The sequence below is a fragment of the Tyto alba genome, unplaced genomic scaffold (assembly GCF_018691265.1).
Source record: "Tyto alba isolate M040663 unplaced genomic scaffold, T.alba_DEE_v4.0 Super-Scaffold_39, whole genome shotgun sequence".
Lineage (NCBI taxonomy): Eukaryota > Metazoa > Chordata > Aves > Strigiformes > Tytonidae > Tyto > Tyto alba.
In genome coordinates, this window is record NW_024881314.1 from 14,573,971 (window position 1) to 14,645,117 (window position 71,147).

The following is a 71,147-nucleotide window of genomic DNA, read 5'->3' on the forward strand; positions in this document are numbered from 1 at the left end:
TGTTTGGCATAATGGTATGTGCAACCATAACTGCAATGGTATCTGCATCTGCAGTGGCATTGCCCACTGCCATGTCATCTTAATCTGTAATGCTATCTGCATCTGAAATGGTATCTACATTTGTAATGGTAGTTAGCATCTGCAGTGGCATCTGCATCTGTATCTGTCTACAAGTTCCAAGTCTTGGAACATAAGCATACGATTCTTGGCTTCTTTTTGTTTTTCCTTTTTATTCCGCCCCATCAGAAGAAATCATTGTCAGGGTCTCAGTGCACTGAGAGAGGAGGTGTCACTCTAACTAGAACTTAATATTCCACAAGCTTTTTTTCTTTTGACTTTTACTTTTTCCCATCAGCTACACTCTTATGCTCTGGCCACTCCATTTCCTAGAGCCAGGGACAGCGGGGGGTGTGCTGACTTTACTGGTTTAGATATTGCCTGGCTCAGGGCATTAGCTGGGGGATGATGCCCCGCCGTGCTGTGTGTGCAGCTGTACCGGTGTCGGTACCTCCGTCGGTGTGTGCAATGCTGTCGAGAGCTGCGGTGGGATCAGTGTCTGCCACGGCCTCTGCATCTGCAACGTCCTTTGAATCTGCCGTGGCATCTGCAAAGCTCTCTGCACCTGCAGTGCTGTGTGTGCCGGGGGGTGATGACGTCACTTGTGGGGGAGGAAGCTGATTGGTCAGGAGCAGCAGGTGGCACTGAGGTGCTGGGTGCCCACCGGTGCCAGCACAGAGAGAGGAGGGGGGGGGGCAGAGGAGAGGCGGGTTGGGGGGCCAGCGAGGGGCCGGCAGCGAGGTGATGGCTGGGGCGGGGGCTGGTGAGGTCACTTCTGCCGGAGGTGCTGATAGGGTAGGAGCAGGCAGGTGTCCTAATGGACCTCCAGATGACCTGGGCTGATGTCACAGGGGGAGGCACTGCGTCACAGGGAGGGCTCCCCGGTACCACGGCAGTGCCAGCACGTCCTGGGGAGGCCTGGGCACTGCTGGGCACTGCGCAGGGGCTCCCCACCGCTGCCCTTTTTTGCTGCTCCACAGCCAGGAGCAGGATCGGGAGGCAGCAGGGAGGTGCTGGGGGACCCTGGCTGACAGGCGGGAGAAGAGGAGCACATCAGAGAGGAGTTTGGGGCAAGGAGCTGGGAAGGGCGTCCCATTTCCTGAGCCGAGTGTAAGCAGCAAGTGCGATGGAGGACTGCTGCGCCATGGCCGTCAGCTCAGAGCTCAGCTGCTTGTTCCCCACACTCCTGCAGCTCTCCCCCAAGGGGGAGGGTTTCGGGAGCTCCGAGCTGAGGAGTCACACGTGGGCTGTCAGCTGCCAAAAGCAGGGGGACAATGTGGCTGCCAGCACTGCCAGGTCACGGTGCCTGCACTGCCCTGAAGACCAAGTCTCTCGTGGGCATAGGGTGGTGCCCCCAAAAGGGGGAATGATTCAGGGTCAGCTTCCTCTGGGAGCTGGCAGTCTGCACTGGGGGCACAGCCCAGCTCCACAGCCATGGCAGTGTTTTTCTGGGCTGTTTGTGTACCCCAGCATCTGTCAATCCCCAGGCAAGGAGCTTGCTGAGTGTGTGAGCTGGACAGCCCAGAGCCTGACACTCCCTTCCCTTGTTTTCCAGCGGTTGTGGCTATCTGGAGAGCTGTGTCCAATTACGCCCTGAGGCAGCTGAAGTTGGGCAAGGTGGGCTGGCGCCCTGGTGCCCCTCACCCTGAGAGCCTGGGCCCCAGGGAGAAATCCCTCCCTGAGCATTGCAGCAACACGGCAAGACCACCCTGTGTGCCCAGAGCAGCTCCTTGGCCAAGCAGGAGAGCAACCAAGTCCAGAGCCAGCCTGAGAAAGCATTCAGCACACCCCAGGGCTTCACGCTTCCCTGTAAAGGGACTAAGCAGAGACAGGGGGTGATGCTGGGCCTGTGCCAAGGATGTCTTTTTGTCTTTTCCCTGGGCAGCGTGTCCAGGTTGCAGGACTCAGAACCTTTGCTATGGTCCAAGAGCTATTCCGTGGCAAATGGGAGGTGCTTGTGGTTCAAAGAAAGACCTGTCTTCCAGCTGGACAGTGATGAGTTATGGCTCCAGGAGCGTGCGTTCGCCACAGTGACTATCCCTGGTGAGAAGGCAGTGGCCGCACTCCCCTTTCCTCCTCCATGTCTAGGGGCTCACGTGCTCTCTGCTCCTTGGAAAGGGCTGGGAGAAGTAGGTAAATGCCTCTGAAGGTTGGGGGACAGCTTGAGCTCTCCCAAAACAAACCACTCCCTAAAGGCTGTTTTTATAAACAACCTTTTCTCTAGATTTATGTAATGAAACTTAAATGGAAATGTGGCCTGCTGTGGCAGAGGCAGTTCCTCCTCCTTGCAGGTGATGTCAGGATCAAGCCCCTGAAGTACAAGCAGCTATCATGAGACAACTTCTGCCTGTGACACGTGGTGGAGAACTGTGTGCGAGTGTGTCCCCTGGCACTAAGTGGACAGACAGGTTCCTTTAGGGATACTTGGTAGAATGCTAATGACACTAAATTGCAGTTATGAGTTTTATTTTCTCAACAAGATACTATGATTAGTTATAGCACAGAATTTACGCTTAGAACAGCATGGGATTTCTACAAGCAGAATCAATGTAGTACAACTGATAAGTAGCGTGATACAGAATTTATAATACAACTATCAAGAGGATCCTAACTGAACTTATGATTCCTAATCAACTGGACCCTCGGCAGATCAGGTCAAATCTTAATACATGGTTTGCCGTATCAATATAACAATCACAATCTAGACTCAGAAAGCATATAAAAGGAGGAGACTCGCTCAGTCCTGGGAGGAAGCAGATGGCGGTGGAGGTGTCCGTCCACCGAGGGGTCATGAGTCTCAGTCTTCTACATCTGTTTGGGTCCATGTTCTCTTCTTAGAACTTGTAAAAGTTGTTTTATTAGCAGTGCTCTTTCTACTATTATATTTCTCTGTTCAGATGAGGAGGAGGACGAGGAGGAGGAGGACGACGAGGAGGAGGACGAGGACAAGGACAAGGATAAAGACGAGAATGAGGAGGAGGACGAGGAGGACGAGGAGGAGGACGAGGAGGAGGAGGATGAGGATGAGGAGGAGGATGAGGATGATGATGAGGAGGACGAAAAGGAGAAGGAGGACGAGGACAAGGATGAGGAGGAGGACGAGGACAAGGAGGACGAGGAGGACGACAAGGAGGAGGAGGAGTATGACAAAGAGGACGAGAAGGATGAGGAGGAGGAGGACAACGAGGAACAGGAGGATGAGGAGGAGGAGGAGGAGGAGGAGGAGGATGACAAGGAAGATGAAGGAGGAGGAGGGAGACGAGGTTGAGGAGGAGGACGAGGACAAGGAGGACGAGGAGGAGTATGAGGACGAGGAGGAGGGGGATGAGGTGGAGGACGAGGAGGAGGACGAGGAGGAGGACGAGAAGGACGAGGAGGATGAGGACGAGGAGGCGGACGAGGAAGAGGAGGAGGAGGAAAACAAGGAGAAGGAGGAGGAGGATGATGATGATGATGAGGAGGAGGAGGATGAGGAGGACGAGCACGAGGATGAGGGGGAGGACGAGGAGAAGGAGGACGAGTAGGAGGAAGAGGAGGAGGAGGAGGAGGATGATAAGGAGGAGGAGGACGACAAGGAGGAGGAGGATGAGGAGAACGAGGAGGAGGAGGATGACGAGGAATAGGAGGAGGAGGAGGGTGACGAGGACGAGAAGCAGGATGAGGATGAGGAGGATGGGGATGAGGAGGAGAAGGAGGAGGAGGAGGTGGAGGAGGATGAGGAAAAGGAGGAGGACAAGGAGGAGGACGAGGAGAACGAAGAGGACAAGGAGGACTAGGAGGAGGAGGAGGAGGACGAGGAGGAGGATGGCAACGAGGAAGAGGAGGAGGAGGAGGAAAACGAGGAGGAGGAGAAAACGAGGAGGAGGAGGAAAACGAGGAGGAGGAGGAGGAGTAGGAGATGATGATGAGGAGGATGACGAGCACGAGGATGAGGAGGAGGATGAGGACAAGGAGGATGAGGAGGAGGACGACAAGGAGGGAGGACGACGAGGAGAAGGAGGACAACGAAGAGGAGGAGGATGAGGAAGAGGAGGAGGAGGAGGAGGAAGACGAGGAGGAGGAGGAGGAAGACGGAGGAGGACAAGGACGAGGAGAAGAGAGGAGGAGGAGGTGGAGGAGGATGAGGAAAAGGAGGAGGACAAGGAGGAGGATGAGAAGGAGGATGAGAGAGAGGAGGAGATGAGAGAAGGAGGAAGAGGAGGAGGAAGATGGGGACGAGGAGGAAAAGGAAGGAGGAGGTGGAGGAGGATGAGGAAAGGAGGAGGTCAAGGAAGAGGACGAGGAGGACGAGGAGGAGGAGGACGACGAGGAGGAGGATGAGGGGGAGGGATGAGGAGGAAATGAGGAGGAGGAAAAAGGATGAGGAGTACGAGGACGATGATGAGGATGAGGACGAGGAGGAAGACCAGGATGAGGAGGAGGAGGTGGAGGAGGAGGAAAATGAGGAGGAGGAGGAGACAAGGACGAGGACGAGAATGAGGAGGATGACAAGGATGAGAAAGGAGGAGGAGGGGGGAGGAGGAGGAGGAAATCGATGAGGAGGATAACGAGGATGAGGAGGAGGACGAGGAGGAGGAGGAAAAACGATGAGGAGGATAACGAGGATGAGGAGGACGACGAGGAGGAGGTTGAGGAGGAAAAGGAGGAGGAGGAGGAGGAGAAAATGATTAGGAGGAGGAGGAGGGGACGATGACGAGGAGGATGGGGAGGAGGAGGAGGAGGAAAATGAGGGAGGAGGAGGACGAGGAGGAGGAGGAGGAGGAGGACAAATAGGAGGACGAGGATGAGGAGGAAAATGAGGAGGAGGGAGGACGAGGAAAATGAGGAGGAGGAGGAGCGAGGAGGAGGAGGACAAATAGGAGGACGAGGATGAGGAGGAAAATGAGGAGGAGGAGGGACGAGGACGAGGAGGGAGGAGGAGGAGGAGGAGGACAAATAGGAGGAGGATGAGGAGAAGAAGGAATGAGGAGGAGGAGGAGGAGGAGGATGAGGACGAGGATGAGGAGGATGACGAGGATGAGGAGGAGGATGAGGGGGAGGAGGATGAGGAGGAAAACGAGGAGGAGGAAAACGAGGATGAGGAGGACGAGGACGATGATGATGAGGACGAGGAGGATGAGGACAAGGAGGAAGACCAGGATGAGGAGGAGGAGGAAGAGGTGGAGGAGGAGGAAAATGAGGAGGGGAGGAGGAGGTGCAGAAGGAAGACGAGGATGGGGACAAGGAGGACGAGGACGAGGAGGAGGACGATGATGAGGAGGAGGGATGAGGATGAGGAGGACGAGGATGAGGACAAGGAGGACGAGGAGGAGGATGAGGAGGAGGACGAAGAGGATGACAAGGAGGAGGAGGACGAGGAGGAGGAGGAGGAGGAGGAGGACAAGGATGAGGACGATGACGAGGAGGAGGATGAGGAGGAGGAAGAAGAGGATGACAAGGGGGAGGAGGACGAGGAGGAGGATGAGGAGGACGACAAGGAGGAGGAGGAGGACAACAGGGAAGATGAGGAGTACGAGGAGGAGGAGAACAACGAGGAGGAGGAGGATGAGGATACAAGGAGGAAGAGGTTGAGGATGATGAGGAAGAGGATGAGGGGGACGAGGACGAGGAGGAGGACGAGGACGAGAAATATGAGGAGGAGGAGGACGACGAGGACGAGGAGGAGGAAGAGGACGAGGAGGAGGATGAGGAGGAGGAGTAGGAGGAGGACTACAAGGAGGAGGAGGACGAGGAGGAGGAGGAGGAAAATGAGGAGGAGGATGATGAGGAGGACGAGGAGGAGGCGGATGATGGGGAAGAGGAGGAGGAGGAGGGGGACGCGGACGAGGAGGATGAGGAGGACGAGGATGAGGAGGATGGGGACGAGGAGGAGAAGGAGGAGGAGGAGGTCGAGGAGGATGAGGAAAAGGAGGAGGAAAAGGACGAGTTTGAGGAGGAGGACGAGGAGGAGGAGGAGGACAAGGAGGACGAGGAGGACTAGGAGGAGGATGAGGATGAGGAGGAGGAGGAGCAGGATGAGGAGGATGACGAGGATGAGGAGGAGTACGAGGAGGAGGAAATCAATGAGGAGGATAACGAGGACAAAGAAGAGGACGAGGAGGAGGAGGAGGAGGAGGAGGAGGAAAACGATGAGGAGGAAAACGAGGACGAGGATGAGGACGAGGAGGTGGAGGACGAGGAGGAGGGAGGAGGAGAACGAGGAGGAGGAGGATGACGAGGAGGAGGATGATGACGAGGAAGAGGAGGAGGAGGGGGACGAGGATGAGGATGAGGAGGAGGAGGTGGATGAGAATGAGGATGAGGAGGAGGGCGACGAGGATGAGTAGCATGGGGACGAGGAGGAGAAGGAGGAGGATGAGGTGAAGGAGGATGAGGAAAAGGAGGAGGACAAGGAGGAGGACGAGGACGAGGACGAGGAGGAGGACGAGGAGGAGGAGGAGGACGAAGAGAACGAGGAGGACGCGGAGGACTAGGAGGAGGATGAGGATGAGGAGGCGGAGGACGAGGAGGAGGAGGACGTAAAGGAGAACGAGGAGGAGGAGGAGGACGTCAAGGAGAACGAGGAGGAGGAGGAAGCGGAGGACAAGGAGGAGGAGGCGGAGGACTAGGAGGAGGACGAGGAGGATGAAGAGGAAGAGGATGATGATGAGGAGGACGAGGACAAGGAGGACAAGGAGGAGGACGAGGAGGAGGATGAGGAGGACAACAAGTAGGACGAGGAGCATGAGGAGGACGACAACGATGAAGAGGAGGATGAGGAGGAGGAGAAGGAGTAGGAGGAGGATGACGATGACGAGGAAGATGAAGGAGGAGGAGGGGGACGAGGATGAGGAGGAGGACGAGAACAAGGAGGAGCGAGGACGAGGACGAGGACGAGAAGGAGGAGGAGGACGAGTTGGAAGACGAGGAGGAGGAGCAGGAAGGCAAGGAGGACGAGGAGGACAAGGAGGATGAGGACAAGGAGGGGGACAAGGACGTGGACGAGGAGGAAGACGAGGACGAGGAGGAGGAGGAGGACGAGGAGGAGGAGTACGAGGAGGAGGAAGAAGAGGAGTTCAAGGACAAGGAGGACGAGGAGCAGGACGAGGAGGAGGACGAGGACTAGGAGGAGAATAAGGAGGAGGAGGAAGAGGACGAGGACGAGGATGAGGAGGATGACCAGGATGAGGAGGAGGACAAGGAGTTGGAGGAGGAGGAGGAAAACGATGAGGAGGGTAACGAGGACAAGGAGAAGGACGAGGAGGAGGATGATGATGAGGAAAACGAGGAGGAGGAAAACGAGGAGGAGGAGGACAACAATTAGGAGGAGGAGGAAGATGACGATGACAAGGAGGGGGGGATGAGGATGACGAGGAAGAGGATGAGGAGGAGGACGAGGAGGAGGACAAATAGGAGGATGAGGAGGAGGACGAGGAGGACGAGGATGATGAGGAGGATGACGATGAGGACGATGACGAGGAAGATGATGAGGAGGAGGAGGACGAGGATGAGGATTAGGAGGACGACAAGGAGGAGGAGAATGAGAAGGACGAGGAGGATGAGCAGGAGGAGGACGAGCACGAGGATGTGTAGGACGAGGAGGAGGATGACGACAACAAAGAGGAGGAGGATGACGAGGACGACGAGGAGGAGGATCATGACGAGGAAGAGGAGAATGAGGAAAAGGAGGAGGACGAGGAGGAGGAGAACGAGGAGGACTAGGAGGAGAATGAGGAGGAGGAGGAGGAGGACAAGGATGAGTATGAGGAGGATGACAAGGATGAGGAGGAGTATGAGGCGAGGAGGAGGAAAACGATGAGGAGGATAACGAGGACGAGGAGGAGGAGGAGGAAAACGAGGAGGAGGAGGACAACGATTAGGAGGAGGAGGACGAGGACGATAACGAGTAGGATGGGTAGGAGGAGGAGGAGGAAAATGAGCAGGAGGATGAGGAGGAGGACGAGGAGGAGGATGATGAGGAGGACTAGGAGGAGAATGAGGATGAGGAGGAGGAGGAGGAGGACAAGGAGGAGTATGAGGAGGACGACAAGGATGAGGAGGAGGATGAGGCGAGGAGGAGGAAAACGATGAGGAGGATAACGAGGACGAGGACAAGGAGGAGGAGGAGGAAAACGAGGAGGAGGAGGACAACGATTAGGAGGAGGTGGACGAGGACAATGACGAGGAGGAGGTGGAGGAGCAGGATGAGGATGAGGACGAGGATGAGGAGGAGGAGGATGAGGACGATGATGAGGAGGATGATGATGAGGAGGAGGACGAGGATGAGGAGGACGACAAGGAGGTGGAGGACGAGAAGAGGACGAGGAGGATGAGGAGGACGAGGACGACGAGGACGAGGATGATGAGGAGGACGAGGATAAGGAACGACGAGGATGAGGACGGGGAGGAGGACGAGGAGGACGACAGGGAGGAGGAATAGGACGACATGGAGGATGAGGAGGATGAGGAGGAGGATGAGGATGACGAGGAAGAGGAGGAGGAGGACGGGGATGAGGAGGATGAGGTTGACGAGGAAGAGGAGGAGGAGGAGGGGGATGAGGACGAGGAGGAGGACGAGGACAAGGAGGACGAGGAGGAGGACGAAGATGAGGAGGAAGAGGAGGAGGACGAGGAATATGAGGAGGAGGAGGATGAGGACGCGGAGGAGGAAGATGACGAGGACGAGGAGGAGGATGAGGACTAGGAGGAGCAGGACAAGGATGAGGAGGAGGTCGAGGAGAAGGACGAGGACGAGGAGGACGAGGAGGAGGAGGGAAACGAATAGGAGGAGGAGGACGAGGAGGAGGAGGACAACGAGGAAGAGGAGGAGGACGAGGAGGAGGAGGACAACGAGGAAGAGGAGGACAACGAGGAAGAGGAGGAGGACGAGGAGGAGGAGGAGGAGAATGAGGAGGAGGAGGATGAGGAGGAGGAGGACGAGCACGAGGATGAGTAGGACGATGAGGACAAGGAGGACGAGGAGGAGGATGAGGATAAGGAGGACGAGGAGGACGAGGATGAGGATGATGAGGAGGACGAGGATGAGGACGATGACGAGGAGGATGAGGAGGAGGACGAGGATGAGGATGAGGAGGATGACGAGGACGAGGATGAGGATGAGGAGGACGACAAGGAGGAGGAGGATGAGGAGGAGGACGAGGAGGATGAGGAGGAGGTGGACGAGCACGAGGATGTGTAGAACGAGGAGGAGGAGGACGACAAAGAGGAGGAGGACAACGAGGAGGAGGAGGACAACGAGGAGGAGGATGAGGAGGAGGACGAGGAGGAGGATCATGACGAGGAAGAGGAGGAGGAGGAGGGGGACGAGTACGAGGATGACGAGGAGGATGAGGAAAAGGAGGAGGAAAAGGAGGAGGACGAGGATGAGGATGAGTAGGAGGACGAGGAGGAGGAGGAGGACGAGGAGAATGAGGAGGATGAGTAGGAGGACGAGGAGGAGGAGGAGGACTGAGGAGAATGAGGAGGATGAGGAGAAGGACGGAGGATGAGGAGGATGACGAGGATGAGTAGGAAGACGAGGAGGAGGAGGAGGAGGAGGAAATAGATGAGGAGGATAATAAGGACAAGGAGGAGGACGAGGAGTTGGAGGAAGACGAGGAAATCGAGGAGGAGGAGGACAACAATTAGGAGGAGGAGGACGAGGACGATGACTAGGACGATGGGGAGGAGAAGGAGGAAGAAAATGAGGAGGAGGAGGAGGAAATCGATGAGGAGGATAACGAGGACGAGGAGTAGGATGAGGAGGAGGAGGAGGAAAACGATGAGGGGGATAACAAGGACGAGGAGGATGGGGACGATGATGATGAGGAGGATGAGGAGGAGGATGAGGACGAGGAGGAAGACCAGGATAAGGAGGAGGAGAAGGAGGTGGAGGAGGTCGAGGAGGAAGACGAGGATGAGGATGAGGACAAGGAGGATGAGGAGGAGGATGAGGAGGATGAGGATTAGGACGATGACGAGGAGGTGGTTGAGGATGAGGAGGACGAGGATGAGGACAAGGAGGACGAGGAGGAGGACGAGGAGGAGGACGAAGAGTATGACAAGGAGGAGGAGGACGAGGAGGAGTACGAGAAGGATGATGAGGAGGAGGATGAAGAGGATGACAAGGAGGAGGAGGACAAGGAGGAGGATGAGGAGGATGAGGAGGAGGAGGACGAGGATGAGGAGGAGGATGAGGAAAAGGAGGACGAGGAGGAACGAGGACAATGAGGATGAGGAGGAGGACGAGGGGGAGGAGGTGGAGGAGGACGACGAGGACGAGGAAGAGGAGGGGGACGAGGACGAGGAGGATGAGCAGGAGGAGGACGAGCACAAGGATGTGTAGGAAGAGGAGGAAGACAACAAGGAGGAGGAGGACAACGAGGAGCAGGATGATGAGGAGGACGAGGAGGAGGAGGAGGGGGACGAGGACGAGGAGGAGGAGCAGGACGAGGAGATTAAGGAAAAGGAGGATGAGAAGGAGGAGGACGAGGACGATGAGTATGAGGAGGATGACAAGGATGAGGAGGAGGATGAGAAGGAGGAGTAGGAAATCAATGAGGATGATAACGAGGACAAGGAGGAGGACAACGATTTGGAGGAGGAGGAGGAAAACGATGAGGAGGATAACGAGGATGAGGAGGAGGACGTGGGGGAGGAGGATGAGGAAAACGAGGAGGAGGAAAACGAGGAGGAGGAGTATAAAGATTAGGAGGAGGTGGACGAGGACGAATACGAAGAGGAGGTGGAGGAGTAGGAGGAGGACGAGGAGGAGGACAAATAGAAGGACGAGGAGGATGAGGACGAGGATGAGGAGGATGAGGATGAGGACGATGATGAGGAGGATGAGGAGGAGGAGGAGGACGAGGATGAGGATGAGGAGGACGACAAGGAAGAGGAGGACAAGGAAGAGGACAAGGAGGATGAGGAGGACGAGGACGACGAGGACGAGGATGAGGAGGAGGACGAGGATAAGGGGGACGAGGAGGAGCACGAGGAGGAGGACGAGGAGGACGACAAGTAGGAGGAATAGGACGACAGGGAGGACGAGGAGGAAGAGGAGGAGGATGAGTATGACGAGGAAGAGGAAGAGGAGGAGGGGTATGAGGAGGAGGATGAGGTTGACGAGGAAGAGGAGGAGGAGGAGGGGGATGAGGACAAGGAGGAGGACAAGGACAAGGAGGACGAGGAGGAGGACGAAGATGAGGAGGAAGAGGAGGAGGACGAGGAATATGAGGAGGAGGAGGATGAGGACGAGGAGGAGGAAGATGACGAGGATGAGGAGGAGGATGAGGACTAGGAGGAGGAGGACAAGGATGAGGAGGAGGTCGAGGAGAAGGATGAGGACGAGGACGAGGAGGAGGAGGAGGGAAACGAGTAGTAGGAGGAGGACGAGGAGGATGATGATGAGGAGGAGGACGAGCACGAGGATGAGTAGGACGACGAGGACAAGGAGGACGAGGAGGAGGGCGAGGATCAGGAGGACGAGGAGGACGATGACGAGGAGGATGAGGAGGAGGAGGACGACGAGGATGAGGGTGAGGAGGATGAGGAGGACGAGGATGAGGATGAGGAGGACGACAAGGATGGGGAGGATGAGGTGGAGGATGAGGAGGATGAGGAGGACAAGCACAAGGATGTGTAGAACGAGGAGGAGGAGGAGGAGGACGACAAAGAGGAGGAGGACGACGAGGAGGAGAAGGACAACGAGGAGGAGGATGATGAGGAGGACGAGGAGGAGGATCATGACGAGGAAGAGGAGGAGGAGGAGGGGGACGAGGACGAGGAGGACGAGGAGGATGAGGAAAAGGAGGAGGACAAGGAGGAGGACGAGATGGAGGATGAGGAGGAGGATGAGGATGAGGAGGAGGAGAATAAGGAGGACGAGGAGAAGGAGGAGGAAAATGAGGATGTGGTGGAGGAGGAGGCGGACGAGGACGAGGATGAGGAGGATGACCAGGATGAGGAGGAAGACGACGAGGAGGAGGAGGAAATCGATGAGGAGGATAATGAGGACAAGGAGGAGGACGAGGAGTTGGAGGAGGACGAGGAAAACGATGAGGAGGATAACGAGGACGAGGAGGAGGACGAGGAGGAGGAGGAGGAAAACGAGGAGGAGGAGGACAACGATTAGGAGGAGGAGGAGGATGACGAGGAGGATGGGGAGTAGGAGGAGGAGGAGGAGGAGGAGGAGGAGGAAAACGATGAGGAGGATAACAAGGACGAGGAGGAGGACGAGGAGGAGGAGGAGGAGGAGGAAAACTAGGAGGAGGAAAACGAGGATGAGGAGGATGAGGACGATGATGATGAGGAGGATGAGGAGGAGGAGACGACGAGGAGGAGGAGGACAACGAGGAGGATGATGATGAGGAGGACGAGGAGGAGGCGGATGATGAGGAAGAGGAGGAGGAGGAGGGGGACGCGGACAAGGAGGATGAGGAGGACGAGGATGAGGAGGATGGGGACGCGGAGGAGAAGGAGGAGGAGGAGGTTCGAGGAGGATGATGAAAAGGCGGAGGACAAGGACGAGGTTGAGGAGGAGGACGAGGAGGAGAACGAGGAGGACGAGGAGGACTAGGAGGAGGATGAGGAGGAGGAGGAGGAGGAGGAGCAGGATGATGATGATGACGAGGAGTTGGAGTACGAGGAGGAGGAAATCAATGAGGAGGATAACAAGGACGAGGAAGAGGACGAGGAGGAGGAGGGGAAGAGGAGGAAAACGATGAGGAGGATAACGAGGATGAGGAGGAGGACGAGGAGGACGATGAGGAGGAGTAGGACAACGAATAGGAGGAGGACAACGATGAGGAGGAGAACGACGAGGAAGAGGAGGAGGAGGAGGGGGACGAGGATGAGGAGGAGGAGGTCAAGGAGGATGAGGAAAAGGAGGTGGACAAGGAGGAGGATGAGGATGAGTAGAATGAGGAGTACGAGGAGAACGAGCAGGACGAGGAGGACTAGGAGGAGGATGAGGAGGAGGAGGAGGAGGATGAGGAGGATGACGAGGACGAGGACGAGGAGGAGGACGAGGAGGAGGACGAGGAGGATGAGGAGGATAAGGAGGAGGACGAGGTCAAGGAGAACGAGGATGAGGAGGAAGAGGAGGACAAGGAGGAGGAGGAGGACTAGGAGGAGGACGAGGAGGATGAGGAGGAAGTGGAGGACGAGGATGAGGATGAGGAGGAAGACGAGGACAAAGAGGACGAGGAGGAGGACGAGGAGGACGACAGGGAGGATGAGGAGGATGAGGAGGATGACGAGGAGGAGGAGGATGAGGAGGAGGAGAAGGAAGGGGAGGTGGAGGAGGAGGATGACGATGACGAGGAAGATGAAGGAGGAGGAGGGGGACGAGGACGAGGAGGAGGATGAGAAAAAGGAGGACAAGGAGGAGGAGGACGAGGACGAGGACGAGAAGGAGGAGGAGGACGAGGAGGATGAGGAGGAGGAGGAGGAAGACGAAGAGTAGGAGGAGGACGAGGAGGAGGAGGAGGAGGAGGAGGAGGATGAGGAGGATGACGAGGACGAGGACGAGGAGGAGGAGGAGGAGGACGAGGAGGAGGACGAGGAGGAGGAGGAGGAGGAGGATAAGGAGGAGGACGAGGTCAAGGAGAACGAGGATGAGGAGGAAGAGGAGGACAAGGAGGAGGAGGAGGACTAGGAGGAGGACGAGGAGGATGAGGAGGAAGTGGAGGACGAGGATGAGGATGAGGAGGAAGACGAGGACAAAGAGGACGAGGAGGAGGACGAGGAGGACGACAGGGAGGATGAGGAGGATGAGGAGGATGACAATGAGGAGGAGGAGGATGAGGAGGAGGAGAAGGAAGGGGAGGTGGAGGAGGAGGATGACGATGACGAGGAAGATGAAGGAGGAGGAGGGGGACGAGGACGAGGAGGAGGATGAGAAAAAGGAGGACAAGGAGGAGGAGGACGAGGACGAGGACGAGAAGGAGGAGGAGGACGAGGAGGATGAGGAGGAGGAGGAGGAAGACGAAGAGTAGGAGGAGGACGAGGAGGAGGAGGAGGAGGACGAGTTGGAATATGAGGAGTTGAGGAGGAAGGCAAGGAGGACGAGGAGGACAAGGAGGATGAGGACAAGGAGGGGGACAAGGAGGAGGATGAGGAGGAGGACAAGTAGGAGGACGAGGACGAGGAGGACGAGGAGCAGGACGAGGAGGAGGACTAGGAGGATGAGGACAAGGAGGGGGACAAGGAGGAGGACGAGGAGGAGGACAAGTAGGAGGACGAGGACGAGGATGAGGAGGACAAGGACGAGGACGAGGAGGAGGACGAGGAGGAGTATGAGGAGGTGGAGGAGGAGGAAGAGGATGAGGAGGATGACCAGGATGAGGAGGAGGACAAGGAGGAGGATGATGAGGAGGAAAACGATGAGGAGGAAAACGAGGAGGAGGAGGAAAACGATTAGGAGGAGGAGGACGAGGACGATGACGAGGAGGAGGGGGAGGATGAGGAGGAGGACAGATAGGAGGACGAAGAGGAGGACGAGGAGGACGAGGATGATGAGGAGGATGAGGATGAGGACGGTGACGAGGAGGATGAGGAGGATGAGGATGAGGATTTGTCATGGTTTAGGCCTGATTGACAGCCAACCACAATGCAGCACCTCTCTCTCCCTTCCCCTCCGGCAATGAGTAGGAACAGAGAGCCAGGCTTGGGGTTCAAGATAGGACTGGGATCGGTGAAAATCCCCCTTTTATGATCACGAGCAAAAGGCAGACTCCTTAGGGGAAGGAAAAATCCATACATTTATTACAGACACAAACAACACATAACAGAGTAGGACAGTGAGAAGCAGTGCCACATCTTGAGAACACCTTCCCCCACCCCTCCCTTCTTCCCGGGCTCAGCTCTGCTCCCGATATCTCTACCTCCTCCCCCAGTGGTGCAGGGGCAGGGAATGGGGGGTGCAGTCAGTGCTGCCACTTCCTTCATGTTCGGTGAGGGGAGTGTCCAAAACTTGTTACCCCCTGCTCCATCGTGGTCCCCCTCTCACAGCAGACAGTCCTCCACAAACTTTCTCCGACATGAATTCCTCCCATGGGCCGCAGCGTTCCCCACACTGCTCCGTCATGGGTCACTAACTTCCTCCGACTGGATTCTTTCACACGGCTGCAGCCCTTCCCGAGCTGCTCCGGCGTGGGACTCCCCCGCATGCTGCAATCCTCCCAGCACTGAATTACAGCAGCGGGGCTACCTTTTTCCATGAGACCCCGGCCTTCTTCGGGCACAGAACCTTGATCATCCGAGCAGGAACGACAGGCCACAAATCAATGCCTGCTCCACCGTAGATCTTCATGGGTGGCAGGGGGGGGCCGCCCTGCCGTCTCACCACAGGATACAGGAGGGTTCTCTGCTCCGGCACACCTCCCCCCTCCTTTCTTCCTCCGTTCCTCCACTGACCTTGGTGTTCATGTAGCTGCAGCGACTCCTCCTCACAAGTCCCACAGCACGTCACCACGTCCCTTCTTAAATACGTTATTGCAGAGGCGCAGCTGATTGGCTCAATTTCCCAAACAGAAGTGGAGCTGACATGGAGCTGGGGGAGCTTTGAGAAGCTTCTCACAGGGGGCTGCCCCGATAGCCCCCTCCCCTGCCACCAAAAAACTCCACCACTCACTCAACCCAGGACAGGATGAGGAGGACGACAAGGAGGAGGAGGACGAGGAGGAGGAGGATGAGGATGACAAGGAAGATGAAGGAGGAGGAGGGGGATGAGGACGAGGAGGAGGACGAGGACAAGGAGGATGAGGAGGTGGACAAGGAGGACGAGAACGAGAAGGAAGACAAGGAGGAGGACGAGGAAGATGAGGAAGAATAGGATGAGGAGGAGGAGGAGGACGAGGTGGAGGACGAGGAGGAGTACAAGGAGGAGGAGGAGGAGGAGGAAGAGGAGGAGGAGGATGAGGTGGATGAGGACGAGGAGGGGGACGAGGAGGGGGAGGATAAGTAGGAGGACGAGGACGAGGAGGTGGATGAGGAGGAGGATGAGGAAATTATATATTTTTATAAAGATTGGCTTCATTCATTTATAACAGCAGTATCAGACACCGGCCGTTTTGCTTCCGAATAGAATAACTCTGTGCCTGGCAGAGCAGCACAACGGGGGCCTGCACAACCACCCCGCTGCACGAGGACCCTGCACACGTGCGCCTATTGACGAGCGGAATCATGACTTTACAACCAGTAAGGTTATAAAGTAGGTATGTTTATTCAGCACTGGGCACAGGGGGGAATCATTCCTCCAGAAACGTGCGTGCCCTGGAGCCAAAAGAGGCTCCTTTTTATTGTGTAAAACGTTACATATTCATTAACTCCAATACACATGCATCACAATTCTGGGAATAGGGAGGGAATATTACAATCAGTTCCGAGAAATCATTAACATATCCCCCACCCCAAGTCCCTCCATGTCACACCTGCGCAGTGCTCCCTGGAGGTCGTGGGCAGGGGTCTGCAGATGAAGGCCCGTAGTCTCCTTCACTGTGTTCGCTAGCTGACCCTTACTTCTGCGCCAACTCAGTCCTGTGGTCACGTACACCTTGTCCTTCAGGTCTGGGCTAATTTGCAGCTCCTTTGTATTTCTGGCTCAGTGGTTTCAGTTCCCCTCTTATCTCAGGGACAAGAGGTACCAGCGATGGCCCGTCCTGTCTTCCTTCCATTCACTCACACGGGAGTTGCCGGCCTTTGATGGAGGCCACCTGGTGAGCAGCCCCTGAGGGGGGGCTATTGGGTTAATGTTTCCTCAGATTACTATTGCACGAGGGCCCTGAACGCGCATCCCTGTCGCACGCGGCTCTTTGCATGCCCGCTGCCCTCGCAGCAGGCGCTGTGCGCACGCGTGCACACTGGGGCCGGGACTACAACTCCCGACGTGCCTCGCGCGGGCGGTCAGTGGAGCCACGCGATGATTGGCTGCAAAGGGGGCGGGGCCACGGCGCGCGGCGGGGCCCGCCCACTGGCAGTGTCAGCAAAGCAGCGGGACGGGTAGGAGGGTCTCTGTGGAGCCCCTAAGTGGGGCTGAGGGGGGCTCCGTGCCTTGGGGGTGGCTGCGGCCCCCCGGGGGGCCTGGGAGCGGGGGGTGGGCCCCGGGGGTGCCGGGGAGTGGGGCTGTGGAAAGGCTCAGAGCCCCTCGGGGGACCGAGGAGCGGGGCGGGGGGGGGCTGCGGGCGGCCCCGGGGTTGGGGAGTGGGGCGGGGGGGGCTGGGGGGACTGGCGGGGGGGGCTGGAGAACGGAGCGGGGGCTGGGAGCCGCCAGCAAGGGCTGGGGGAGCCCCGAGCCCGGGGGGGCTGCGAGCCGGGGGGGTCCCGGCCCCTTTCCCTGCCCGCCCCAGGCCCCAGCCCGGGGTCCCGGCCGAAGCCCCTCAGGGAGCTGATTTGGCCGCCCCGAGGGACGGCTGGGGGGGCAGCCCCGAGCTGCTCGGCTGGGGCCTCGTTCTTGGGGCAAGAGGCAGCGGGGGCCTGCGCAGCGCTGGGAGTTGGCGCTGAAAATCCCAGCTCGGGGGGGTCGGGGCTGCTTCCCCGCGCCCGGGGCGGCTCCTGCTCCGCCAATTCCAGTCAGCAGCCCCGCAGCTTCATCCGGGCTGCTTGGGGTTGTGCTCTTCTTCAAACTCCAGTTGCAGAAATCAGGCTGGTGTTTGAACAGTTTTTGGTCGCTGTGATGACTGCAACAGGCTTCAAAGATGGACCTCAGCAATTCAGTAGTCCCAGACCTTCCCCTTTGTGCATTTAATTAAGGAATAATTTGAAAACTGATGAAAACTAATGGGTGTTTGGGCCGTGCAGAGTCTTTCTTTGCATGGGAGAATAGATTTTGGTTTTCTTGGCTTAGTTACTGTCCATGGAGGCAAGGAAGGAGAAACCAAGCAGCAGTGATGTCTTTTCTTTAGATTTAAGACATGCATAAAAACACCTAACTAAAAGAAGCCAATGTTAAATTGTCTTGTTTAATGTTAGCAGGAAGCTGATGGGAATATCCTTAAATCAAAACTGATACAAAACAGAAATGTGTCCTAAGCGTCTGCTGTGTGTAGCGTCACCCTTAGTGGATTTCAAACCCTTTAATTTCCTGGTGATAGGTTATAAATGTTTAGAGCAATGCAATAAATTATATTAAGATGGTAGCAACTTGATTATTTTCTTATATCCACAAATGTTTTTTAAAAAAGTCATTGGATTTCTAATTTAGGTCAAGTTATCTAAAAATCATAAGCAGGACTTTTTTTTTTTTCTCATTTATATTAATTCTGGGTAAAAGAGCAGAAGTTGATTTGGAAACCTGTAAGCTGAAGGGTGTTTTCCAGTGAGGTTTTGGTTTGTTTATTTTTCTTTTTGCTTTTGTGAAGTCCTCAATATTATATTTTCTCCCTCATTATTTCCAGGCTGCAGAACCAGCCTGAAAGGCACGGTGGAATTACTTTTCCCATTAGCTGGGCTCCTCCTAAGGATATAGATTGCATCCATACTCAGAAGCCAGTTGCAGCAACGAAGCCGTTTCAGGTATTTGAAGAGGAAGAAGAACTGAATCACCAGTAAAACAAGAATGTAAAATTTGTTAACCTCTTGAGTTTTTCAGGACAAACTTAACATGAGTTTCCTTTACAAGCTGGTGGTTCTTGGTAAACTGAATAACTTGGTCAAAGAATGGATTTCAGAATTTGGTGAGAGCAAGGTAAGGGTTTTTTATATGCTCTTGTCAAAACAGCTGATGCCTTTTTATTTCTTTTAAAGGCCATACTACTAGGATTTATGCTGAAGTGGAACTTTCAACTTTCTTCTAAAGTATTGAGGAGAGCTGTAGTAACTGCCGTTGAAATAAGGTAGAAAAGGTACTACAGTTCACAATCTTGAAGTCCCTGGGGCACTGAATAAATGTGTGAAGTGGCTCTGTGGGTTGACTTGTAGCAGCTAACAAAGCTGAAACAAGGGATTGTGGGGTGAGCTAGATGGGAAATGGGCACTAATCTCGCCCCAAACAGCCTGCAGCACCCAGTGTGGTTTGAAACTATTGCACTAGACTTGCCCTTTGCAGAGATTGTGTTTATTTATGTTCATCTGCTGTGGGGAAGACTAATAATAGGTCTTAATTTCTGTAAATTAATGAAAGGACTGATACATTACTCATCTCTTTTTTTGAGTTGCAAGCACTCATTTCAGAAAAACAGTAGCAGTCTATTAGACTAACAACTCAGTCTGGGAGTGAGAAAACACTGTTTATGGAGGCTGTTGTAGTCTTTCTAAAGAGCCCGTATGCTACCTAAACTTGCACATAGGTCAATGTGTATCTTATATTATAAAGTAAACACTTTCTCTTCTACACACAGAATCTTCCTCCTTCAGCAGCAGCAGCAAATGTTGGTGGCAAAATATTTACATTTGGTTCTTACAAGCTTCGAGTACACACTAAAGGTAGAACTTCTTTGTCCAGTCATAGTTCTGATGTTTGAAAGTGACTTCCAACAATAACAGAAGAAATGGAATCTCTCTGCAGGTGCTGACATAGATGCTGTTTGTGTTGCTGCTAGACACGTAGAAAGATCGGATTTTTTTCAGTTGTTCTTTGAAAAACTGAAACATCAGGAGGAAATAAAAAACCTAACAGTGAGTAAGCGCTCTCCGTGATAATCGTGCAACTTCTACAGTAAGAATGTTCATGTTAAAGACTCATATTGGTAGAGGATGTCTTACAAGACAAAACTTTAAAATACATTGTTTCTGAGTCGCCTTCTAAAATGCTATCTTATGCAGCATGAAAATGCTGAAGTCAAGCTTTTGGTTCCTTTCCCCAGTGGCTGTACATCACGTAAGAATCTTTGTGGTCCGCTTCTCCCCTGCCCTTGGTTTGAGAATGAGTCGGCTGTATCAAAAAGCAAGGCTGTCCCTGGGAGCCCTGCTTTCATCTCAGGTGCAGTAAGGGGCCTGGACATGCACGCCGGGGGAGGAGGGGGCAGCCTGAAAACTCAGGAAGTTGACGGTGATGTGGAAAGGCTCCTGTCAGTCCCTTGGCCGTGCTGTTCCTCTGGATAGACTTTAGGAGCTCTCGTTCATCCTCCTCTGGCCACGTTCCTCTCTGGCTCCTCAGCCTGAGCCTTTGTGGCCGGGATGCACACTGTCAGCTTTCCAGAACGTTCACAGGGGCTGTGCTGGGAACATACAGAACTGCTGTGTAAAATGCCCCTCGGGTGCATGCATTGCGTACCTCGCAGGTAAAACTGAGCTCCTGGGAAGTGCTTCTCAGCCTGGGCTTCCTCACGCAGACGGTTTGAAAGACTTCATGTGCATAGCTACGGAGCCTTTGTTTAGGTGACTGTCACCTGAAAACAGACTCTCAGTGGGCTGTGGCACAGTTCTGACAAGTGCTCTGCAAAACTGAAGACTGTGCCAGAAGGTAGCTGACAGCATCTCAGGCACGGTAGAAAATAAAAATAGAGAAGACTAGTGTGCGCTGTCAAATGTGGACAGAGTTGGTTAGATTTCTCTGGATGTTAACCAGCAGTAAGATAGCTAGAGAAATCTCTTTTCTTCCTCACTGCCAGGGTAAGTACCTTACAGCCACTGATCCTGGTGGCTCATTGGCACTGTTTGTTCATTTCAATCCATGATCAGCCTCAGAATCTCTTGGCTAAATAGCTTTTTAAAGCCAGTATTAGTACAGTATTAGTGCTCTACTGCTTGCAGCTTACTACCAATTTTTTTGGTTTGGAAGCAAGTCAGTCTTTATACCAAATAGTTTAGCAGTGTAAATTCTGTATTTTATCACAGTTTAGGGAAAAGATTAAAGTAGCAAGAAATACTTTCTTACACAGTGATCCTCTCCTTTACAGGCAGTTGAAGATACGTGTGTATCAGTTGTCAAGTTTGAGTTTGATGGCATCGAGGTAAGAATTTTGCTTTTTTTCTTTAAGTAAGGATTTTTTTTTTCTTGCTTTGGAATAGAACAACTTTTCGGGGACTTGTGACCTTGCTATTTTACAAGGTTTTTGGTACCTTACAGTGTATTTAGGAAACTCTGATTAAACAGCCTGACCACAGCCTATCCCAGGAGAAGGCACTGCAGTAAAATGGGAGCTGATAGGAAAAGAAGCCCCTAGGAAGCCTGGCGGGCACGGGAACATCAGGGACACCTCTTGCTAAGCCTGTGCTGCAGGCCAGGGTAGCCCACTGGAACAGCAGTTATGTCACAGGGATTGTGCAGCATGGGAGTAGAGACAGTGTCCTTGCCAACCCTCCTGAGCTCTGACAAACCAGCTTTCTGCAGGGGGACGGGGATAGTGTAGCTCACCGTATGGATCATGTGAGCAGACTAAATGTTTTGTTGCAAATCAAAAATGAAGTGGTTGTGAGACAAATGGTATGGAAGATGAAAAGTGAAAGCCCCCATTTGACTCTTGCCCAGGTTTTTCAGCTGCAGGAATCCTTGTATCTTGAATGCATCTCACACCGTGAGCGCAGACCTGCATGCTGTAGTACCTCAGCACGTTACTGCTTGGTGTCACTATCGCCAAGACCTTCAGTGACCTTCTTGTGGCCTCTCTCTGGTACAGACGTTCACAGAATAATTTTCTTGCCTCAGACTCTACTATAGACCAGATGCTTTGGGATCAAAAGGGCTTACCGCAGAAAGGAAATGCTCTCTCCTTTGCTGAAGTGTAGTTGAGGTGGCTGAACTTGCATCTTAATTTTATGATTTATGTTCTCTTTTAATGGAAGATGGAAATTGAGAGTAATCTTTTCAACTTAAAACCCCCTTCCTTTCCCTAGCTTAAAAAGGCGGGATACAGTGACGGTTTTGTAAATAAAATATGGAACTTCTAGCAATTCTCTTGAGTTTTCTGGCAAGTAAATCTCTCGGGACATGTATCTGTAGTCACATAGGTCTAAATACAAATGTTAACCACTCTGTAGTCTTGACTAGCTTTTCCCCCACTAATGTGCTGTTTGAAAATGATGCAGCATTCGAACTCACACTTGGCACTTTTTCCCCTCTTAAGATGGATCTCATGTTTGCCAGACCATCTGTGCAAACTTTTTCTGATAATCTTGATCTCAGAGGTGACTCGTGTCTCTGAAGCCTGGATACGAGATGTATGCGGAGCTTAAATGGTAAGCATATTTACACTTCTTTAAAAAGAAAGTGTTACAGAGCTTGGTATAGAATGCACATGGCACAACCCATCGGTTTCTGTACAAGTTGCAGAAACTGATCTCCTGTCTACTTGAGATCTGAGGAGGTGGCGAGTGGGCTTAAACTGAGATGCTTCAAGGAGTTGTGTGTTTAGATAGACCTGTATCTCATGTTTCTTTGATCAGGGGGTGTGCACTGTTCCAGTTCACCATAGAAACTGCTTCAGATGAATAGGTAGAGCATTTGATAGAGAAGAATTTGTGGAGATTCATTAAAAATATATATATATATATATTTAAAATACCTGAAGCCTAACTTACTCACCGTTTAACACTGACTGGTTTGATTGTTCCCTGCTGTCGAAAGAAACAGCTTTTGGAATCCTCCAGAAAGGCCTTATTAAAAATTGTATTCTATAAACTGTGAAAAAGCTGCTGAGGGCATCAGTTACCTGGAGTGATACTGAATGTTGCGTGTAATCTGTAATTTTTAAGGAAATACAAAGCAAGTAATCCAAACTTGTTTTCATAGGCTTGAACAATGAACTGTGAGCTATTGAGCCAGGATAGCATAAAACTGACTTGTACCCGTTACTAGGAACTGCTGCACTTCAACTTTTTTCTTAGAGGCTGCAGAGCTACTGATGAAATACTGCATCCAGAGCCAAATGAAGAGAACTTCCAGCTCACTCTCTGTGCAATTAAACTGTGGGCAAAATGTGAGTAAGGGGATTGTTCGTGATCTTTAAACTTTTCACAGGCACCTCGTGCTGAAAAAATAAGACCATTAGTAGTACTTCACCTTTGGATAGCTGTTTAAATGATGGCTTTTAAACTAGAACCTGTTCTTCAGTTTAGATTCACGGTCTGTCCGTGGGGTTGATTCGGTGTGGTTTTTAATGGGGGTAGAGTGGGGAGAAGAGGGGAGTGCCTACAAGACAAGGTGCTGCATTGCTTATCAGGAACCTGACTAGAGGTGATAAAAAGGCAAGTTAAGTATATAAACTTGATACGTAAGGAATAAGAAAATACTGATTGCGTATGTGTCTAGAGCAAGTGCTACAAGAACGGCAGAATTTTTTGTAAGGGAAGTTGGAGTGAAGCAATAGCTGTAGCAGTGTAGGCAAATTCCAGAGTAGCAGTATTTTGGGAAGTGGTGTGGTCATGATTCTTCTGCTCATCACTGTTAAGGACCAACAATTTTGGCCTCATTGCATTGCAAAAGTAACTGACTTGGAGGCTAAAGTGTACTGAGTATTCTACAGATTGTGAAGTTGGTGCTGTAAATTTGAAGGAAGGTCCTTGGGTATTGAAGGACTGCAGGCTAATGACACGTACCCATTCTAGGACATGGCATTTACTCCAGTGTGCTGGGATTTCTTGGTGGGGTTTCCTGGGCAGTGCTAGTAGCAAGAACAGGTCAACTCTATCCAAATGCCAAGAAAGGCAAAGCCAAGAGGAGAACAATAACTGCACTCCCAAAAGGGGAGGAGCAAACTGAGGGAGGGCAACTCATCAGCCCCTTTCAGAGTTTCAACACTTGAGATAAACAGAAGAAATAAAATTGTAGGAAGTTAACAGTGGCCGAGAAGCAGATTATAAATCCACCTGATCCAAATCTCAGAAAGACTTTCAATATTGATTTGTGTGAATACTAGACCGAGGCAGAAAATTAAGTGTTTGCTTCTGCTTTCCACGTCACGAGAAGATAACTTAAATGGGCTAAACAGTAGCGAGAAGATGCTCAAGGCAATAGCAGAGCTTACTGGTTTCCTCCACTGGACCAACTGTGCAGTGAACCAACTTAACACGGCCAGTCTAAGGATGTCACTGAAGTTGCTTAAAAAAAAAAAAAAAAAAAAAAAAACAACAAACACGTAAGTCCTTATCCTGGAATGTGAAGGCAGCACCTTGGCTCCCACACAGGGTGGCAGAGATGGCCCAGCAGGGTCATGTCCCGACGTTCCAGGTCAGATAAAGAAAGTGCTGGCTGTGTTTGTGGGGTCAGTTTGACGTATCTTTTCTGTTTTCTAGAAGCCTGGGGAAGGACGCACTATGCGGTAGGACCGGTGCCACTTTAGCCCTGAGGTTCAAAAACTGCACATCAGTGCAACTCCCTGCATTGCCTTCATCACCAAATAAACCAGACTTGCTTTCTCCAGGGTGGTGGGAACAGGAGCTCACAAGTGGATTCCAGCTACACCTCAGGGTAGCAGTTAGCACATGCTTAACTTTAACTTTAAAGCCCACCCACTGGCTATTAAAGGTCACATGAACCCCAGAGATCTAATGAAAGGAAAACCAAACAAACCAAAAAAACCCCACGACAATATCGCCAGAAAACACTACACCCCGTTTCCCACTCCTGAAGGAAGCCGGGTTCACATGACACGTTGGGGTCCCCCCCTCACCCCGGGAACTTGCCAGCCTCCAGCTGGGGAGCCGGAGCATTTGTCCCCCCGCTGCCCGGGGGCAGCTGCCAAAGCAGCGGTGCAGCCAGGAGAGCAGCTCCCACTCGGGCTGGCCATGCCCATGGAACCAGAACACTACACAGAACAACCCACAAGACATCAGGTGTCCAAGCAAAAAGGCCCCGGTGTGCCAAAAGAAATAAAAGATTGAACGCTGAAGCAGCTGGGCAGGAATGCTCCGCAGTGAGCAGCTCCATGATGTCTGGCACTCCTCTGCAGGTACAATTCTACACGGCACTTCCACCAGACACAGGGACACTCAAGGGACTATTGAAGCCTTATTTAAGATACTCAAAATGCAGTGACTTTCACTTTCCATTAATGAGAAGAGCGTCACCGAATCGTGGTTGCATACTTCAACAGCAGTAGCTTAGCAGAACTGAAATGTGTGGCAGGACTTTGGAGTGAGCTTTTCAAGGATCTTCCAAGGCAGCCATGGAACCCTGCAGAAGCCCCATGGAAACCTCTGTCTGGGATAGTAGAGGTGTCAAAAAAAAAAAAATCCTTTAAGATAACAGGGGGAATGTATAGTAAAGAAGGGGATCCTTACCTACAACCCAATAGATCAAATGCTACCCCAAGAGTCCTATTCGTTTAAACACACCATGTTGGAATACCATGGCAGTGACGGCATGTGGCAGTTTCAGCCCTGGCACTGAAGGACGTTGAGCATCTTTCAGATCGGGGAAGCAAGCGGGGATAGAGAAAGGCCGCTGACAGCTGCAGCTTAGTGCCCTTTGGATCCCAGCATCTTTACTGGTGCTGTGTAAAAGGGAGCATTCTATTGGCTTTGCAAAAAAATATTTGGGGGTGCTTTTATTAAAATCATGATTCTTGAGGGGTTTCTAAATTCATGCTTTTATTAGCATGAGACTGAAACCTGATATTAATATTTTCAGGCCAAAGTTGTTAAATGCTTTCTGCATAGCATTCAGGATTTTTCAGTGGGTTTGGTTTTTTTTTTGGTCTCCCTGTTATTCTGCAGCATAAAGATTACCCACAGAGTTATATTTCTCTTCTCACATTGAAGATGTAAGTATTTGCATGCCCTGAGCTGCATGAAGAATATAAAAAGTATACAATTGCATAGCAATTAATACACATCAGCAAGACAGAATTTCTTTGGCACTTATTTCTTGCACAATAGGCCAGGTGACCATTTAAGCCCCAATGTCTTCACCACTTGCTCTGTCCTACTGTAACAACATCACTTTTTAAATATTTAAAGATTTGCTTTAATAAAGAACTGTGAATAATTATTTTGCCCTATCCTTGATTTCTCCCTGCTTTTCAGAGACGTTTTTTTCTCCTGCATTTCAAAATACTACATTGTTTATTGCCTGCTGCCACACTGTCCTGGTTTCAGCTGGGTTAGAGCTAATTTTTTTCTTCTTCGTAGCTAGAATAGTGCTGGATTTGGGATTCAGTGTGGGATTTGGTATGAGAAGAATGTTGATAATATACTGATGGTTTTAGTTGTTGCTAAGGAATCCAGGACTCTCCACCTCCCCGTTTCTGGTTACACACAGGAAAACACATTTTATCACTCCCCTGCCCCTAGCACAAGACTTTGAAAGTTGTCGTTGCTCGCAGAAAGAGCCGACATCAGTACAGTTACCTTCTGGGCTGGATATTTGCTTGTTTTCACCAAGTATCAATCAGCAAAAGAGAAAACTTGAGATGCCATTCCAGTTCAAGACTCAAGAGGGAAAGGAAGATAGCCCGACGCACAGAAATCCGGGTGTGGGTTTGCTGGACTTCCAGCATGTTGCATGGACTGGCAGCAACGACAGAGAGCTGGAGCAGGACTCTACAACCTGGGGAACACGTGCTTCCTCAACTCCGTCCTGCAGTGCCTGACGTACACACCCCCTCTGGCCAGCTACCTGCTCTCTCGGGAGCACAGCCAGTCAGGTGAGTGCTTTTATGAAATATCTCCTTGGAAATCGGTTGGGCGCTTCCCAGGGTTTCCCAGAATCTGCAAGTTGATTTAGGAGAAAAGCAGCCCTTCTTTGTCAGTCCTATAGTGGGTGTTCTTGGAACACTGAAGCCGAGAAGCTGCTTGTCTTATGTAGGTGTGTTCATCTTCAGAAAGGCACCTCTTCCTAGCCCCGGGTCTTGGTCCCTATTCCTGCAAGTCAAACTCTCTTTGTTTATTGCACAGAAACTTATGTCAGTTTAGTGGCCCTATGAAGAATGTCTTCTATGCACTAAAATGTCCTGGCCTTGTTGGGACACTGGCACCTTGGGAGGAGTGGAGACTGTTCTTATAACTTCAAGATCTCCATCAGGTTTCCCATGGCTATGGGTATTTTGCTAACTTGAGAAGCTTCCTTCCCTCCCTCCCTCCCTCCCTCTGCAGGTCACCAGCAAGGCTTCTGCATGATGTGCACGATGGAAGCACACGTTAACAAGGTCAGGTATTCCTCAGGCAGTGCCATCCAGCCTTGGGCTGTCGTCAGTGTGCTCTCACGTAAGTCATTTCAGGTGCTCTTACAGGATTTTTTCCATTCTTTTAGGAGAGAACTACTAACTTCTTTCTTAGGAATAGGAGAACATTCTGAGCCTGGCATGCAGGAAGACACCCATGAGTTCTTATGCTGACTTCCCCTACCACCAACCATTTTGATTTGCCTTCCAGTCACGTGCTTGAGCTGCAACGCGGTCTCTGATTCCTACGAGCCCTTCCTGGATATTCCACTGGATATAAAAGTAAGAGGTTTGGCAACTGTGCTTCAAGACGTCCCAAGGCCCCTGTAGCTTTCCAGAATGAACATGGTTGACTTAAAAATGCATACTGTGAACACAGGAGCGCTTGGTGGTGGGTGGGGTGTGGAATGGACGGTGTCCTCCTGGGGAGGCCATGGCACTGCTCTCCCTGTAGGTGCTGGCTTTAAGCTGGACAAGCACCCATTATCCTCACTGCACCCTTGATAGACTCTCATCCCTCTTTCTTTTGCCCTCCCTCAACACCCATCTGGCTCCTAGGCTGATGGGTTGTGTTGTTTTCCTTACCGACGATCCTTCACACCATCGGGAGCTGAACTGAGCGGTGGCACAGGGATGGAGCTCTTGATAGCCCCAGGAATCCCCAGGAAATGAGGGAAATGTCGACCATAATACCCTCTTTCTGCCTCCTCCTGGACACTGCCTGGGGGTTCGCAGTGGCTCTCCTCAGCGTCATCTAGCTGGGTTTTTGTGTAAACTCCTAGTGAGTGCTTGGGCGAGGGTATTTCCCGCAGGTCACTGCTCTCCTTTCTCACTCCTCCAGGCAGCCTCATCTGTCACCACAGCTCTGGAGGAATTTGTGACACCCAAGCAGCTGGATGGCGGGAGTAACTGACTCTCTTAAGACGGGATCATAGTTACTAACTGGGCTCAGCTGCAGAGGTCATGCCTCCCCGTGGTCCCGCCGGATACCCTCCTGGGTAACTGAAGTGGCCTCTGCCCCAGTGTGATGAGATATGGTTACTTCCTCCCTATCAAGTGACTTCACCAACCACTTGATAGTATTTAATTGGTGGTACAAAATTTCGGAGTCTAAATTGACTACCCAGAGCCTGGCCCACGGGCCTATGTTGGGCGCAGTCTGACAGCTTGTAAGGGAGTGCTGTCCAGCTTAAATTTTACCCTTACCTGGAACTGGCAAAATGTGTCTATCAGCACGGATAGCTTTTGTGTCTGTGGGCACGCGAACAAGTCTTTTGGACTTGCGTGGCGATGTGGTCCCTCGTACCATCAGAGACCACACTAAATTGGTGGAACATAGTAGGTGGGGACTTGTTCTTTTTATGACGCGTCTTTAAAACCGAAATTGACACTAATAATTGGACTTGACTAAATTTTCACCAATTTGGACCCAGGTGGATGGGCCACCATTACTTAACTCAGAAAAGAAACATATATAATTTATATGTGCTTGATAAATAGCCAGTAAGATGATTACTAACGACATATTAGTACTAGATCCTGCGGGAAGGTGCTGCATGTCATCCATCATAAGTCACCTTTTCACACAGGTTTAATGGACAATAATGAGACACAGCACTTTTTCGTATGGCCTTATGGTACTAAATAGCCGTAAAATAGCGTAAGGCTGTGTGAGACAGGAGAGCTTGCCTGGCCACCCGGGGCAAGGCAGGGTGCATTTCAGCACTGGGCTCTGTGCTTGGCTTCAAGGTGTCACAAGATGGTTGCTGCCACCAAGAGGTTTACCGTCCACCACGCGCCCAGGGTTCTCACATTTTGTTTGAAAAGGTTTGAAGATTTCACCGATGGGAAGATCAGCAACATGCGTACACAACTGGAGTGCAAGTTTCTCTTCCTGAAGCGGATTTCCCGAAGCAGTGCCCTCATGTTGCATTTTTCATGCTTCCTTCTGGGGAGAGGAGAGTTCCTGTGGGAAGACAAGCGTGTACTCTGCTCCAACTGAGCTGCTTTGGCCGACAACACTTTCCTGCCAGCCTAAGACATCACTTGAGGGAAAACCAAGTGTTCATGAGCCCCAGAGATGTTTTTATACACCTCTGGCCCCTGCTCTTTGAGGGCTATTTCGTGTAGTATTTCAGGATCATTTCGGAGCCCTCTTGGTCTCTCCGTAGGTCGTGGAGTATCCCGAGTATCTGGATCTCCACCCATACATGTCGCAGACAACTGGAGAACCGCTCCTCTACTCCTTATATGCTGTCCTGGTACACAGTGGTGACAGCTGTCAGGAAGGACACTACTACTGCTACACAAAGGTTAAGAGCAACTTCCTTCCAAAGAAGGGAAAAATGTGTGCTGGGGAAGACAAATTTGCATGGCAAGGTTACTGGCAGCCAAGGTTTTGGGAAAGAAGGTCTCCTTAGGGGCTGGAGTGGATTTGATTTGGTGTGTGTACTCTTGGTTCTGTAGTTTTCTGCCTGTGTTCTTCTGGAGAAACCACGCAGTTCATCTCCACATATCGATGCCTTTTTTCACAGGCCAGCAATGGACGGTGACACAAGATGGACGATACATCTGTGAACTGCTGAGACATCGACACAGCTCTCAGGCAGCAAGCCTACTTACTGTTTTATGTCAGGTAAAAACAAGTCACAAAATGTGTTTGGAATGGGTTTCCTTTTCCTGGCTTTGCTTTTTGTTCTTCTCAGCCTCTTTCTGTTTCTCTTTCTGTGTTTCTCTTTCTGTCATAGGAAACAATTACTACCTTCATCCTTCAGAGCTGTCAAATCTGACCTAACCCTTGCCAGTCCTTGTCTTTCCTTGTCGGGCTTTAGGCTGCTGCCCTGCTGTAAACTGCTACCTGTCTGCTATCTGAAGCTGTCCAATGTCGAGGTCCTGGTAGTTAGAATAGTGCTGTGCTTTGGATTCAGTGTGGGATTTGGTATGAGAAGAATGTTGATAACACACTGATGTTTTCAGCTGTTGCTGAGGCATCAAGGACTCTCCAACTCCCCGTGTCCTGCCCGTGTGCACGTGCACAGGAAGCTGGGAGGGAGCACGGCCAGAGCACCGGACCCAAACTGGCTAAGGGAATATTCCCTGTCATGTAACATCATGCTCAGTGTAGAAAGGAGGGGCAGCCAGGAAGAGGGGGGCTCTCCCTCGCTTCCAGGATTGCCATTGTGGGATCTTGGGATTTTGGGATTGCTGGCCAGGAATGGGCTGGGTAGCAGTCAGTGGGTGGTGAGCAATCACATTGTGCATTGCCCATTTGTACTTTCTATTATTGTTATTGTTTCATTTTATTACAGTTACTAAACTGTTTTTATCTCAACCTATGAGACTCCCTTTACCCCTTCACTGGAAGAGGTTGCCCAGTAAAGTTGTGGCTGCCCCCTCCCTGGAAGTGTTCAAAGCCAGGTTGGATGGGGCCTTGAGCAACCTGGTCTAATGGAAGATGCCCCTGCCCATGGGAGGGGGTTGGAACTAGACAGTCTTGAATTTCCCTTCCGACCATTTTATGATTCTATGTTTCTCTGAAATGGAGGATGTCAGGGGCATAAAGACAAGATCTTGTTTCGACACCAGTCAAGTTTCCCATTGTCATCTTGGTTATGTCTTCTGTCTGTTGTAGAAACGGCTCCAAGAAAATGACTGAACCCCAGAGGAGGTGCTCAGATCTGCAACCTGGAGAAAGAGCTTATTCCCCACCGGCACTGTCCTACGCCCATTTCTTCCTCAGTCAGTGGGCGGCCGGCAGCGAGCAGGTGGGCTCTGTGGGACCACAGGGTCTGCCTTGCCTGACCAAGGCAGCTCTGGGGAGGTGGCCAGGGCACCAGATGAACAGTGGACTTATTTCTGGGATCTCTTTTCCCTCCCACAAGCTGCAGCTTTCTTCACAGTTGCAGCACTGCTCCCTCTCCAAGCACCCCACCTAGATCCATCCCATTTCTCCACCTTTGGCCCTTCTGCCTTTGCAGCCCTCCAGGAGAGCCTTTAGGATGCCCTTGGCTGTTCCCTCCCACAGCTCCTGGGGCTTCCTCCCAGTGCTGCCTCTGCCCAGGAGGAGCTCAGAGAGACTTTCCAGAGACTCGGGCAGCTCTGCTGTCTGGCCCCCCTGCCCAAAGGTCCCTCGAGAAAGAGTTTTAACCCGTGTTCCGCTTTTGGGATTGCCTTGCAAAACCAGCACTCATTGGGAACGAGCAGTCAATGCTAAAGGGGACCCTGCTGATGTCACTGTGGCCATTGTGACCCGCGGGGGACAAGCCTACATAAATCATCGCTGGGCTCAGGCTGTGCCTCAGTGCAACCTGGTGAGGTGAGGGGAGGGCAGGGGGGGACGGGGCTCGTGCAGGGCTGCCGAGGGAGGAGGGCGGCCCCATGCCTGGGGGCGCTGGGCCTCTGCTGCCAGCTGACCCGCGCCCTGCTTCTCCCCCAGAGTCAGCCGAGGAGCACTTGGGAGAGACACCCCAGCGCTGCAGGGACAGCGACTCTCCCAGCGCTCACCGTTGATGTGCACCATGTCTGCGAGGAAGCAGAAGGTCGACGACTCGATGGAGCCAGGTGAGAGCAAAGCATCCCTCCCGCAGCATAGCAGAGGAGCTGTCGGGGCGCTCAGCGTGGGGCCGAGAGCGGTGGCAGGGGCAGGCAGGAGCTCCCCAAGTGCCCCGGGGCAGGGCCCCTCCGTGCCACAGCCAGCGGGGCCCAGGCTGGGCCGTGGGCACCTGCTGCTGGGACACCCGTGCCTGCAAGGCCAGCCCTCAGGGACGCTTGCCCCGGCCCTGCAGAGATGAGCTGCTCATTCCCGCTGTCATTTGCTCTCTCCCCTCCAGCATGCATGCTGTGTGGCCGAGCAGAGGCTGACCCGGACATCTGTGGGTACAAACTGCAGGATCTGCAAGGGATCTGTGCCCATGTCTTTTGCCTGGTGAGTGCCCCCGGGGCTCCCTCCAGCTTGCCGACAGGCAGTCCCGGCCACGCTCTCCTCCTCATCACCTCCTCATATCGTCTCTCCTGCACAGTATTTTGCCAACGGCCTCTTCCAGCAACGGGTCAAAAACGTGGGCCTGATGGGATTCCTCATAGAGGATATTTGCCATACAGTCGAGCGGGCAGCACAGAAGGTGAGGACTGGACAAGCTCAGGGAGATCTGTGGTGCCACGGGAGCGGTGTGGGAGCTTAGCCCAGACCCCAAGAAAGAAATCCCAGCCCTTCCAAGCAGCTCTGGGACAAAAGTCTCGTGCCTAGCAGCTCCACAGAGCCTCCACCCAGCACAGGAGCCTCGTGTGCCGGGCGCATCCGCGGGCTCTGACCCAGCAGTGGGGCCACATCCTGCGCCCAGCCTGGAGGCGTGGGGCTGGCTGTGGAGGCCCTGTGGCTGCCGCTGATGGGGGCTGCTCTGCTCTTTCCAGCGCTGCTTCGTCTGTGGCAAGAGTGGGGCCACCATCACCTGCTGCCAGGAGGGCTGCGACCGCAGCTTCCACCTCCCCTGCGCCGTGGAGGGGGAATGCGTCACACAGTTCCTTCCTCAGTACAGGTACCTCCTCTCCCCTTCTCGCCACCACCGGGGAAGGACCCAGCCATTCCCACCTCCTCACCCTTCCCTTTCCTCTTGCCTCCCCAGGTCCTTCTGCTGGCAGCACCGCCCAGAGCAGGCAGTGGAGGCGGCTCCGGGGGAGAACACCGCCTGCCTCATCTGCCTGGACACTGTTGAGGACAGGAAGTCCTACGGCACCATGGTGTGCCCAGCGTGCAAACACGCCTGGTTCCACAGGGCCTGCATCCAGGTAGGAGCCCTTCTCTCGCCCATGGGGGGGCACGGTGGGCGCCCAGCAGCACCAAGGCCTCACGCCTGCTCCTCATGTTTCCCCTGCAGGGACAGGCTGCGCGCGCTGGCATTTGCTTCCAGTGCCCTCTCTGTAGAGACAGGTGTGCATTTCTCCTGGAGATGCTCACCATGGGCATCCGAGTCCCTTTCAGGTTGGTGTCCTGCCCGCCGCACCAGACAGGAGGGTGCCAGCGCTCTGCCATGCCAGGGACTGCCCCTGCGCTCCCGGCCCTCCGGCCTCTCCCCTCAGCCTGGGCTTCAGCTTCCCGCAGGAGTCGGAAAGCGGGCAGGGGGGGAAGAGCAGGGGCGCCCTGCATCTGCCTTGTGCCGGGGCAGCAGGGGCTCAGCAATTTTCCCTTGTGTTTCAGATTGCCGGCATGGGAGAACGAGCCTGCAGATGCAGCACCAAATGAGAGGCACAGCCGCTGCGATGCCCGTGAGTGCCTTTGCACAGGAGGCAGGCAGCACGCAGAGCAACAGGGGTAAGTTGCCCGAGCTGCACCCTGGGCTCTGCCCAGGATCTCTGTCTCACCAAGGGCTCAAAGCGGAGGGACGGAGAACAAGAGCTCTGCCGGACAATCCTGTGCTGCGGTCACTTTGTCCTCACAGCCACGCACCCGTTTGCTTCCCCAGGCCCTGGCAACTGCTCCTGTGCTGCTCCTGCGCTGCCGAGGGCACCCACAGACGCTGTTCCCACTTGGGGACCGACACGGCCATATGGGAGTGTGACAGCTGTGCTGGCCTGGGCACCGGTAAGAGGCAAAGCACTCGGGTGCCCCCGGGTGAGGCCTGGCAGCGGGTGCCCATTCTGGGCTTGGCAGAGCCCCTCTGCTCCAGGGGGGCTGGGGGCACCACTCTGGCCTCTCCTGCCGCGGGCCTGGGGGGCCGTGCCCGTGACCTTCCTGCTTCCCCTTACAGCCTCCAGTGGCAGCTCGGAGGTCGCGGGTCCCATCGCTGAGAGCCAGTCAGGATCGGGGCCGTCCCACAGCTCTCCAGCACCAGAGACCAGCAGCCCCAGCACCGGCAGCACAGCGGCACTGGGGTCCTCCTCTCACTCTGCAGCAGGGGAGAACAGCAGCCCCAGCAGCACTGGTGGCCAAGCGGCATCGGGGCCATCCCAAAGCTCCCCAGCGCCTGAGAGCAGCAGCTGCTCCAGCCCACCTGGGCCCGACCGCTTGCGAGACCACTCTCGCTCGCGGCGTCGGGCCCAAAAGCCCTACAGCCGGCGCACAAGAGGCCGTGGCAGGAGCTGTGCGCCAGCACCCAGGGCTGAGAGCAGCAGCCCCGCACAGCCGGTGCCGGGATGCTCCCGTGGCTCCCCGGTACCCGAGACCGGCAGCCCCAGCACCGCCAGCCAGCTGCCAGCGGGGTCCTCCCCCAGCTCTGCACGGCTCCAGAGCAGCTGCCGCCCCAGCCACCCCGGGCCCGTGCGGGGGCGAGACCGTTCCCGCTTGCGACGTCGGGCCCAGAACCCTTACAGCCGGCCCGGACGCTGACGCGCGACCAGCCCTGCGCCGGCCCTGCCTGCTGGCCCTGATCCCCCTCCAGTGTTACAATAAAGTTGGCCGTTCATCTCTGCCCGGGGAGATTCCACGCTCCTTTGTCGGCTTTCGCCTCCCCTCCCTTTCCCGAGGGGCAGCGTTAGGGGCTGGGCCCACAGGGTTGTCTTCTCCCCGGGGCTCGGCAGCACCTTCCCCAGACCTCCCTCCTCGCGGGCTGGCCTTGGCCGGCTGCCCAGCGCCATGGCCGTGGGCTTCGGGCCTCGCTGGCCCCGCAGCCTGCTCCGCTTCCCCGGGGAAAGTTCGATCACACAAGCGGCAAAGCGCCTCTGCTTTAAAAGTTCCCCTCAGAGTCACCTCTGGAGGTGTGACATGAAGGTTGCTGCAGATGGTGCTGCTGCAGTAGTAGCCAAAGGGCATTGCCCTTCCCCAGTTCCAGCTCCTGTTGCCCACCATGGTTGCTGCTGTACCAGCTGAAGTCTTCGTTCTTGCAGTAGAAGACAATAAATCCTTTTTGCATAGAGGTTGTAAACACTTGGTAAGGGACATGTTGCGCAGAGCTCAGGTGAGCCAGAGCAGCACCTGTTCCTGAGGCCTTGAGTCGCATCATACACCTCTGAGAGCAACAAATTCACATGGAGCTCTGTTGGAGTGTAACAAGGCACCTGGGCAATGTCCATTATCAGAAAGAATTTCCCACCTGTTGGAGACCAGCAAGCCCCTCTCTTGTGCAGGGAGGAGACAGAATTTGGTTGCAGAGTAACTGCTGAAGAGCTCTGTAGAAGTTGGCAGCAAGCTAGAAGCCTGAATCAAGAAATAAGGCGATCAAAGCGTGAAGGAAATCCTGTGGGGTGGCTGGGCAGACTGAACAACCCTCTGCTCTTTGGGCGAGCTACAGGTGGCCTTACGCTGTGTGCATTAAGTGTCTTCCTGAGAGGCCTTCCTGCCGCATGGAAGTTGATGCCTTAGAGGAGGGAGCTGCTGTCCTCTCTCAGGCAAGCAGGGGATTTTCTGTCAACAGAGGCAATGAGGAAAGGAAGGAGCTCTATAATTTCATGAACACTATACACAAGACAGCCTTCAACCACCACATCGCCCAGAAGTTCCAAACTGTGGTTTCACAGTGTTTTAAATGCACTTTCAATAACGATGTAGGCAGCAGTTACGCTCTACTTCTTACTACACTTCTAATAATCATACTGTGTCTGGATATACAAATGTCACTAGCATACAATATATTTTTAGGCCTAATGTAAAATGTTGCTTATGTCATTATAGATATCAGATGCCAGGTAAGAGGTCTCTCAAGTTTGATGAGTGACCTTGAGAGAGATCCCTGTTCAACAGGGAGATCACTGCCTTGCAGTCTGCTGCCATACAGGAGGTGTCGCTGGGCTCAATGGGGGTGTTGTCCCTAAAAATCTGGGTACTTTCACCTGGTGAGCAATAAGCCAAAAATACACAGAGTTGAGACATTTGTTTAATCCATATCTTCACAGAGATGGGTGCTATGTGCTAATTCCACAAAGCTAGCACACCTGTGTTAATACACAGTAAGCATTTATACATCCCGAGTGACAGTTATCAGTACTTTTTACTGTTAAATTTGGCCACCTTCGCTCACATTGGTCCTTGCAACATCTTGTCTCCATTTAAAGTCACAATATCCTCTTTTTTAACTGTGCATGTTCAGTGACAAAGGGACTTTTGTTGGTAGGGGGCTTTTTCCAACTCAAGGGTGGGTTTTTACTATGTTAATGAGGAAATCTCATTCATAGTTCAAGTTGTTCTCCTTTGTTCAACTAACAGCTTTTGTTCCTGTGTGCTTATCTTGATATTTCCCTGCTTGATGGTTTTATGGTGTCATCCCTTGTGCTTATCTCAGTATATCTTTGTTTTAATTACAGTGTTGCTTCTTCAGGTTCACTCTGTCGGCTTCATCAGTTCCTTTATCAATTCCTGGCATTCTTTCACAGCTCTCCTTTGGTCATTTTACCAATTAAGATGTAATGGGGGGGGGGCTACAGATATTTATAGCTTAAAGTGATTGCCTTGTAGTCAAACCTTGCTTTGCTGTATGTGCAACAGTGCAGCTGTAGCAGCTGATGGAGGGGAAGACAAGCCCAAGGAAGAACAGAGCAGCAGCAACAACTCCACACAACACAGCAATGCAGAGCACAGCAGAGCAAAGTTAAGGTCTCCTACATCCCAACACAGTCACACCCATAAGACTATATTGATTCTTCACGGTTCATGCTCATCGCATTGCCAGAATAAGATGTTACTTGTGTTTAATTGTGATGGTGTGTAAAGCCATCATAATTCAACACCCCAAAACCATTCCAAACCAAGCTCTGTCATTTTGCACAATATGTAATTTTAATTTCCTGTAATACTTGGAGGCACCTACTTTGCAGACCCGTATGCTTAACACCTTTGGAGGTCTGTATGTCTTTGAATTTGTCACAGCTTACAGGCAAGCCAACAGCATGACAAGGCTGAATGGCCTGTCAGTACACCACAAATCAGATTGAGGAGTCAGCTTAATGAATGCTTGTCTCAGCTGGAAGCGTTGCCCTATTAAACTAGTAAGCTTGCTTGTATGCAGTTTGGTTTGGGTCATTTCAAGTCACAACTCGCATCCCAGTTTTAAGCATCTGTTGTGGTTTGACCCCAGAGGGCAACTGAGCACCATGCAGCTGCTTGCTCACTCCTTCCCCCCTCAGTGATGGAGAGGAGGAAATAAAGCAAAAGGCTTAGGGATCCAAATAAGGACAGGGAGGGATGACTCATTATAGTTACGGGCAAAAGACAGACTCAGGGGAAAAAAAAGAACACCGCTAACACTTAAGATAACAATCAAACAGAGTAGGACAGTGAGATATATAAGCACATCTTAAAAACACCTTCCCTCATCCCTCCCTTCTTCTCAGGCTCAACTTTGCTCCCAATTTCTCTTCTTCCTCCCCACCAGTGGTGCAGGGGGACAGGGGATGGAGGTTGCATTCAGGTCATCACCCGCTGTTTCTGCCTCTCCTTCCTCTGCAGGGGGAGGCCTCCTCACACTCTTCCCCTGCTCCACCGTGGGTCCCTCCCATGGGCTGCAATCCTCGCAGCAATGGACTGCTCCAGCGTGGGCCACTCACAGAGTCCTGGCCTTCTTTGGTCACAGCTCCCTGCTCCGGCGTGGGGCCCTCCAAGGGCTGCCGGTCGGCATCTGCTCCACCAGTGACGTCCATGGCTGCAGGGCACAGCCTGCCCTCTCACCACGGGCTGCAGGGAGGTCTCTGCTCCGGCCATCCTCCCCCCCCTTTTCCTTTCTTCCACTGACCTTGGTGCTTGCAGAGATATTTTCCTTGCAACTCCTCCTCCACTGCAGTTTCCCCTTCTTAAGTACGTTATCACAGAGGCACAGCCACTGTTGCTAATTGGCTTGGCCTTGGACAGAGGTGGGTCCGCCTTGGAGCTGGGGAGGCTTTGAGAAGCTTCTTCCAGGGGCCACCACTATATCCCCCTCCCCCGCTACCAGAACCCTGCCACACACAAACCCAAGACAGGATCCTAACAAAATAAAACAAATTAAAATCAATCCATTGCTATGGAATATTTACTGTTTAGCAATCTTTCTTTTCCAGACAAAGCATGGTTTGTCGGAAAACTTTTCAGATACCTCTTGAGAGCTGAACCTCACTTTCCAGGGAGCTGGAATGACTGACACAAGCTGTCAGCTTGCCGAGCTAACTTGAGTGAATTCAGCATTTGTTGAAATTAGGAGCAAACATCACCAGCTCCGTCTGCATTTAGTTCAGGGCTGCACTGAGACATTCCCTAGAGAAGCCGCAGTGTCACTAGCAGATATTCCTGCCCGGGGGCTACTTGTTGCAACCCCGCAGCTCAGCTGGTGGAAAAGTTCATGCGACTGTTCACCATCTGCCCCACGGCAAGTTAAAGAGCCCTTGTTGTCAACTGGAGGCAAACGGCCTGTGGCCACCTCCTCTGCAGGGCTGTGCCACAACTCTTTAGATCAGTCCTGTGACTTGCCTGCAGTTCTGTTTCTGTCCTTCCCTTGAGGCACGGCCAAATGTGTTGCACTGCTTTCCCGGTGAAGCAAACAAGGATAAAAATTCAGCTCTCATGGACAAATCCAGCCCAAAGCAGAATGCAGTTCTGGGCTACCTGACTGGAGGCAGCATTCTAGCATACCGTTCCCAAACAACATGGGGCCTGCGACATTTTTAGACGTACAAACACTTGAACAGGTAAATACTGTAGCAAGAAAACAAAGGAGCCGCTATTACACCTTCAGCTGCCAGATCATGGTAGATGAGATCTTGTTCCCAGCAGATGTTGCTTAACTAACTACCGTATTCCCATATTGTAAAGCAATTCATTCATGCTTATTGAAGAAGTTCTATCAAATATATACCATAAAACAACGAAAGGCATTTCAAGTCAGAACTCACTTGCTATTAGCACAAGTCTAATTTTGCAACAGTGAATGTTCCACATCTCATTATGTAAATAAAAAAAAAAATACCAAGATTGGCATGCACTAGAAAAGAACAGCTCCTCCATCCTGCGTACTATAATGTGATTATTCCTGAAGCATTCACAAGACATCGATCTAATCCAGGGTCACCTGACAAAAGCAGCCATCTTGGATCTGAAAACCTGTCAGTCAGTGGATCTACCATAGTAGCAGGAAAAGAAACCAGCTTCACATTGTGAACTGTGCATAATGAGAATTCTTTTGAGCATCTTTTTATCTTGTAGAATTACAGATACGTCATTCCTTCATTTTGTGATGCTTCTGTACTGTAGGTATGCATCAGTATTTCTGCCAGAGTTGAAAAGTAGTTTCCCCTACTGTGCTGGGTTTCTGTGGCATGGTGTTTGGTAGCTGGGGAGGGGGCTACAGTGGTACCCCTTGTGAGAAGCTTCTCGAAAACTCCCCCGCTCCAAGTGGGACCCGCCTCTGGCCAGGGCCAAGCCCACCAGCTGCGCCTCTGTGGTAACGTATTTAAGAAGGGGAACCTCAGAGGGGGCTGGGACTTGTGAGGAGCAGTTGCAATAAGGATGGACACCACGGTCAGCAGAAGGAAGGAGAAAGACGTGAGGGAGGTGCACCAGAGAAGAGACCGCTGTATCCCATGAGGAGATGGCAGGGCCCCCCACCCTGCCACACACAGGGGTCAGCGATGGCGTAGAGGCCAACCTAAACCCCTTGCAGGAGCCCACTCCAGGACAGGCGTCTGCACTTAAAGGAGGTCAGGACCCTGAGGGGGGAAGTGATCCCTGATCCCCGTTGTTGTGGTTGCAGAGACTGTGTTCATTTATTTGCATCTGCTGTGGGGAAGACTAATAACAGGTCTTAATCTGTGTAAATTAATGAAAAGACTGCTACATTACTCATAATTTTTTTTTTTTTTTTTTTTTTTTTTTTTTTTAAGTTGCAAGCACTCACTTCAGAAAAACAGTAGCAGGCTATTAGACTAACAACTCAGTATGGGAGTGAGAAGACACTGTGCTGTGGTTTGAGCCTGGTCGGCAGCCAAACAGCACACAGCTGCTCACACACCCTCCCCTCAACCTGGGAATGGGGGAGGGAATTGGAGGGGTAAAGGGAAACTCGCAGCATGAGGTAGAAACAGTTTAATAATGGTAATAAAATAAAAACAATGACAGTAGTAGAAATTATAAACGGGCAATGCACAATGCAATTGCTCACCACCTGCTAACTACCCAGCCCGTTCCTGGCTAGAGATCCCAAAATACCAAGATTCCACAACCGCAATCCTGGAAGCAAGAGAGAGCCCCACCTTCCCGACTAACCCTCCTCTATATAGTAAGTATGACATTACATGATCTGGAATATTTCATTGGCCAATTAGAGTCTGGTGCTGTGGCCGTGCTCCCTCCCTGCTCCCTGTGACCTTGCGCACGGGCAGGACATGGGGAGCTGGAGAGTCCCTGAAATCTCAGCAGCAGCTGAAAACATCAGTGTGCTATCAACATTCTTCTCATACCAAACCCAATGCTGAATCCAAAACACAGCACTCATCTAGTTACCCAAAAGAAACATTAACTCTATTCCAGCCCAAACCAGGACACACTGTTTATGGAGGCTGTTGTAGTCTTTCTAAAGAGCCCATATGCCACCTAAACTTGCACACAGGTCAATGTGTATCTTATATTATAAAGTAAACACTTTCTCTTCTACCCACAGAATCTTCCCCCTTCAGCAGCAGCAAATGTTGGTGTCAGAATATTTACATGTGGTTCTTACAAGCTTCGAGTACACACTAAAGGTACAACTTTTATTGTCTGGTCATAGTTCTGATGTTTGAAAGTGACTTCCAACAATAACAGAAGAAATGGAATCTCTCTGCAGGTGCTGACATAGGTGCTGTTTGTGTTGCTCCTAGACACGTAGAAAGTTCGGATTTTTTTCAGTTGTTCTTCGAAAAACTAAAGCAGCAGGAGGAAATTAAAAAATCTAAGAGCAAGTAAACTCTTTCCCTATTAATTGTGCAACTTCTACAGTAAGAGTGTTCATGTTAAAGACTCATAATGGTAGTGGATGCCTTACAAGCCAAAATTTTAAAATACATTGTTATTGAGCGCCTTCTAAAATGCTATCTTATGCAGCATGGAAATGCTGAAGACAAGCTTTTGGTTCCTTTCCCCAGTGGCTGTACATCACGTAAGAATCTTTGTGGTCCGCTCCTCCCCTGCCCTTGGTTTGAGAATGAGTCGGCTGTATCAAAAAGCAAGGCTGTCCCTGGGAGCCCTGCTTTCATCTCAGGTGCAGTAAGGGGCCTGGACATGCACGCCGGGGGAGGAGGGGGCAGCCTGAAAACTCAGGAAGTTGACGGTGATGTGGAAAGGCTCCTGTCAGTCCCTTGGCCGTGCTGTTCCTCTGGATAGACTTTAGGAGCTCTCGTTCATCCTCCTCTGGCCACGTTCCTCTCTGGCTCCTCAGCCCGAGCCTTTGTGGCCGGGATGCACACTGTCAGCTTTCCAGAAAGTTCACAGGGGCTGTGCTGGGAACATACAGAACTGCTGTGTAAAATGCCCCTCGGGTGCATGCATTGCATACCTCGCATGTAAAACTGAGCTCCTGGGAATTGTTTCTTTTAGCAGCACAGGGGGATGGGGAATGGGCATTGTGGTCAGTTCATCATATGTTGTCTTTGCTGCTCCTTCCTCCTCACACTCTTCCTCTGCTTCAGTGTGCAATCCCACCCATGGCAGACAGTCCTGAATGAAATTCTCCAGCGGGACTCCTTCCCATGGTCTGTAGACCTTCTGGAACAGGCTGCTCCAGCATGGGTCCCCCATGGGGTCACAAGTCCTGTCAGCAAATCTGTTCCAGCATGGGCTCCTCTCTCTCCATGGGTCCACAGGTCCTGCCAGGAGCCTGCTCTGGTGCGGGCTCTTCACGTTGCCACGGTCTCGTTTGGGGGACACTCATCTTGTCTGGCATAAGGTCTTCCAAGGACTGCAGGTGGGTATCTGCTCCACCGTGGACCTCTAGGGGCTGTGGGGGAACAACCTGCCTCGCCGTGGTCTTCACTATGGGCTGCAGGGGAATCTCTGCTCCGGCACCTGGAGCAGCTCCTTCGCCTCCTTCTTCACTGACCTTGGTGCTGCAGAGTTGTTCCTCTCACATATTCTCACTCTTCTCCCCCAGTTGCTATTGCACAACATTTCCCACCCCCCCTTGCTTAATGATGTTATCGCAGAGGTGCTACCACTGTCATTGATGGGCTCAGCTTTGGCCAGCTGTGGGTCCACCTTGGAGCCGGCTGGAACTGGCTCTGATGGATATGGGGGCAGCTTCTGACATCTTTTCACAGAAGCCACCTTTGTTCCTGTCCCCCCCTGCCCTCTCCCCCCTGTCCTCCACACCCCCACCCCCCCAAAAAAAAAAATATTTGTCTTTTTAGCCCAATATAAGCTGGTTCATTCTCTCAGTATCTGCAGTTCAGGAACTTGGCACCAGAGAGCTCATTATCATGCAAAATGCCCTAACAATCCAAGGCTCCCTGCATAATTCTCCCTAATTCTTCAGGTCTCGTGTGGCTGATTTGGGAGACTCCAGGAGTGTAGCCAAACAGAAGATTTCTGTAAGAAGTAACAATAGAACAAGATACCTGCTTTTACCAGTTTTCCGTCTGTTTCTGCTTCCAGAACAAGAGTTATCAGCCTCCCCCAATTGCTCTTGATCCAGAGTGACTCCTGATGAAGTCTGAATATGTGGGAAAAGTAGGATCCTTTCTGTACGATACTGTGTGTGTAAGCTCTGTTGTCCATCGTGTCCCACCCCATCCCCAGTTCCCACGCACCGTGCCATTCCTATCACCAGCCACTTCCCACAGTCAGTAACCTTAGTGGAAAATCCCAAGTGATATACATGGGAAAGGACAGGTAGGAACATAATCAAGGATTTGGCTAGGAGGAGTATCTGGCAGGCTGCAGAAAGTTGAGAAGGGGTCAGTTTAAGCAGGACATGTGGATCGATGTGAAAGATTAGTGAGGGTCAATGCAGAGGAAGATCAGGATTTCTTCTCCTGAACATACTATATGGGCTGGAAATTTCCATGTTGGCATCTTGGCATCATGTCAGCCACATTACTTGTGGTGATTGACATCTGTGGGCTTTTATTTCTCACAGGCCCCATCCATGGGTCAGTGACTTGAGACACCACAGCTGTGAGCTGCAACCGCCTTGGGCAGGACTTGTCCCGGCACCAAATCTCTCACTCCCTGCTTGGGAATGGCACTGACCAGCCATCCCTCAGACAAATGTGGGCACCAGACGAGCTCCACCACCCGAGCCTTGCACAAGGACCTGGATTCAAGGGGGACAGATATGCCCAGCAGGGCTTTCCATCCCCCCTTTCCAGAAATGGACATGTCTCTCCAGGCTGGACAGTCACAGGTCTCGCAACCCCTTCTCATAGGAGACATGCTCCAGTCCCTTCATCATCTTCACGACCCTTTGTTGGACTCTCTCCAGTATGTCCATGCTTGTTTTGTACCCTGATTTGGCATTTCTGGAATGGTCACCACTGTAATACCTATCTTGGCATGCAATTTACTTTAACTAGAATCTCCTCCTTATTATCTGTCATATCCTTACTTAAATTCCCGATGCTGTGACGCTGCTAGTGATACCACAAATCAGGTGAGTCACATGCACGCACAGAACAAGAGCTGACACAGTGGAGTATCAGTCCAGGCAGACCTTGAGAAACTCAGGGATTTGGCCAACAGAAACCTCGAGAAGTTTTCCAAGGAGAAGGGATCTTCTCCTTCTGATCTTCTGATCATCTACATTAGGGGGTAAAACAACCCTGTAGATCAATGCAGGCTTGGACCTGAACGGGAGGAGGAGCAACCTTAAGGAGAAGGGCCTGGGCGTTACGAAGGACGCCATACAGGGCAGTGGTGCTAACCGTGAATATGGCCATGTGCATACTGGGCTGCATTGGGAGGAGCGTGGGCACCCAGACAGTGGGAGTTATCACCCCACCCCCCCGACTCAGCACTGCTGGGGCCACATCTGGAATAGTGTGTCCTCATGTGGGATTCCCTGCTCTGGAGGAGTGGGGAGGGGGTGGAGCGGGCCCATATGAGGTCTGCCAAGATGGGGTTAGGGGCCATGTGTGGAAAGGCTGAGGGGGGGGGGGGGGGCTTCATTGGCCTGGTGAAGTGGAGGCTCAGGGAAGTGTAGCAGTACCGTGAGAAAGCTTGATGGGTACTTTCAGAGATGATTGCATGTTTTTTTGGTAGTGGGAAGGAGCACAAGAAAATAAAACTACAGGAAAACGCAGTTTTGGATGTCCAGATGGATATGAGGAGGAAGAGAAGTCACCTGAAGGGTAGTGCTTTGGCACGACAGGTCACTCTGGGTTAGCCCATGATTTTCTGTTTGAAGGAACAGCCAGTGGGGATGGGGAGTTGTCAGTGAGGGTAAGGACATGCCAGGGGGGTGAGAACACGGTGAGGAAGTGTGTTGGGTGTCTACAGCCCGCAGGGAAAGAGGCGCAGACCTGGGACAGTGGAGGACCAACCCTCATAGAGGTGGCCAAGGGTACTGGCAAGGCTGAAAGGCCCTGACAGAACAGAGGTCTTTGTGCCCCTGGCTGTGGCTGATGTCTCTGCCACCACAGCCTATGAGGAGATACCTTGTCCTCATGGCACCAAGGCCACGTTGTCTCCTCCCACAGGAGGTGCCGTACTGTTGTCCCTCACTTGGCCTCACCCCCTGAAACACATCCCAGGAAGAGGCCTGAGACTCATGCGATGGACAGGATCTCTCTTCTGAGGGGCTGGGGTCAGGGCTTGGCATTTGGCTTGATAAAACACACCAAGGCTTTACACTGCATCAGAGCCACCAGCACGTTGCCTTTGACTGGCATCACTGCCTGCAATTTCCTGCTCTAACGAGTCCATGGGGAGCCTCTGTTGGTAATGGCCATCAGGGGGGATCAGTAATACTCCAAGAAACTTCAATGTTTGCTGCTGACTCTGACTCTTTGAGCAGTTTAAACAAGCTCCTCTCAGCCTTGCACATCCACACACTCGGCACTAAAACCACCACGGGGCTCATTAAAAGGCAGAGAGCCCTCAGGTGCCTTATCTCTGTCCACAATTTTCTTCAAGTCTTCAAGACTTCTGCACCTAATTGGAGAGGTTTCAGGACAGTAGTTAAAGAGGAAGAGTTCAGATGAGCCTTTCAGATAAAAGATAATATTGTATTTTTTTGTAATATTGTAAATTTTTGTATGTTTGTTTACAGAAGAAGTGATAGCAGCGTTCTCCAAGTGATAGTGATGCAGACGGTCGCTAGGCTGATATGGGCAGGTAGGAAAAGCAGTCCCTTGAGGCCAGGCTCTCTATGGACAACCTTGCTCCTCACCTCCCCAGCCCCCTCATTTCTCTGATCAGCCCCCTGAGCCTTGCATCACTTTTCCTTACATCAGACTTCTCCACTGAAGTCTACAGCTGACTGTTACAGCTCCTTGGCCCCAATTCCCACCTGCTTTCCTCAGAAAACTGGCTGCACACAGGCACAGGAAGAATTCCCCTCATTGCCGTAAACAGAAGTTACACCTGATGTGATTCAATAAGCTTTAAAACACTCTGCCTAACTGTATGCCAAGTCCAAGTTGTATCTAATGAGGTTCACCATTCACAAGACATGTTTGTACATGAAACTGCTTTAGACAGATGGTTAGGAATGCAGAGATATAAACATAATGAAGGAGCTGACTCTAGAGTTGATTAGAATTCTCAGAGATAAGGCAAATGTCTAATTCCCTGAAGCTCAAAGCAGCAACTAAATAGTTGAGAGGTGTCTGAATCACCAAAGAGTGAGGGGGAAATCTGGAGAGCCAAGGGAAGGGCTTGTGTGCTGACAGGATGCCCTTAGCCATGGTCACTTAATCAAGAGAGGTGGGAACACCTGAAAGGGGACAGAGATTAAACACATAGTGTACTAGAGGAGGGGTAATGCAAGGGCAGAAGGAGATCAGTATTTCTTCTCTTATGATTAATGTACTTCCTGGAAGTTTCCACATTCTGCCATTGAAACAAAAAGGGGCCCAAACAATAGGCCTCAAACCAAAGTTGACTTCTGAGTGAATTCCCCGACCAGCAATCAGCATCTTATCAGCAGACTGAAGCAACCAGTATCTTATCAGCATGAAAATGTAACCCTGGGAACAATCCTTGGGAACTATAAGTAAACAATAGGAAGTAACTATAAATCCCAAATGTAAAGAAAAACAGAAACTCCTCAGACATGCCCAGATCCTGGCCAGATCCGGACATGCCTGAGTGAGGCATATCAATCTACCAGATATCTCCTGTGCATTTTGTTTAGACTTGTTTGTTAAACTGTATAAAAGCTGGACCCTCTCACAGCAAAGACGGAGACCTCACCTACGAGTGGACGCACTGCGTAGGACTTCCCAATTGCCGGGAAAGGCTCTCCGACCCTTCGCTGTGACGGGGCTCCCCAGCTGATGCACGGGTCTGGATGATGGTAAAGTATGAGGGCAATTGGTGATGTATCTTTCTTAATCACTATAGTTACCTTTTAATAGTAATGTCTAGGTGCATTACCTTGCTTATTCTTTCTGCTATTTCTACTATAGTAAAATTTCTATTTCTACTAAAGTAAAATAAGCCTATTTCTTTAGCTTGGTGTCTGTGTCCTTTGTGTTAACCCCGTCAATTGGCAAAACAAATTTGGCGTCACGGACAGGATCAGAACAAAATGTCATTTTTTAAATCTAAACGTAATGAATCAGCTCCATCTGAAATTCCTGGATGGGAAGACCTTCCTTATAGTTCACTGGCTCTTGAGTGGGCTAAGGTCGGAGGACCATGTGAACAGTGGGAAAGTCGGCTAAAAGAAGCTGAACCACTGGATGTATTAAAATGTATCCAAAAATTATCTATCGAAAAAGGAAAAGAAATTGTGTGTTTGGGAAGACGGGGATGGGTTTTGTTAACAGCATATCGGAAACAGCACCAACAGAAAGAAAAACTGTTGTTAGAGCGCTCCCACATGGAGCGACAGATGTGTGATTTGCAGAATCAAATTGTAATGTTACAGTGTCAAAACAAGTTGCTTGCCGATAAGTTGGATACTTATCAGACTGTAGCTGAAAAAGCTGCAGTAAGAGTTGCACAGTATAAGTATAAGAAAAGAAGGGGACGAGTAAACCATAGGAAAGTGCATGCTGTGATTGCAGAAGCAGGGGTACAGTGGGATCCTGACAGATGGGATGGAGATATTTGGGATTCTACAGGTTCTGATGAGGCTGGTTCCTCAGATGAACCTGTGGATGTAAAACCAGTGTGGAGACGGAAAATAGAATTGGATACTAACGGGCAACAAGTAAGGAAGGATGTGATTGAAGATTATACTCAGCATGAAATAAATGATATAATTGAAAGATTTAAGCAGAGACCGGGGGAACCCCTGCTCTCTTGGATGGTGCGTTTGCACGATCAGGGAGCAGCAGGGGTAACCCTAGATCCAGAGGACTCTAGGAAGTTTTTAGTTTTGAGTTCTGACTCCTTTGTGCAAGATGCATTCCGAAATAATCCTCAGGATACAAATTTGTTAACCTTGGCTGCCCGGGGATGTAATAATAAATACCCCACGGAGAATGATTGGCCAGGTGGGGAACGTCCCTGGTATACTTTGCGAGACTGTATACAGCGGATGAAGGAAGAAGGGATGAAATTGGCAATCTTTATAGGAGACCCTGACAGAATGATGCAAGCTGCCTTGTCTGTCACTCATAGAAACCGATTGATTAAAACTGCCCCACCAGCATATAAAAATGTAATAATGACTCTCTTAATTAATGAGACCGGAAATCCCATTGATGAAATAATTGAAAAGATACAGCAACTAGGTGATCTTGGAGAATGGGGCCCCCGAGGAAGCGCAGGAAACCGAGATACTCGGGACAGCCCTAAAGGAAATGAGAACAGAGTCTCTCGCAAAGAAATGTTTACAGCTTTACTGAAGGATGGCCTATCTCGTGAAAAGATTGATGGTGTTCCAACTAACGAGATGTGGCGAATATACAAACAAAGAGGGCTGAATAAGCCTAGCAGGAGAGTGCAAAGTTCTGAAACTAAGAAGCCAGGGGTAACTCAGCCTACAGCACCTCCTCCTGAGCCTCAACGGGACTTCCCATCTGCACACGGTGGGCCCTCCGTGGGCAGATCAGTTGTTCCGGGGGAAAGGGGGGATTGGGAGCTGTATTCTGATTTATACCCATGGAAGGAAACTAGGGAAATTGTCCAGAGCAGTAAACAGGAATGAAATTATGGCCAAGCTCCAGTGCAATGGGCACGGAAGGACCGATGGCCCCATGTGGAGCTCCAAATATTTTGGAAAAACCGGTCCTCACAAACAGTAAAAGCCTTAATTGACACAGGAGCGGAGGCCTCCTTGATATATGGGAATCCAAAGAAATTTAAAGGACAACCTGTAATCATTACAGGTCTGGGAGGGAAACAAATTGAAGCTGTACAAACTCAAATTGAAATGAAAATAGGAAACCTCCCAAAACGACTGTATTCAGTCATGATTGTCCCCATTCCTGAATACATAATCGGAATAGACATTTTGAAGGGACTAACTTTGAATCTCCCAGACGGTCAGTACCAGTTTGGGGTAAAAAATCATATCAGTATTAAAACAATTTTAGTAGGAAAAGTGAAAATGCCTCCTGTACAGATTCCTGCTGCTACTAAATTAGTGACTATGAAACAATATAGAATTCCAGGAGGGCATGAGGAGATATCACAGACAATTAAAGATTTATTAGATGCAGGAGTGTTGAAACCAGTTACCACAGCTTGGAACAATCCGGTATGGCCTGTCAAGAAAAGTGATGGGTCATGGAGAATGACAGTGGATTTTAGGGAATTAAATAAACACACCCCACCACTTACAGCAGCTGTACCAGATACTATTACTTTAATAGAAAAGGTTCAAAAGCATTCAGGGACTTGGTATGCTGTAATAGATTTAGCTAACGCCTTTTTCACTATCCCAATTGCAGAGGAGCATTGGGACCAATTTGCCTTCACCTGGCAAGGAAGACAGTATACCTTTACCAGATTGCCTCAGGGATGGCTGCATAGTCCAACCATTTGCCATCGGACAGTGGCTGAGCATCTGGATAAGATAAAATTACCTCCTCATATGCAAATAGTGCATTACATTGATGATATCCTAATTCAGGGAAATGATGAGAAGGAAGTACAACAAATACTTGAACAGGTTGTAGATCATATGAGACAGAAAGGTTGGGAAATTAATCCTAACAAGATTCAAGAACCATCCCAAACGGTAAAATTCTTAGGAATTCAATGGCATTGTGGGCATCGGGAAATATTACCCAAAGCTCGACAGAAAATTTTGGATTTTGCAGTGCCACAAAATAAAAATGAGGCACAGAGATTTATTGGATTGTTTGGCTTCTGGCGGCAGCATATTCCCCATTTAGGACAGATTCTGACTCCTTTGCATAAAGTAACAAGGAAAAAATATGAGTTTGAATGGGGAAATGAACAGCAAGCTGCTTTTGAGTCAGCAAAGGAAGCTATTCAAAAGGCCCTAGATTTGTGGCCATTGCAGGAGGGAGAAGTGGAGTTAAATGTGTCGGTAAATGGATTACATGCCAATTGGAGCCTATGGCAAAAACAGGGAAAGAAAAAAGTTCCCTTAGGTTTTTGGGGACGAAAGCTGCCAGAGGCAGGAAATAATTACACACCTTTTGAGAGACAACTATTGGCATGTTATTGGGCGTTGGTAGAAACAGAGCAGCTTACAATAGGACATGAAGTGTCCCTTCGTCCTGAAATTCCTATCATGCAATGGGTTAGAAGCTCTCCTAAAACCCATAGAATTGGGCATGCTCAAGAATCGAGTATCATAAAGTGGAAATGGTATATTCAGGATAGGGCCAAGGTAGGGGTTGGTGGAGTAGCTACTCTCCACGAGAGAGTAGCTACTGCCCCCACTGGTGATCAAGTAATGAACCCTGATTTCACAGTTGAACGGGAATCCCCAGTACGATGGGGAAAAGCTTTTGACCAATTGACACCCTCTGAAAAGGAACATGCTTGGTTCACTGATGGATCAGCTAAGTATATAGGAGGGAAGAGGTTTTGGAAAGCAGTAGCTTACTATCCCCATCTAGAAAAATTTTTAGAAACTACAGGAGAAGGGAAAAGCAGCCAGTATGCTGAATTATATGCAGCTTATATGGCCTTGAAACAAGAAGACCTAGGAGAATGTCATTTATATACTGACTCCTGGTCAGTAGCTAATGGGTTAGCTACTTGGCTGCCAACATGGGTAGCCAAAGATTGGAAAATATACTCCAAAGAAGTCTGGGGAAAGGAATTGTGGAAGGATATTTGGGAAATAGTACAGAGGACTAAGGTGTTTGTGTTTCATGTTGATGCTCATAGTAATGTGAACACTTTAGAACGACTTTATAACTCTGTCGTAGACAACCGGGCAAAGATTTCCCAAGCTGGATTAGAATTCCCTCAAAAGGATGATCATGAAGGCTTGGCAAAATGGGCACACCAAAAGTGTGGGCACCTTGGAGAGAAAGCCACTTACAGGTGGGCCCAAGAGCGTGGCATAACAATGTCACTTGATATGATCAAAACTATAATCGCCCAGTGCCCCGTGTGCCAACATACTCACAAACGTCCAGTGCCTAATATTGTGAAAGGACAACTGGGAAGAGGAAAATTGCCTGGACAAATTTGGCAAATGGACTATATTGGACCTTTACCCCAGAACCTAGGGTGTAAATATGTCTGCACTGCTGTAGATACATATTCTGGATATTTGATTGCCCATCCTTGTAAGAAAGCTACTCATCATAGTACTATCTGTACTATAGGCATAATCATTTTGTACTATGGAATACCATTGCAGATTCAAACTGACAATGGGTCTCATTTTCAAAACAAATTTGTTCAACAGTATGCTGAACAGCAAAATATTCAGTGGGTTTTTCATATACCGTACTATCCACAAGCTGCAGGATTGATTGAACGAATGAATGGGTTGTTGAAAGAGCAGCTGAAGAAGTTAGGAGATGGGAACCTATCCCGATGGAAAACTCATCTCACAGATGCGCTACATATTCTTAACAATAGGCCCATTGGGGAAATGGAAACCCCTTTGATGCGCATGACTACACCCAATTTACAAATAAAACCTCTGACAGTAAGTGAGACTTTGACTTACTGGGAGATTGTTCCGGGTGCGATGGCCCCTTACCGGGCCACTCCAGAGGCTGCAGGGCTAGATCTCTATGCATTGGAATTGATCAGGATAAACCAAAACCAGATGAAAGTTATCAATACTGGGATAGGAATTAAAATTCCTCCAGGACACTTTGGTTTGATAACTGCCCGTTCGAGCCTAGCCTTGAAAAGTATTCACGTCATGGGAGGAGTGATTGATGCGGATTATCAAGGAGAAATTAAAGTAATTCTGTTAAACAATGGTGAACAAGATTTGATTATTCATCCCCACGACAGAATAGCACAACTATTGATATTGCCAGTTTTGAAAGCAATTGTGAAAAAAGGGGATCCACCTCAAGTTACCACTGTTCGTGGAGATAAAGGGTTTGGATCAACTAATTTCAATAATGGAGCTAAAGTATGGGTCCAGAGTTCAAGCGGACCTCCTGAACCAGCTGAAGTAATAGCCACAGGAAAAGACAATACTGTTTTAATCATGAAACCTGGACAGGAAAAATGGGAATATGTTCCTGCGACTAAATGTTATCTGCGAGAATAACTAGATGTCTTAAGATTCTATCTTTTAGATCCTGCTAAGATGGATTTGCCTGTGTATCATCATGGTCCATTTGGGAAAGGCTTTCACACCAGGATGGCCATTGGAAGGTCCACGAGAGACACCGCTTAGGTGGCAATGGAAAAATGCAACCAAGACAAGACAACAGGATGATTTCCGATGCAAAGCCAATTCTGCCTGTATCATAGCCAATCTTACTTTCAGTACTCAGTATAACGAAACATGTACATACTGGTGGCCTTCAGGACCAGCATCACGATGGAGAGATCGTGGACGTCTTTTTGTAACCTGTCCTACAGATAATTCAAATGTCACTATATCTAGTACTTAATAGCTAATAATGAGCTGTTATGGAGAAACGTATTTAAGAAATGGATTCCTCAAACCCATTGGGTCAAATTATCTCCACAGACAGTGCAGTGCACAGATTTATTCTGTGCTGGTCAAATAGTCCACTACGATGTTAGCCAACCTGAAGTTATGTGTAAATTTCTAGTATTGCCTGTAATTTTTGGGGAAAAACCACCCTTTGAACCAGAATATTGGCTGCCCCACTTGGAGGGAGATTATATAGACTCTAGGAATCGAACCCATAAATTAGATTTGTGTACGTCCACAGCAAATGGTTTATTGTGTGGACAAAGCTTGCGGTTATATGAACCGTGTTTATTGGAACATTCAGTGAATCTGTGTAAATGGACAATTTTGCCCAAAAGCTTTGATATGTTAGTAGAAATTAGTGCTAAACATGTTTGTATAGTAACAAATGATAAAAATATTATAGAAATGTATAATCTAAGTACTCCATTTTCGGGATGCCTCAGAAATGTATTCTATCTCATCTGGCACGGACAGATGTATACTTTTTATTCAACACATGAAGAACGACTAAACATGTACTGGCATCCCCAAAGCTTAGAACTTAATGGAATCAGCTTATCCCTGACTCCACTGAAAACCATCATGGAACAATCAGAACATTTGCGACGACACCTAGAACGACGAAATAAAACTCTGTCAGACTCTGTGATACAGACTGTAATCACAAAGAATCAACTAATGTCGCTAGCTAGCCAGATGGAAAAGGAGACTGCACACCACTGGTGGGACATCTTTACTGGATATTCATCCTCTGCAACCCAAGTGTTGAATTTCTTAATACATCCTCTTGTAATATTGTTAGTTATCATTATTATTATTACTTTATATAATTGTTATGTATGGTATCGTATCAAACGGATAGAGCGAACATATTGGGCTCTTCCAAAAGGGTCGTGATCTTCACTCATAAGTCAAAGGACCGATTGAAACAAAAAGGGGCCCAAACAATAGGCCTCAAACCAAAGTTGACTTCTGAGTGAATTCCCCGACCAGCAATCAGCATCTTATCAGCAGACTGAAGCAACCAGTATCTTATCAGCATGAAAATGTAACCCTGGGAACAATCCTTGGGAACTATAAGTAAACAATAGGAAGTAACTATAAATCCCAAATGTAAAGAAAAACAGAAACTCCTCAGACATGCCCAGATCCTGGCCAGATCCGGACATGCCTGAGTGAGGCATATCAATCTACCAGATATCTCCTGTGCATTTTGTTTAGACTTGTTTGTTAAACTGTATAAAAGCTGGACCCTCTCACAGCAAAGACGGAGACCTCACCTACGAGTGGACGCACTGCGTAGGACTTCCCAATTGCCGGGAAAGGCTCTCCGACCCTTCGCTGTGACGGGGCTCCCCAGCTGATGCACGGGTCTGGATGATGGTAAAGTATGAGGGCAATTGGTGATGTATCTTTCTTAATCACTATAGTTACCTTTTAATAGTAATGTCTAGGTGCATTACCTTGCTTATTCTTTCTGCTATTTCTACTATAGTAAAATTTCTATTTCTACTAAAGTAAAATAAGCCTATTTCTTTAGCTTGGTGTCTGTGTCCTTTGTGTTAACCCCGTCAATTGGCAAAACAGCCATGGTGGGAAAACATTGCCATTTTATTAAAAACACCCAGGTGTTTCAGCTCGATCTTGAACGATCTGGATTTTGAAAACCTCCCAGGACAGAGACTGCACAGCCTATCTGGATAACCTGCTCCAACACTTGATGGAGCTGATGGGGAAGAAGTTTTTCCTTATGTCTAGGCTGAACCTCTCCTCTTTCACCTTCTGCCCATTGTTTTTGTCCTTCCAGCATGCACCACTGTGAGCCTGGCTCTTTATTCTCCATGAATAGGAATATTCTCATAGGAAAGGTGAGCTGTGATGAGATTGTCCTCTGCCTTCCCTCATGGCCTCTTGGCCTCTGCTCACAGGCCAGGTGCTCTAACCCCTGACCACCTTGCACGCAGGCCTGGAGACCTTTTCAGTAATGGCAAACTGAGTCCCTCAGCCCCACCCCTGGCTGCTGTTATTCACTTGCCCTCTCCATTCAGCAACAGCCCTGCATTTTCCTTGTTCAGCCTTGGTCTCTCATGAGCAACTGAAGCTCTTCATTTTGCTCTTGACTTTGCTTGCAAGCAACTCCAGGTGAGCTTTGCCTTTCCCCAAATCATACCTGCACAATGAAGACAATGAACATGAATTCCTTCTTTGTAGTTGTCTTTGCTGTCACCCTCTGGATGCTGCTTTGTGGTCCCATCATCACCCTGTCACTTGGATGGCCAAGCAACGGAGCTGCAAACACCGTTCCAGTCCAGCCTCCTCTCTGCATTGCCTGCATGTCTCGGCTCCAATCCGTGATCCCTGGCTGTGCACCACAACCCCCCTGGTTTAAGTCCTTACCCTGCATGGTCACACAGCTCAGCTAACTTTGGGGTTCCCTTTGCCCAGGCACTTCCCACCCCAAACCAGGCACTTCTCGGCTCTTCTCACCTCTCCCGTGACAGAGCAGCCTGCCCCAAGCTTGTGCTTGCAGGAATAGGTTTCTCTTGGTTATTTATTGTCCCCTGGAAGCACAGAGTTCTGTGGAGTGGCTGGAAGCAAATAGACGCATTACGAGCGATGCAGACCGAGGGGCCTCACATCTGCAGCTGTTGTGAAGGACATATGCAAGGTCGAAAAAGATAAGGAAGTTGGGTTTTGAGAAACTGCCTATGTTGCAAAGAGGTAAGGAGGTTGGAATGTAAGAAACAAGATAACAAGAGGGAGAAACAGAATGTAGGTACGGCAGAGCAAGGCGTGTGAACAAGCAGCTTTCAAAACGTAACGCGTGCGCTTTGTGCTAGTGTATAAATTGCTGTGTATCCTTTAATAAAGTGGCATTAACTTGATCACATTGATCATGTATGTTGTGTCCAAGACTTCCGCATCAAACCGTGACAGATTTCAATGACTTCTTTCACTTATTTGGCCCCAATTTCAACCAAATCAGCCAACTTGCCATCCTGCGATGAACACAAAGCCTCCTGTCTACAGTGTGGAAGGCCAAACTGTGATGGACCGCAGTAGTCACCTTGAAAATGAAATTTTAAAACAAAGAAGGGGGATATGTGGGAATGAATTATTGGTGGTTAGCAAAATTGTAAACTGACCCTCAGACTAGAAGGATGGTTGTGGGTAAATGCAGCAAGAGTGCGGAACACTCTGTTGCGAGCGTGAGAAGCTGCAGGTCGGAACAGCAGCTGTGGAGCAGTGGGATGAGTGAGTGGTCAGTAAAGAGGCTAGATCTGAAGGTCAGTAGGATGGGAAAACAGAAATGAAAGATGTAAATAGGAGGTAATAAGTTGGGGGCTTGCATACAGGATGGCAGCATTGCCTCTTGACAGTGTTCCCCCTTCACAAACTGAAGAGAACTTGTCATTATTCAGTGCGTCGCCCTGATCCCGGCTGGACTGAGACCACCGAGAGTGTGCTCGGTGTCACCTCCTTGTTGAAGTAGTTCCCCAGGCACTGGTGACTTGAAGCTTTGCTCTGCCTTGCTAGGCTTCCCCTTTTTAACTTAATAAAGACCATTAAACCATTACAGCCCACCTTTCCTTCCTGATACTGGCATGCTTGGACCCACAGAGCGTTCGTTCTCCACTAGACGTGCTGAAACTCCTGCAGCTCTCTCTGGTAAGAGGCATCACTGAAGAATCTGTTTTCAGTGTCTCATGTCTTGCTGAGGTTCAGCCTGAAGTGCTCGTTTGTTGGAGGATGGCTCAGAGACAAGGGTCCTGAGCCCACCAAGCAATTGTACGATCAGAGCCTGTTCTAAGGGCTGATGCTGCCTCACTGATGCTGGGCCCCACTAGGGTTTGCCTGCAGCTGCTCGCAGCTGCTGATACATGAAGAATGTCAAGGACGCTTCAGCCCTGTGTACCGTGGTGTGTCGAAAACAGGTTAAGGGGAATTAGGAATAGTGGTCTGAGAAACCTAGTGTTATGGTAACGGTGGTCTGAGAAACATTGTGTTACGGTACTGTCGTGTATCGAAAACAAGTCAACAGGAATTAGAAATAGTAGCATGAGAAATTTAGTGTTATGAGAAGCTTGTGCTGTAAGCTAACTGCAAGTAGGTGGACCGTGCAAACATGACCTTTAGAGCTTAAGCCAATCAGCTAGTGACTAGTAGGCATAATAATTATCATTGTCTGTATAAATATATGTACCCTGGACCAATAAAGACACACGTTGATTGATGCTCTATCTTCCACATTGAACCCGTCCACGGCTCCGCAAGACGACGCCCGAACAGGGACCTGCATAGAAGAATAACACGGACGGAGCGGCGGACCCGGAGAAAACAGCAACGACCGAGGAATTCGAGAACGGACCCAGAGAAACACCAAATACAGCAGCATCTGGGGTCCACGAGCTGAGACGGAGAGGCGCCGGCCCCAGCAGCCCCAGGAGAGTATGTGGAGAGAAGCCGTCTGGAGTGGCCCCGAGAGTGGAAGTGACCGGCCCCGCAGAGCGCAGGCGGAGCGGCCCCGAAGAGCGGAAGTGAGTGGCCCCGAGACCGGAAGTGGAGAGGCGCCGGAACTGACGTGGTAAGGAGCAGACTGCGGCAGCCCCAGGGGCGGACGCGAAGGGACGCCACAGGCGGACGCTGAGCGGCCCTGGGGGTGGATGCGAGGGGACACTGGAGGCGAGCGCAGGGTGGTCCCGGAAGCGGAAGCAGGGAGGCACCAGAACTGATGCAGAGGGGCGCCGGAACTGACGCGGAAAGGTGCTGCATACAGCGGCGGCAGAAACGAACGTGGGGAAACATCAGATACAGCAGCGCCTAGCCGAATCAAGAACGATCGGACAGTGGGCCTCCAACGGGTCGTTCCGAGGACCTGAACCGAGATAGAGCGTCACTCTCCGCAAGGGCTGCTGGAAAGAGCTGCAACTGGTGCCTTAATCATGGAGCATCAGCAACATATCAAAGTAAGGGGGTATTTTTTGTGCCTTAATCAAGGAGCACAGGCCGGCGGGAGTATTTTTAGTGCCTTAATCAGGGAGCACAGGCCGGCGGGAGTATTTTTTGTGCCTTAATCAGGGAGCACAGGCTGGCGGGAGTATTTTTAGTGCCTTAAACAGGGAGCACAGGCCGGTGGGAGTATTTTTAGTGCCTTAAACAGGGAGCACAGGCCGGCGGGAGTATTTTTTGTGCCTTAATCAGGGAGCACAGGCCGGCGGGAGTATTTTTGTGCCTTAGTCAAGGAGCAAAGGGCCGACAGTGCCTTAATCAGGGGTGGGTCGGCAGTAATGGTACTGTGCCTTATCCAGGGAGCACAGGACCGAAGGTGCCTTAATCAAAGAGCACCAGGTTGACGAGATGGAATAGGAGGTAGCCCTGGATTTATTACAGCGCTTTTTAGAAAAGCGGGGAGTGGATTGTATAAAATCACTCATGGGTTTAGTAGCGTTAGGACGGGTCAAAGGATGTTTTCAAGATCCTAATTCTCTTTTTGATGTCGATGAGTGGAGACGATTAGGTGATATTTTATGGGATATGGTAATTGACGAGGATAAAGCTGCAAGGAAAATGATGAACCCGTGGTGGGACATGGTGAATACTATTAAGCGGTATCAGCTTGAAAAGAACCTTGCAGCTGTGGCAACTACAAAGTTGGGGGGGGAAAGTTCCACTGTTACCCCAGATAGTGAGGCATCCGGATCTATGCTTTTTGACATTGATCGTATTCCTGTACCATCAACAGGAGTGCTGGTTTCAGTTAACATAAGTAGGGGAAGTCCGGAGGCCAGCCCCACCCAGTGCCCTTACAGTCATGCCCCCCCCACCCCCCCCACCTCGGAGGCGGAGGGGTGGAGGGACGATGGCCCCTCGCTAATATTTAGCCAACAGGAGTGGCGCGAAGTAGGTGATTTATTGTGGGACGAGACTATCACTGGAGGCAATAAAGGCAGTGAAGCACGACAGCAAGGGGTGGTCTGTTGAACAATTGTAAAAGCTCTGGGGGAGATGCCAGCAGAAAATAAAGTAGCTGCCGCTGCTACGGCGGCTGTCGGCGCTCTACCATCTCCGCCGGTCCCTGCCGAAAGCAACAGTCCGTCACGATTAGCCACCTTCTTCGGGGTTAATCAGCAGCTGCGCTCTATTAAGGGCATGTCACCAAGTATTCCTGTTTGCTCCACCGTGCAAGAAGCCGCAGAGAAATCAGGCGGCGCGGGGGTACCGGATGGAGTGGCATGCCACCATAAACTCTGCCGGCCGCCCCCCCCCACCCCCTTCGGATGGTTCCGCCCCTGACGGCGCGTCAGAGTCTGACTCGGAGAGAAAAACAGCGGCTCTGTCTGAATTAAAGCAAGAGGGTCACACATCGGTAAGGGACAGGGACAAAGTCCGAGAACTTGAAAGAAAATTACAGAAGTTAAGCTACAGAACAGAACTCTGCATTTACAATTACAAGAAAAGGAAGTGCTGCCGGCAGCCCAGCCACACCCACTCCCGTCACCCTCACCAGAACCAGCTCCGCTTTTATCTCAGTCCCGATGGAGTGGGGTGATTCGTGATGCCTTGTTAGAAGGGGACTGGCATGCTGCTGGAGCATTGGCCTGCCTGGTAGTGACAACAAATGGGGGACACCTGGGAACTCAAGATCACAAGATTCTCCTCAGGGGGTCTGGAGACTCCTTACGAACTTTAGAACTCTGAACTGTCATTGTATGTTGTTCAACATCAACACTGGTATCAAAAACTTGTTCATGTAGTATCAGATCCACTGTATGTCGTGGGTTCATTGCAATGTTTAAAACATAGCATGGAGAAACCTGTATTACATTCTGTATTGCATACTCTGTTGTTACAATTGCTGACACTTTTAAAACTGTAAGGATGGTTTTCTTGCTACATAAGACTGCATAAGACTGGAACATGGACTGACAGAATGGTTACAAAACTTGGGAATTTGGAAAATGGACTGACAGAATGGTTATAAATCTACAAAACTTGGAAATTACTGGGTGGCTGAAAGCTTTGTTGATGCATGGACTGGTAATGCTGATTGTCATTATGCTTGTCATGATGGTATTGGGGTCTGTGTGGAAATGCTTTATGAATGCTATGATTCAAATGTTAAAAGGAGTCTGGATTGTCCAAAAAAGAAAAAGGAGGAAAAGCTGGTAGGAATTTTTTTTTTGGGGGGGGATCAGGGTTATGCACTGATCCTACAGGGTTTGGACAATCCAGGCTGGGTCTCTGAGCAGAAAACTGCCACGTGGTAATCCTGCCCTTGAGGTCACCTGGAAGGGCAAGAATGAGGAAGTCAGGCTAGTGCTTCCTTCCAGTTTGAATGCCTGGATACACTAACCGCAAAATAGGTTTAGTTTGTTCACGCGTGCTAACGATGCTGACCTATCACAGCACTCCCAGCTGCGTGATGAGTGCCTTTAGCCAATAGATTGTAAGCCTGCATGCTTAAATTGTGCCTTGTCATGTATTAAGAAAATCTTTGAACGAACGTTAGGGCAGGCTCTGCTCATACAAAAAGAAAAAGGGGGAATTATTGGAGAACGGCTCAGAGACAAGGGTCCTGAGCCCACCGAGCAATTGTATGATCAGAGCCTGCTCTAGCTGCTGATGCTGGGCCTCACTAGGGTTTGCCTGCAGCTGCTCGCAGCTGCTGATACATGAAGAATGTCAAGGATGCTTCAGCCCTGTGTACCGTGGTGTGTCGAAAACAGGTTAAGGGGAATTAGGAATAGTGGTCTGAGAAACCTAGTGTTATGGTAACGGTGGTCTGAGAAACATTGTGTTATGGTACTGTCGTGTATCGAAAACAAGACAAGAGGAATTAGAAATAGTAGCATGAGAAACTTAGTGTTATGAGAAGCTTGTGCTGTAAGCTAACTGCAAGTAGGTGGACCGTGCAAACATGACCTTTAGAGCTTAAGCCAATCAGCTAGTGACTAGTAGGCATAATAATTATCATTGTCTGTATAAATATATGTACCCTGGACCAATAAAGACACGCGTTGATTGATGCTCTATCTTCCACATTGAACCTGTCTCGGCATGTCGTTCGTCCGCGGCTCCGCACTCATTCTCTTCCACAGTGTGCTGAATCCACCTCATTGACTTAATTTTTCTTGTTCACAGAGGCAGGTGACAGCTGCTCAGCCTTAAGTGAGACCAGCAGCTAATTTAGCGAGGTCTTGCATTCAACATTTTCAACATGATGTGAGTGCATCTCCCAAAGGGAGCTATGTCTTTCCCCACCCTTGTTCAGCACGGGATAAAGGTGCTCTGTAACGCACATTACTGCTGCTCCTGAGAGCACCTTGGCTGGATTTGCTTGAATTGCGTATTATGTCACTGCAGCCTTAAAACCAGGGTTAGCAAGAATGTCCCAATCCCCAGCCACAAGCTTTACAGAAATACTGATAACTGATAGAAATGAACAACATCTGGGCAGTGAGTCACATCTTTTAAATCCTCACTTTCTCTCTTTCTTTGTTGTTTTATTTTGTTTTTTTCTTTTAATCAGTTTAAGCCAGTGTCTCATCTGCTGTGTCATTCTTGTGTTCTGCTATATAACAGAAGGGATAGGAAATGAATTAAATATACTCTTAAAGACAAACTCAGGGAACTCAACTTGTTTAGCCTTGTCCTTTTTGCACACCAGAACCAAGGCCTGCTTTGGAGCATCCACATGGACACCTGCGCCAGTGGAAGCCGTGGGGGGCTGCTCCTCTTGAAGGAGGGGCAGGAGGAACCCTGGTAGCACCTGCCTGAGCTGTACGGCTGTTGAAGCAGGGACTCCTTTCTCCTCTGGAGTTTAGTGCAAAGGGGCTTGTGGATGCAGCATGTGTATGATTTCCTCCAAGTTAGGTTTTATGTCAGCTTGGATAATAATACATAAAGAAGTCAATTAAATGCTTTCTCCTGCCAGTGTCCACCAAGACTGCTAGAGAATCAAGAAGAAGCTCTTCCCTTCAACGCCCACCCACCACCCCACTCCTGAAAAAATACTCATTCACTGTTCACCCTTAATCCTTCGTTCTTCAAAGCTGTATGGCAGCAATGTTATGATGAAGTCATAAAAAGCTTACTTTGGAGCTGAAGGAGGAAAAAAAACATAGAGGCCTTTCAAGCCTCATTTCAAATACTGAGAAACCTTAAAACATGGAGAAGGAATATACTTGCTGCATCCTGAGTTTGTCAGCCACCTTCTGCTCTTTCTTCACCAAAGACGCCAATTTTCTTAGTTTTATGCCTTTAATAACGATCGCCTCTTTTTATTTTTACCTTTCAAGCCTATTTCCTTAATTTCTTGAGTTTTTTGATGCATCCAATACGAGAAAGAAAACAAACGTAAAAGGGAGCTGTCTACTGGACTGACCAATCAAGTTATTTTCCAGTGACCTGTCATGGCTTGTAATATACAACACATCTAATTAAAGACATACCGAATCAGGTTTCTTTCTATCACATGTTGTTTATTGTTTGAAGTCATGTCTTCATATTTGTATTAAACGTAACAACAAAAAACCCAAGACTTGTATTAGGAAGATTAAAGCCATTATAAACTCAAATCAAACTAGAACCAAAACAGCACTGACCAAGTGCTATCTAATTAGAGCAATTCCCCAAGTCAGAATTAACAAACATGTTGGACTACCCAAACCACTACATGAATACATAATCAGTGCTTATGAATTCACAAATAAGAAATCTAGAGAGCAAGATGCCCGTTTAATTATCTGTTCCAATTAAGATTTTGGTCTGAGGGCAGTAAGCTTATTTGAACATCTATTAGCCCAGCTGAGTTACTTGAAAGTCACGTTTGCAGTCATTACCACTTCTTCTTAATGTGACTGTTACAGGGCAGATCCTTTCCTGAGATTGCTCTTGCTCTCCCCACAAAAAAAAAAAAAAAAAATAAGTTTTACAGCATAACTCTGCTCTGGAAAGGTTGGCAGCTGTAGCTAAATACCAAGAAAAGAGAAATGATGCTGTGTGCTTCTCTTCAAAATAAAGAGCATGCACAAGTTCAAAAATGCCTGACAAGAGATCATATGAAGATGAATTAAGAACATAAAGGAATTAAAGCTGTCTACTCCTCCACTTTTTTCACAGGAGGTTCCTGTCAAGGAGATTTTTCATGATCGGTGTCCACCTGCTCTTGGGAACTTTAGCTGGAGTTACTATATTGACTTTCTTGGGAGGAACGGCCACTTCTACTTTCTTCTCTGCCGCTTCAATTTTTGGGTTTGGCTTATACTTCTCTTTTGGTTTATTCTTCTCTTTTTTCTCCTTTTCAGAGGTTGGTCTGAAAGCAATAGCATCTGCTTCCATAACTTATCTCTCACAGGGGTGGCATCATCTCTGCTTGGGAACAGAGTTTGTTTTAACATCTGCTGCTGTAACTGGTTCCCTTGGTTGTCTCCCATCTCCCATACCACTCAGGACTGGGAAATCCTTAATTCTCCTCCCATTGTCCTCTCTTCTGGTAATTTTTATGTTTCTTTCCTTCGTCATCTTCCAGTGGCTTTTCCACCGCCTTCTCTTTGGATTTTGTAGGGTCTTTGACGCCATCGCTCTCTCTTCCAGACGGTTTTTCAGCGTAATTTCCAGCTCTATTATGACTTTGGTAGCTCTGCCCACCAGAATAATCCTTCCTACATTCCCGAGCATTTGGTGAGCCCTCCCATCTCGTCCCAAGTGGACCAAACCCAGCTGGAGAAAAGTCCTCTCTGTTTACTGGAGGTCAAGTTTGAGTGTCAACAGCACAGCCCTTGTAAAATTTTTCCCTATAGTTCCTTTCCCATTCTCTGCGTCAGTCCTTTGTCAAATGGATCGCTAAAGCCAACAGATCTGCCATAAAAAGCTTTCATATCATATGGTGGAGCTCTTTATATCTGTTAAAATGCTCCCTCTCTCCTTCTAAGTTTAGGGGGAGGCTGGCCTTTAAATACTGGAGACCTTGACCGTGAATGGGACCTTCTGGATGTGGGTGATCTTGACCTTGAACCTTGATCATAACCACATGGCCTTGACCTAGAACGATGGTTGTGCCTCTTCCCTTTGCCTCTTCCTGGGTACGGTGGCGATCGCGAGTAGGAACGAGAACGGGAATGACGAAACGATCGAGAGTAGGAGCGAGTGCGGGAAGAACCCGATCTTGCCTCGGAGTAGCTATACAAACTTCTACTGTAAGATGAAGCACTGCAGGGAAACTTGGACCTTAAGAAAAACACAACACAGTAAAAATAAATGAAATTAACTCAAAAGAATAACTCTCCCCATTTTTTTCCCTCCCAAATTTGGTTTGGCTTTTTTTCCTCTCCATATGCTCATGTCAAAGCTTCTTTCAGATGCTGACATAATGCTACTTCGCACTGAAGAATTTGGCAACACGCAAAGGTTTCCACTTACAAGACAGAACTGCTGCTTTGTTAGTGTGAAAACACACAGGAAGGGTACATCTATTTCCACTTACTTCTATCACATGAACTACCAGAGCTATTGACTGATTTAAGGTGCTGTTACTGGCTTCTACTGCTACGTGTATATTTTCACTACTCCACAACCACCTGCGGTGCAAATCATTTTTGTTGCAGTAAGATGCAGAAAGAGCAAGTTTTAATGGCTAGAGAACGGTAACAAATACCAAGAGAACACGATTTCACCTGAAGACAGTAAAGCTCCATTTTACAGTGCCAGCTTAGTCTGTTTAACTTCCCTACTTATTTATTTGGGACCTTGTACAGGATGCAAAGTACTTGTGCTGCAATCTTACATACAGGACTTCTAGACAGATACCCTAGCAAATTTTTGTACGTAGCTCTAGCTCTAACCGAGGATAGTGCCCGCATTTCAGGAAAAGTCATATCTAAAAGCTGTTAAACTCAGCGTCTAGTAATATGCCATGAGGCCATTATTCAAGGAAAGATACTGATGGCAGTACTAAGAGAGAGCTATTCTGACTCCTGCCCAAGTGAATTCTGGGGATAAAAAACATCAGCTACCCAGAGTTTCTTCTTCACAAGTTTTTCTTTTGTTATTTTTTAAAGGGCCATTTCACATTATTCCACATATGTTCATGAGCATCATGCCTCCTCTCAAAGTCCTTTACCAATTTAAGATTTCTCTACAAACATGTCTGACCTTTCAGTTCCTAAGAAAAATTTTAAAATATCAAGAAATTACTAGTGAAAGCCACCAGCTGGCAGTCCAGGTTAAAATCTCTCCATGTATCCACATGAGATAACCAAAAGTGGAAATGAAGACAATTTCTCTCCCATATCTCCTCTGAAGTGCTTTGTGGTAATGGTTACAATCAGAGCAGGGAGGCACACAAAATCCAGCAGCTGCACCTATTCAGTTTCTGGCCTCCTCATGGCTGTCAGGAGGTGAAGGACGTCACTGCAGAGAAGCTTTACCGAAAGACACACCTGCTCTGTAAGAACTGCTGCCAAATTATCGCTGTCGGTCAGCTGTAATCTCTACCATATTGGAGCTACTAACCTACATTTGAAACCCCTATCACTGCTAATCCCTTGAATCATCCAGTCCATCTAACGAGAGAGAGGTGGAGTGGAACTCCTCCTGATTCTTCTAGACAATCTGCTGCTCCATTACAGACAGGAAAATTATTAATTTCCAGTTACCTGGGAAATGAACGCCTACGCTCCTTCTGAATCTTTTTATATTCCAACAGTTCCTTGGCAGAATCGTTTGTAATCTCATCAAGTTTGGATTTTTGCTTTTCCCTGTTAAAAGAAGTTGAACCTTTATTCCAATTCTAATTTGACCTTTTTTACCAAAAGACACCAAGAAACAAAACACGGCCAATATGAGAAAATGTATACTGCATGCAAATGCAAAAGGTGGACATCCTATGTAAGCAAAAGCAGTTTAGAATTCCTACAAGGCTTAGGGAAAGTTTTAGAATTACTTGTGTCTTGGTTTAGTTTTGCACATTTACCACCTGCAACGAAAAAGTATATTGGAAGGAACACAATGCCATTTTTGCTCATGTCAGATGCAGTGTAACTGCAGTGCGATACGCTATCAAAATATAAACACGAAAACCAGCGCAACTTCATTGAGCCAAATGCCTACTCTACTTTAAGTCTCTGTTGTCCTCTGGAAAACTCCTCCCTAGGTAAGGGAGGCCGAGAGCAGCCTGGCTGGTGTCAGAAATCCCAGCAGGACCAGGGCAGTGACCGTCCCCCTGCACTCGGCCCCGGTGAGGCTGCACCTCCTATACTGGGTTCAGCTTTGGGCCCCTCACTGCCAGAAAGACATCGAGGTGCTGGAGCATGTCCAGAGAAGGGCAATGAAGATGTGAAGACTCTAAAGAACAAGTCTGATGAGGAGTGTCTGAGGGAACTGGGGGTTGTTTAGCCTGGAGGAAAGGAGGCCAAGGGGAGACCTCATCACCCTCTACAACTACCTGAAAGGAGGTTGCAGCGAGATGAGTGTCAGTGTCTTTTCCCAGCTAACAAGGGATAGGACAAGAGGAAATGGCCTCAAGTTGCTCCAGGGGAGATTTAGATCAACATTAAGAAAAATTTTTTCAATGAAAGGATTGTTGAGCGTTGGAGCAGGCTGACCAGGGATGGTGGAGTCACCATCCCTGGAGATATTTAAAAGACGTGTAGATTTTGTGCTTGGGGATGTGGTATAGTGGTGGGCTTGGCATTGTTGGGATAACGGTTGGACTTGATGATCTTAAAGGCCTTTTCTAATCTCAGTGATTCTATGATTCTGTAAAGGAGGTGCTCGTGTCGTTGGGGTGGGATCTGAATGAGCCGCTGGTGCTGCTGTTGGCACCCAAGCTGATGACATGTTTACAGGAGCTGGGGGATATCCTGGAGGGGGGACAGTGCACTCAGCAGATGGGGGCTGATCAGGTGTGTACTGAGGAGGAAATGGTGGTGGTGGTGGTACCCGCGGTGGGAGAGGAGGTGCAGTGGGGTGGTGGAGGGTGCAAGGGAGGTGTAGGCACAGGCACAAAGACCGGTGTTGGTGCTGGTACTGTTGGGGTCTGAGTCCTTTGGATATGTTCCCTGTGTGGCATCCTCAGTCTGGACTTCTAAAGAAACCCCAAAACACGTATCACTGTTTGTTACACTGTGCTCTGATTTGAAAGAGTGAAGGAACGAAGCAGGAGCACAGTGGCAAGCACTTCTTGTTCTCACCTTGAGCACTTTCCCTCCCTGCTTTCCGTTCATTTGAGACTACACTCACTTCTCGATCCTCATACTTCCTTCCACACCCTCACCCCCAGCAGTTCCCTCAGTCTTCTCTCCGTGTACTCAGCTTTGCAACTGTGGATGGAGTCTGCCTGTGCTTAAAAGAGACTCCCATCTCCCACGAGCCAAGTGCCCACTTCTCCTCTGCCACTCCTCGATACACTTAATACTTCACACTTCTGATCTTCAACGTACTGCACAGGGATTAACTCATCTGCTCTCAGACTTCTAACCTCTTCCACACGTTTCCTGTGTTGTTGCCTCGTGATGATGTATTTGGCCTGTTCTTGTCCCTGACTTTTTATTTTCTTTCTTACTGAATTTGAGGTCTTAGACAATCTGTGGGATGGATCCTGGTTTTTGTTTTGACTGATCTTCAAGATTTTATAAACACAGTGCACCCTTACAATCTCTCTACAACAAATATATACCAAAAGGAAGGAATAACTCGATACTGCACTAATAGATAAAACAGGATCCTCTCTCTCTGGCTGAGAGAAAACAGCTTGGCTATTTGAGATGACTAAATTGAAGACATTCAAAATTGTCATAAAATAACAGCATTGCCTCTTCCAGTAATTTGATCTGTCAATATTAACTAGGTTTCTAAAAAAATCTATTGGTGGCTGATTTCTATTGGGAAATCAATTTCTTCAGCCCTATTCAGCCATTAATCAAAAGGCTGGATTTTCACCCAATCCTTTAATTAGATTTCATTTTTATATGTAATTATGGTTTCCTCAAAAAGAGTTAATTTTTCAGAGTCCTCTTTGAGTCATGTACTGGAGTTTTATTTTAAATAATCTTATTGCAAGAAGGAACCCCTCTGTTAGGCCAAATGAAGCCATTTAAAAATTAATTACCACTTGTATTCTCCACAACTATCTGTGCATACTTATTTCATTGTAAAGCAGCTGTTGTATAATTTATGTGTTACTGCCTTGTTTAACAGGTTACAAGTAGCAATATATTTCATTTCTGTAGAATACTTACAGTTCCCAGCCTGGACTGATGCCTCCACCAGCTCTCATTGGGTGACCTTTTGGTGTGGGGAGAGGAAAAAGAAAAAAATCCCATTCACTTTATCTGAAGAAAATTTTTTAGAAGAAATTCTAAAGTTACAGTTACTTACCAGCTGTGGGTATTGATTGTCCTTGGGGGCCCAGAAGACTTGGTAATGTTGGCTGCTTTAGTACAGGAACCTGATAGCCCTGGTGAATAAATGCAAACAGTTGGAAAATAAGCTCCAGCAAAATACAAATATTATTGCATATGTTGAAAGAAAACTTATGTTCTCTTCCAACAAACTGCTGATTGTCAGAGGAAGATTTAGAAAGTTCAGAGGCCGTCACCAGAGCAGCAGGAGGTGTCGGAGCCCTGAGTGGCGGTGGAGGTGGTGGCGGCTGCTGCTGCTGTTGCTGCTGAATCTGCCTACAGAGCCTTTTTGTGTAGCCAGTTCCATTTTTGAAGTTGTTCACCTGCTGAAGGCAGAAAAACATTTGCAAGAAGGTAATAGGAACCTCCAGGAGATATGCAGACAAAAGCCCCCACAGAGTAAAATTACTCCTGTGCTCCCATAAATACTATCAGTCCCAAAATAAGCCAACACACAGATATAGTCAGATTAGACATAAGGCAGAAACTCTTCCCTGTGTGCTGGCCCAGGGTGCCCAGAGGAGCTGTGGCTGCCCCCTCCCTGGAAGGGTTCAAGGCCAGGTTGGATGGGCACCCTGGGCTGGTGGAAGGGGTTGGGACTGGATGATCTTTAAAGGTCCCTTCCAGCCCAAAGCGTTCTGTGCTGTATGAACACATCACATTAAACACTGATATTAATGACTGGTAGCTCAGAGTATCTGTATTTAAAGTACTTCAGTGTTAACACCAAACTGAGGCAATCATGTTAAACAAACACGTGACCTGAATTTGCCAGATTGTCTCTAAAGAGTTGTATGCTTCTGTAGCAACAGATAATGTATTTGAGAAATAAATCTAGTTTTATTCAGTCAGCCTTGCTTAAGGAGATGTAAATTAGTATTTTCTTCCCTTTCAGATTTTTACAAACAGACTTTTCTTACAAACAGTTGATGTAAAAATCTTCCTGTTACCTGGCGTAGGCACTTGTTGGCAATTAAAGCATCAGGAGAAACATCTGTCTGGTGACACGTTGGGCATGTGTGTTCCTCAGACTCCAGTAATGCTGTTCTAATACCTGTGAATAATTAGAATCATCAGAATAGTTCGTAGGCAAACTAAGGAAATTTTGTTAGTTCTAGTCAATTATAAAAACACTTAAATGATTGATGGTGAATATGGTCTTGAATTGAGACCCTGAATCTATAAATGTTCAGTAGTGTAAAAAATTGATAGTACGCAGCAAAACACTATACGGTTTTGACATTTCACTCTTGTAATATTTGAAGATGTAGAGTAGGCTGTGTCTTGATGTTCCAACTAGTCTTTTTTCCACTATCTAGAACAGTGCGAAGTCACCAACCTCAAGGTTAATGAGTAAAACGCACCTCAGTCATTAGTATGTTCAAGTCCTGAAGGTTTTAACCGACTCTGCCATGGAGAAGAATGTGGATCACATACCTAACTAGCTATTTGTTGCAGATCACAGGAAGTCACCAGCGTTGGCCATAGAGTTTTGCATGAGAGAAAAGGCTGTGGACAGGCTAAATGCATTTGATATCCAATACTGTAGTCACCTGCACAATTAAGCACTCCTCTCATACCCGTCCCTCTGCAAGTAAAGAGGGTTGAACTAGATGCATAAAAAGGGAAAAAACCTTTCTGCTTTTTTTTGTCTTAATTTCTATGAGCAGGGTTCTTTCCCAATCAGGGTATAGTTAAGTATTAAATAGAGCTGTTAGCAAAGTAATTTTGTTATCTCCTGTTTCTGCTTTCAGAATATCAGATGTGGTGCTTTGATCTAACAAACACGGGAGGAACACTAACATTCATCACAATAACTGTTTCCACGGCAGGGAATAACAGCGGCATCAGTCAAGATATCTCTACAAATGAGACATATCAACTCCTTTGGAAGAGGATCACCGTCTGAGGAGGAAGAGGATGGCTCCTCTGGTAAGAAGGGACGCTTCTCCTTCTTTCCTCTAGCATAAGCTTCCCTGGAGGGTATGTGGGGAAGGAAAAAGAAAAAAGTTAAAGATGGATAAAGGAAAACTTTTCCAAGCTTTGGTTTTTATGAAAGGAGGATAATAGATAGAATTCTCACTCCACATTAGCCTTCAGAAACACAGGCATTTAGTTTAACCTACTTTTCTAGAGTCACAACACTGGAAGAGGGAGGGGGGGAACAACTTTCCTTCTGCAGAACTTTCCCATTTGTTGTATCATCTAAGAAATTAGCTCAGACTGGAAAAATCATTTTTGACATCTAGAAATCAGGTGACATGAATCCTACCTCTCCTTTGCCAGAGGGTGAATGTAAATTGGAGGCTTGGGGAAAGTTACTCTCTGAGTAATTATGTTTTATACATGGAAGTCTGTGTTACAGCTTCTATGAAAGGAGATCCATGACAGAAAATCAGAAGTGCTTCCAAGTGCATTTTAAAACAGCCACTCTTGTCAGCACACAGTAGTACCTTCTTCATTTATAGCAACAAGAAAATGTCAGTCTGTTTCACACGTGGGCTTTGGTAAAAGCCAGAGGGGAAGGACATCTCAGTCCAATAGCTCTATGGTAAATTTTTCAAAAAGCTTTTGAAACATAAACCAGAAGTAAAAGGAGCTTTCAAAGGGAACGACTCCACTGTAAACAGTACTGAAATGCTTTGTAGAAATACAGATTCCGAGCATACCAGCAGCTTAACCAATTTCCAGGGACACAAACAGCAGGAGCTCCCTATTTTAATATTAGAAAGTATCACAGATTTCAAGGTTAAGATCCAATGACAATGCTTCCTTCCCCGTAATTACAGACGATGGCCAGCTTGGTTGCACTGTCACTCAGGCATTTACGCACGGCTTCTCTCGTTCACTTTTTGGTCAGTCCCAGTAATTCCATACTTACGCATTAATAGCTGGTATTGCATATTTTCCTGTCTTGGTCAGCACAGCACCCTTTGTATTGGGATCTTTCACCTCCATCATGAAACTCCTTGGAATTCCTGTGCTTTTTTTAATTCTGGGAACAGACTCAAATTTTTTTGTCCTGATAAGAAAAGAAATACGGACATATCTCATCTTAAGACCCACACTTACAATGACATTTCACTGATTATTTTGAGCAGCAAAAGGCTCTAATCCTCCCCTTTAACTTAGCCTAAGGGTTGCTTGATGAATATAGCCAGGATGCTCTAAAGGCTTGAGCAGTGTTTTGAACTTTCTAACAGAAAAATTTCAGCAAGATTGAAATATATGAAGATATGCATTCAAGTTCACAGAGGAAGATCTGTGGGCACATGTAATGTCTATGACCTAGAAAAAAAGAAAATTTCATGTTGAGAATTCCATCTTTCCCTTGAAATTTGAAGGGCTTTGCACCACTGCCATATAACCTCTGTATTTCACCCCAAGAGGAACAGTTGTCAAGATGAATATTCATGTATTTGTCACATAACTGCCGAGGTAAAACAATTAAAAACAAAGTAACACCAGAAGTCCCCCACAATCTTACCCCATTTGTTGGGCAGTTCTTTATATAGTGGCCAGGATTTCTGCAACGAAAACAAGTAAATGATGGTGGAGGTAGACCCAAGGAT

At 49.3% G+C, this 71,147-nt stretch overlaps 1 protein-coding gene and 3 pseudogenes across 1 annotated transcript; 2 read left to right on the plus strand and 2 right to left on the minus strand.

Annotated features, from left to right (window-relative positions):
* Positions 1-11,190: 11,190 nt before the first annotated feature.
* Positions 11,191-12,276, minus strand: LOC122154386 (annotated as a pseudogene).
* Positions 12,277-17,015: 4,739 nt separating this feature from the next.
* Positions 17,016-23,999, plus strand: LOC122154383 (annotated as a pseudogene).
* A 2,081-nt stretch (positions 24,000-26,080) lies between these two features.
* LOC116959229 (PHD finger protein 7-like) lies at positions 26,081-34,477 on the plus strand. The gene is made up of 14 exons (XM_042802583.1): positions 26,081-26,558; positions 27,286-27,356; positions 29,609-29,709; positions 30,706-30,838; positions 31,258-31,389; positions 31,510-31,634; positions 31,904-31,998; positions 32,093-32,194; positions 32,484-32,608; positions 32,696-32,858; positions 32,948-33,051; positions 33,268-33,381; positions 33,533-33,651; positions 33,818-34,477. Exons 6-14 carry the CDS (start codon positions 31,583-31,585, stop codon positions 34,393-34,395), a joined length of 1,452 nt encoding a protein of 483 aa, XP_042658517.1. The 5' UTR covers positions 26,081-26,558; positions 27,286-27,356; positions 29,609-29,709; positions 30,706-30,838; positions 31,258-31,389; positions 31,510-31,582; the 3' UTR covers positions 34,396-34,477.
* A 27,796-nt stretch (positions 34,478-62,273) lies between these two features.
* Positions 62,274-71,147, minus strand: part of LOC122154355 — a 9,095-nt pseudogene continuing 221 nt past the window's right edge.

Bases quoted from the DNA above. Each gene is read 5' to 3' on its own strand.
- LOC116959229 (XM_042802583.1), top strand. From the start codon at position 31,583: ATGTGCACCATGTCTGCGAGGAAGCAGAAGGTCGACGACTCGATGGAG. The intron at 31,635-31,903 runs GTGAGAGCAAAG...TCTCCCCTCCAG, and splicing joins CGACGACTCGATGGAGCCAG to CATGCATGCTGTGTGGCCGA. The intron at 32,859-32,947 runs GTAGGAGCCCTT...TTTCCCCTGCAG, and splicing joins TCCACAGGGCCTGCATCCAG to GGACAGGCTGCGCGCGCTGG.